The sequence below is a fragment of the Beta vulgaris genome, chromosome 7 (genome assembly GCF_026745355.1).
Source record: "Beta vulgaris subsp. vulgaris cultivar EL10 chromosome 7, EL10.2, whole genome shotgun sequence".
In the NCBI taxonomy this organism is placed as follows: domain Eukaryota; kingdom Viridiplantae; phylum Streptophyta; class Magnoliopsida; order Caryophyllales; family Amaranthaceae; genus Beta; species Beta vulgaris.
The window spans coordinates 9,639,144-9,693,935 of record NC_079208.1 but is presented as its reverse complement, the minus strand read 5'-3'; the positions used below and the strand labels follow the sequence as shown (position 1 = coordinate 9,693,935).

The window sequence follows — 54,792 nt, the reverse complement described above, 5'->3', positions numbered from 1 at the left end:
TACGAGACGGTGAAAACTATGGATACATCTATAAAGGGTTATGACCAGGTCAGGGTCATATGAGCAGTTTAGATAATTTCGCTTGGGAGAATGGACATTAGTCGAGTTTGAATATAAAATAATATAATACTTTGAAACATAGGTGAGCACATCTAAGATTGTTAATTTGTTACCATGGAATTGATGTTGGTGGAGTCATAAATCTTAGGTGTCTTGCAATGTAAGCTATGGATACAACTATATAAGGGTCATGATCAGGGATTCAGGGTCAGGGTTATATGAGTGTTGTACATCATTTCATTAGGGAGATTGGACGTTAGTCGAGTTTGAAGTTGGTTGGTGCTAGAGGTGACAGTTTGGGTCTGGTTTGGCCCGAGCCCATTTGAGACCCGTCACGTTGTCCGCGACGTGGATCGTGGGTTTGCCACAATCAAGAAATTTTATTTCAGGCCCGGGCCGAGCACCTCTTTTCTTAATTTTTACTCTAAAACTGCTAAGAACAAAAAATAATATAAAACATAGGCTAGGCCCGCATGCCCGTGCCCCAAAGCCGGGCCATGGAAAAAATATGGAAACTTTAGGCTCGACTCGACATGGCCCGCCACACGGACTCAGGCATGGCCCGACCCGTCAATGCCCCAAGCCCGTGAGCTGAACTTGTGAACATGCCCAACCCGACCTATGCCCTGGTCTAGTTAGTGCTTGGCCTGTTTTATTTGGACTTTGAGCATTCAAGTTTTCTTTGTTCACCAATTTTATCATTTTCTTGCTCGATGATGCTTCTTTAATTTGGTTGTCATGGTTTAGGGGTTTTTATTGTCTCATCTTCTATTTCCCATTTTTCTAGCTTGCTTCCAGTATCCAATGTTCTTATTTCAAAATATTATTCTGTCCTTTTTTTTATTGAGGATATGAACTAATCTATGCATGGTATTCAGAAGCATAATGAGAACTGCGCTCCCACATATAAAATTAAATATTTACAAAAATGAACATTTTAATGTTGAAATGGAACAATACAAGAATTCACTTACAAAAAGGAAAATTTTAATGTTGAAGTAGGACCTTACAAGAACTCACTTGCAAAAACGAACATTTTATTGTTGAAGTGGAACATTCCAAGAATTCACTTACAAAAATGACCATTTTATTGTTGAAGTTGAATATTTTTATAAGAGAATAAACTGAATTGTAAACACCTTCACTGCATGAGAACTGTATTCCTCTATTGAAGAACATTCATCTTAAGCATACCACAGTGTAGGTGAATCTCAGAAATTCTCATATTCTTCACATTTCTGTTAAGTATCAAAGTATTTCTCTCTTTTGAATTTTTTTTTTGTGCCATGATTGAGTTTACAACCATGTAGAATTTGCATGATCTCTATTATATAAGCCAAGGGGGGAGCTATGGTGTCCCCAACGAAATGTCTTTTTTATACTTAGCTAAATATATATAGTTAATGGGATATTCATATTTTGTATAATAATATCCTTTTTCAATTTAAAGATGGGTCAAAAATTACAATAATAAACTAAATAAGCATAACAAAGTAACTTGGCATAATAAGAAAAATGGTTACTCAATTAAAAAGATTACAAATTTAATTTGACTACAAAACTTTATATCTAAATGATTATCTCAATTTTTAAAAACTTTATAAATTACAGTAGTTTGTATAACAATAATTATAAATCACACTTCTATAATTATATTTTGATGAAATTTACTAAAAATAGACCCAAATAATCGACGCACGCATCACGTGGATAGAAAACTAGTTATTCTATAAGTTATAACAGATGATGATGGGCTGGTTGAATTTATTTTATTGATGTTCTTGATAATTACATATAGTCAATGCTAATGGATGATGAGTTTACTGTATGATATGTATATTTCTTATATGAGTTTGATATGTATGAGTTGGTGACTATATTAGATATGATGGCTCTTCAATTTGGAGGCTAGGTTCACTCCATAGTGAAAATCACCAAGTACTGATGTGTAGAATTTTGTATATATGGGTATAATATTCATGTATGTACAAGTGTGGAGAATAATTGTGTTAACTGATTAGGTTACTATGGCATTCAATATATATAGTGTTTATAATACAGACCTAAGACTAGTAAAGCTTCGTTATATCTTTTTAAATACAATATTACTCTAATACACCCCCTCAATCATTATGGGTGAAACAACGGATAAATTAGAACGATGTTTAGTAAACAAGTCAGTAGATAGGCCCTTAGTAAAAATATCAGCAAACTGAGACTGAGTAGGAACATGACGAACAATAAGACCTCCCGTAGCAACCATTTCACGAACAAAATGGTAATCAACATCAATATGTTTGCTACGATCATGATGAACTAGATTAACAGTGTAATAAGTAGCAGAGACGTTATCACAATACATGATCACAGGGCGGCGAAGGAAATGACCGACATCGGCAAGAAGTTACCGGAGCCAAATTGTTTCCATAGCTGTGTAGGCATCTGCCCTATATTCAGCTTCAGTAGAGGAATTAGACATAGTGTGTTGCTTTTTCGTGCGCCAGAAAATCAAGTTCTTCCCAAGAAAAATAGTATAGCCAGTAGTAGAACAACGAGTGTCGGGACATACCCGCCCAATCTGCATCAGAGTAGGCAATAAAAACAGTAGGAGAACTACTGCTATGTAAGACAAGATCGAAATCCAAAGTACCCTGCAGATACCTGAAAATTCTTTTCACAACATGAAGATGAGTAGTACGAGGAGCATGCATAAACTGATATCTGGATAAGTCATAGTTAAAAACTGCAATGCACCAACCATACTACGATAATCTGTGGGATCAGCAAGAAGGTCTTTATCAAGAAGAGGCAACGTAACTCGAGAGACAACATGTGTGCGAATTGGTTTAACAACATGAAGATGGAATTTACAAAGTAAATCAGAGATATACTTAATTTGAGATAAAAATCAACCAGATGGGGCACGCACAATCTGAACACCCAAGAAATAATGAAGATCCCCTAAATCTTTCATAGCAAATTGAGAAGAAAGAATAGAGAGGAATTTTGTAACTAGGGTAGGACTACTACCAGTGAGAACAATGTCATCAACATATAATAGAATAATAATGAGATGACCACGAAATTTGAGAGTGAACATGAAAGTGTCACAACTGCTGCACTTGAAACCAATAGATAAAAGAAAATTGCTAAACCGAGAAAACCAAGCTCGAGGAGCTTGTTTCAAACCATAAATGGACTTACGAAGACGACAAATATGAGTAGGTTTAGATGGATGAACAAAACCCGGACGTTGACGCATATAAACCTTTTCATGAAGAAAACCTTGAAAAAAAGCATTTTTGACGTCTAATTGACGAATAGACCATTTAAGAGAAACAACAATAGTAAAAACTTAACGAACAATGGTAGGCTCAACAACAGGACTAAAGGTTTCAAAGTAGTCAATACCTGCCTGCTGGTCATTTCCAAAAACGACAAGTCTAGCTTTGAACCGCTCCACAGAACCATCAGAATTGTATTTAATCCGATAAACTCACTTACAACCAAGTAAATTCTTGTCATAGTTGCGAGGTACCAACTCCCATGTATCATTATTAATTAAAGTCATATATTCGTCTAGCATAGCTTGACGCCAACGAGAGTCTTTAGAAGCTTGTTCAAAGTTAGTGGGTTCTCACTCAATAATTTCAGTTTTTAAGTTCATTAAGACTTTAGGCTTGGACACCCCGTCTTTTAAACGAGTGACCATGGGATGATGGTTCAAGACAACAGGCGGAGACTGTGAAACTTGGGAAGAGGGGGACTCAACAATGGGAGAAGGGGGAGCGACACTAGAATGCCGCGAAGAGGGGGCATCACCCTCAAAGGATGAGGAAGGCCTAATGGCACGCGGGTCAGGGGAACCAGCTGGGCTGGGCGTGGACACGACAAGCGAAGAGGAAGGAGAGGCTGGGCCAGCGGACGCTGGAAGCCCAGCGCACTAGGCAGTGCGCGTGTGTGAAGCTGGGTCAGCAGACGCCGGAAGCCTAGTGCGCAAGACAATGCGCTTGTGTGAAGTGGAGCTGGAGCCAGCGGGAAATGAATACCAGCGGGCCCGACAAAACTTTCAATGGGGGAGGGGGGAAGGCCCAGCGAGCGCTGGCTGGACATGATCCAAGGCAGCAGCAGCACTGCTTTGTGAGGGAGGATTAGGGGGACTCGGGGGAGGATATGCAAGACCACATGGCATAAAAGGTAATCTAGGGGCCGAGATGGGAGAGGGAGACACACAAGTGGGACTCCAATCAAAAGTCTGGGCCAGAGGCGACGTGTAAGGCACATTAGACATAGGACCAACCAGAGTACGATAAGGGAACTTGTGCTCGTGAAAAAGAACATGACGACTTATAAAGATTTTGTTGGGAACAAGATCAAGACAACAATAACCTTTATAATCCAAAGCATATCCAATAAAAACACATGTCTTAGGTTTAGGTTGAAGTTTATTGACTTTAGAATCCATGAGCAACGGGAAACACTCACAACCAAACGTTTTCAAAAAATGATAGGAAGGAGGACGATGAAATAATTTTTCAAAAGGTGAAACACCCCTTAAAACCGAGTTAGGTAACCTATTGATGGTGTAGGTGGCAGTATATGAGGCATCAACCCAAAATTCAGCAAGAAAATCAGAATGAATTATCGTAGTACGAGCCATTTCAATAATGTGATGATGTTTGCATTTTGCAACACCGTTTTGAGCTTGAGTATGTGGACAAGATTTTTGATAAATTATAACATGGTCACGAAAATGTTGAAGGAGAGGAGAATTATCAAATTCCCACCTCCATCACTTTGAAAAATTTTAATCTTGCAATTAAATAAAAACACATGAAATTGAGAATAAACTTCCGATTTTCGTCGTAAAGGATAACTCCATGAATATCTTGAGAAATCATCAACAAACACAACATAATATTGATATAATTGACTAGACAAAACAGGAGATTGCCAAAGATCACTATGGATTTTATATAAAGGATATGAAGAAACATGTTCAACTGGTTCAAAAGGCAAACGATGATTTTTTCCTAACTTACAACCAGCACAATCGTCATGAAACTTAGAAATACATGTGATAGACTTATTTGAACATAAAGAACCTAAAACTCTAGAGGAAGTGTGACCCAAACGAGCATGCCAAACAACACCCGACTCCTTAGTAACAAGGAAAAAAGGAACGGAAGACTCAGGAGGGACAATAGTAGGTTGAAGTGGATAGACCCGTTGCTTAATGGATCCCCTAAGCAGAACCACCCCTGTTGTCTTGTCCTTAACAAAAACAAAAATTTTATCAAAACTCACAACACAATCATTTTCTCAACACAACTTGTTAACTGACAATAAATTATGTTTCAAATTAGGAACATGACAGACAGATGACAAAGTAAGGGGAAGACTGGGAGTTTTTAAGGTTAAAGTGCCAACATTTTTCATTGGGAGTGAGGTACCATCACCAACAATAACAGAACATGACCCAGATAAGGAAGTATAGCAGAAAGTTTACCATCCTGAGGAGTTATGTGAGAAGCAGCTCCCAAATCCAGGTACCAAACTGAATCATTTGCTTCACCACCAACAGACAATGCAACTAAGGCTCGAGTGACATTCTCCTAGGAATAAGGAACAAAGCTAGAATTGAATTGTTGAGGATAATAAGCAGCTTGATGACCTGGAAACCAACAAAGACCACAAGTATCAGAGGTAGGGGTTGAGTTTAAATTGCCACTTCGCGAAGAATTCCCTGTTGAGGACAGACCATTAGTAATAGAATTAATATAAGGCATATTATAGGATGACAAGTTAGAATATTTACTCATACCATTGGGGCGTCCTCGATTTGCATTGTTGTTGTTCCCAGAACCACGAGAATTGTTATTACCACCATTCCGCGATTGTTATTATTTCGACCCCCGTTGTTACCACATCTGCTTTTATTGTTCTTCCCTTTATAACGTCCATTAGAATTATTCCTAGGAGAAGAATTACTAGAACCAGATGACTGGACAACAACTAAAGCATGATGAGAGGAAGAATTCAACCCTTTCTTAGAACCTTTGATATGCTGTTCATGAAGCAAAAGCTTGGAACAGAGATCATCAAAACTCAAAGGAAACGGATAATGAAGCAAAGTTGTAACAATATGATCATAGTCTGTATCACGATCCAAAACAAACAAAGTGTGCTGAACTAAATCTTGATTAAAGACAGGACACTGAATAACAGCTAAAGAATCTACAATAACCTTAATCTCACGCAAATAACCATCCATAGTATGAGAATCACTATTTTTAATGCGAGTAAGACGACCTTTCAATTCCATAGAGCGGGCCATACTAGCATGCATAAATCTAGTTTGCAAACGATTCCAAATTTCCACAGAGGTGGATAAATCATGCACATCAACAAAGACATCATGAGACAACGTGGCAAAAATACAGGATTTAATTTGTTAATCAACATGCAAATATTCATAGAATTGAGTCCTAGGACCGAACACCACGTTCATCAATAAAAGTAGCAGGAGGAATCAAAATAGTGCCTTCAACCATACCAAGCAGTTGATGGGAAAGAAGGAAACAAGTAATTTGGGTTTTCCACAACAAATAATCCTCAGGAGAAGAGAGAGTGATGGTGACCAAATTACTGAGATTAGGAGCAGAGATTTACGGAAGAGCAAATAACGTTGATGGAACCGTCGGTGGCTGCGTGAAGATGGACGAGGCCGGCGCAGCAATCACAGGTGGAAATCCCGACGGAAAACGTGTGGGAGTACGCGAGGAAGAAGAGGGCGAGGGAACTCCAACGAGAATCCCTTAGGAAGCGGCTGGGAACCACCGGCAGCAAGAAGAGGTTGCGTGAAAGAAGCATCAACGAAGGGTTGTGATGGTTCAGCGCCAAACGGCAGAGGGGTGCCTAGATCAGGCATGACCGTGGGCGGCGCGAGAGAAGTCGGAGTAGAGGAAGTTAGGGCGGCGGTGATCGAAGGCAACACAATGGAGGAAGATTCCATGGCGTTGAAAAAAATTGAATTTGGTTTTTTTTCTTCAGAAAACCCTATGCTGCGATACCATGTACAAGTGTGGAGAATAATTGTGTTAACCTAATTAGGTTAACCCTGGCATTCAATATATATAGTGTTTATAATACAGACCTAGGACTAGTAAAAATCCCTTCTATCCTTTTACATACAATATTACTCTAATAATGGCATATGGCACCATGGTAGGCACACCTCATGGCGCCTTTCTTTTTTTTTTTTTTTTTTTTAGCCAGAAAGAAAACTAGGGAGGAACCCAGGAGACGGGCCACCCTAAAGCATCCTTACGGATGATTGTGGAAAAAGAAGGATCCAAAGAAGTAAAATAATAAGTGAGAGAGGGGGTAGAATGCCCATGATGGGCCATCCAGTCAGCAGCACAATTTGCTTCTTTATACACATGTTGAATAGCGACAACCTCAAACCTATGCAGATCCAGCTCAGCATCATGAATTAGATTAAAAATGGACCAAGGAATCTTCACACCCTTTTAATCGCTTGAATAACCGAAAGATTATCCCCTTCAATATGAATATTTTTAATACCCAAAAATAAAGCCCCTCGAATACCTTCCCGCAAACCCCAAGCTTCAGCAACTAAAATAGATAAGTTATGCGGAATAGAACTGGCTCCACTAAGAAGCACCTTCCCTTCTTCATCTCTTAAAACAAAGCCATAAGCCACTGAAACACTCTCCAGAACTGAGCCATCAAAATTAAGCTTAGCATAAGTAGGTGGGGGACGAACCCAAGCAACTTCCTTCCTTCTAGCTAAACGGCCAATACTTGAGGAACCAGAGCTACACTCCCCCCACTCTTATCCATTCCCACCTTATCCCACTTACCAATAAAAGAAATAATCATTTCCCCTACTGAGCGAGGGGTAATAGATTCTTGGCGAAAAGTAAGATGATTCCTTGCGTACCAGATGAACCACCAGTAAATAGCTATATTCCGCATTTGCTGTTTACTACAAACTGAATTTAGAGAACTAACATAATCTATAAAAGAGTCTGACGAGGTGGGGTCGGGAAGAGAGATAGTAACACCCAAATGACTAAGAGACTCCTATACATCTTGAACAAAAGGGCAATCTAAGAACAAATGTTGGTCTGACTCAGCATGAAAATTACAAAAAACACACTCCAGCGGTAAATAAACATGGCTACACTCTAATCTTTTCTTTGTGGGTAATCCATTCTGGCAAATCTTCCATAAAAAAAACTTAATTTTAGGGGGGATATCCGATTGCCAAATCCACCTAAAAGGAACCTTAGGTGGAGGGTGAATACCATAACCTTGCAATAAAGCCACTCCAGACTTAACCGAATATTCATCATCTGCCGTTAGGGCCCAGAACACCTTATCAGGCACCTCATTAGCCGGGACAAACATCTTAGAAATGACTTCAACAACCGATCCTGGGACAACTTGGGCAAGCAAATTCCGATTCCACTGCCCATGCTCTAGAAGAAAATGACCGACCGCCAAACTCTCCGTGCCTTGAACAGGCGCATGAATGGAAGAGATAGGGAATTTAAAAGCCCAATTATCAAACCAAAAAGAGATATCTCTTCCGTTCCCTATGGTCCATCTAAGCCCTTGCTTGAAAGGAGATCTCAAGTGCATCAACTTACGCCATTGCCACGAGACATTAGCCTTAACTTTATAAGAAAATAAGCTCTCCAGTTTTAAATATTTATGTCGAACTAACTTAACCCATAAATTTTCAGGCATTCTTATAATCTTCCAGAGAAGTTTCATTTGAAGAGCTTGATTGTTAATACGCGCTTTACGAACACCCAACCCACCATAGATTTTAGGTTGACAAACTTTATCCCACCCAATTAAATTAGGAGATTTAGAATCAGCAGGCTTATTCCATAGAAAATTCCTATAAGATTTATCTAATGAAGAGAGAATAGCTGGGGGAAGAGAGAAACTTTGCATTTGAAAATTAGCCTTAGTAGCTAGATTATACTGAATTAAAACTGTCCTACCGGCTTGAGAAAGAGAATTGGCCCTCCATTTCGTTAGTTGATTAGTTACCTTCTCTTGAATCGAGCTTAACGTTGAATTTTTAACTCGTCCACAAATGACTGGACAACCTAAATAGCTTCCTAATGAGAGAGAATTATCCATTTGAAGAATAGATTGGAATTCAAGTAGAAGATCTGGGGGGGTATTATCAGTGCACTGAAAAGCCGATTTATGAAAGTTAACTAATTAACCTGACATCGAACAATATTTGTTTAGCATTTCTTTTATAGCCCGACAACTCTCAGTTCTAGCTTTCGCAAAGATCATAGTGTCATCAGCAAAAGTTAGGAAAGGAATAGTTACCCGAGAATGCCCCAACGCAACCCCTACTAATCTTTCTTCAGACGAGCTGGCTTGAAACAAGAGTCGGGCAAGGATTTCAGCACATAATATAAATATATAAGGAGACAGAGGGTCGCCTTGCCTTATTCCCCTAGTAGGGGAGAACATCTCCCCTGGAATACCATTAACAAGTACTGAAAAAGAAACAGTTGTTATGCATTGCTTCATCCAAGTAATCCATTGCTCACAAAATCCCAATTTTCGAAATGTTTCAAAAATGAAGTCCCATTCCAACCGATCATACGCTTTTTCCATATCCAACTTTATAGCTAGCTAACCCTCCCGACCCTTCTTATTTTTAAAAGAGTGAAAAACTTCATGAGCTAGAAGGATATTATCTTGAATTAATCTTTCAGGGACAAAAGCTCCCTGTAAAGGATGAATGATTTTACCCAATACAACTTTCAATCTATTAGCCAATATTTTTGAAATAATTTTATAGATAGTAGAGCAAAGACTAATTGGCCTAAAATGGTTTGGATTTGAAGGGTTGTCAATTTTAGGGATTAATGTTATAAACGTATGATTTATCTCTTTGAGAATCTTACCAGAGTGAAAAAAAGCCTTAATTGCCCTAACTATCGAATTACCAACCAAGGACCAGTATCTTTGGAAAAAATATGGGGTAAAGCCATCAGGACCAGGTGCTTTATCAGGTGCTAAATCAAATAGTGCTTCTTTAATCTCTTCCTTTGTTACTTCCTCACACAAAGAAATATTATCCTGATCCGAAATTATCCGATTAAGTAATGAAAAATCCGATTCTGGATTGAAAAAACAACTTGGATTCGCCTGAAATCTTTTTTTAAAAGCAGTAGTGAAGCATTCTTCTATCCTTTTTGGGTGCGTTATTGCATTGTTTGAAGGATCCATAATCGACGTAATAAGATTACGATTACGTCGAATAGAAGCACACGCATGGTAATATTTTGTATTCGCATCGCCAAGCTTTAAGTTGTTAGATTTGGCCCTCACCTTCCAATACTCACTTTGGAAATCCAGTAGTTTATTATGTTTACGTAATAGAAGCTCTTGTTGTTTACCAAGTAATGGTGATACACCCCTTTCCACAATTTGGATTTGAATTCGGTTTAATTTCTCTTCAACAACTTTAACTTGTCGAGCAATATTACCAAAGCGAGTGTTGACCCACTTCTTAGCATGAGCTTTAAGTAGCTTACATTTCTTAAGTAAACAAAACATATTAGAACCTACAAAATGCGAAGACCAAGATTTTTGAACTACAACTTCAAAGTCTTTACGAGAAGTCCACAACTTATCAAACTTAAAGGGGGGGGGGATTTAAGGGTATTAGGAATCTGTAATTGTATGGAAATGGGGAAATGATCTGAAGATGTAAAAGAATGGTGTTTTATTTTCGCACTAGGGAATAGATTTACCCAGGAAAGAGATGCAACTCCCTTGTCTAGCCTTTCAAATAAATTACTAGGACTATCCCGAGATCTACGCCAAGTATCGGATTACCTTGAATGGAAGTTCCAAACATTCTACTGCTGCAAATAAGTTAGTCATATACACAAGTCTAGAAAACGAAAATGGGGCTCCTCCTTTCTTATCTTGTTGGGAACTCAACTCATTAAAATCACCCAAAACTACAAACGGACCATTAATAGAATTGAGAAAGCTAATTAATTCATCCCAAGAAAGTTGTTTAAGATTATAATTCGGAGGTGCATAAATAAAAACAAGAGTGAAACTAATATCTAATGCCATAATCATAATATTACAGGCCCAAAAACGAGAAGATTTTATAATATCAGATACTTTATACAGATTACAAGGAACATCTTTCCACAAAATAACCATACCACCTGCTAGACCAATCGAAGGAATAAAATCATGATAGGTAAAACCACAATGGCGCACCCACCCTTCAGAAGGAGGGGTGGACACCTTCGTTTCACACAGCATCATAATGCTGACATTATTTAGAGTACAAAAAGATTTTACTTCTTCCAAAATAAGAGGCCTTCTCGAACCTCTAACATTCCAACAACTTAAATTCATAATTTAAAAGATGGTATGGAAAACAACATTTACTTACGGCCTGCTCCTCTTCAGCTCTGAACTGGCTGAATCAGCTTCAACCATCCCTTTCCTTCTTTTAGCAGAGCTAGAAGAAGAGAGATGCTCAGATAGACTAGCCCCTGCAACCCCCATACACTCAATGTGTTTCACAATTGAATGATCCGAATAAATAGAATGGAATGAGTTATCAGGTTGGGAGGAATATTCCTCACACATAGCATCATCAACTGGCTCATCCATTATATAAGTGTCATCATCAATATCAGAGGGTCCATGCACCTCAGCAAAGAGGTCTTTACCTTCATCTTCATCAAACGGATCAGCAGGCAGCAGAGTAGAGGCAAACAGGTCCTCAGGGTACACAACCCTGAGGGGAATGGGACTACACAGAGCAGCAGAGGGGAGGGGCTTAGACATATCCCCTAGGGGCACTAAAGAGCGCTCAACCAGAGGGGAGGGAGCACTCACCTTCACATCAGAAGGGAGGGGAGGGAGCACAACACAATTACTTGATTCATCATCAGAGGAGGATACATCAACAATCAAATCTTCATTCAATTTACCCTTACCTTTATCAGCAGCCAGAGGGAGAGATAGCATAGCTTTTTGAGATACAGTTTGCACTTTACATCCGAAATAACAACCTTTGGCTCCAGGAGCCTTAGCAACACCAGAGAAGACTTTTTCAGGAAATTTCTTAATACCAGAACCAAACACAGGACCAGGGTGACCTAGACGAGGTCTTGAGACATGCCTAGGCCTAGCCTCCACCACATTAGCTTGCTCAGCTGTGGTGGAAGGCATGGCTTGCCTATTAGCATCCAAAAACTCAGCAAGCCACTTTTTCTTAGGTTTTGCAAAAGTAACACCTTTCTATCAACTTTAGGAGGAGAGAGAACTGGACAAAACTCAATAGTGTGAGCTTCAAACCACAAAAAGAACATCCCACAGAAAATCCTCATACCAATTAGATAACCACAATCAACACCACCAGCACGTTTAATCTCAGCATACTCAACAAGGGGTACTATAATATCAACTCTATCACATGCACGAGCAAAACGTATTTTATGCCTTAACAATGATCTTGAATCAAGTTTAATCAAAGACCCAACATAATTAGCAGCTAACAGATTGGCTACAGATTCGAAATTAAGTAAGTTCAGTAGGGAAACGAGGAATTCTTACCCATAGGTCAACATATTTGATTTCTTCCACAAAGGGGTCAAAATGAGCCCTCCAAGGATAGATGACAAATAGCTCTCCCATAACATGCCATGGCCTCTCAGACCAAACAAGGATAAATACCAGGATTAGCAAATCTAATTAACACCCAGTGATTTCCCATATCAAGAAAATCTACATCACCTTTACAGAAATTCCAATCAGCTCTTGTGCGAGATATAATAGTTCTAAGATCAACAGGCTCACCAAGCATCTTACCCACAAGGCATGATTGAGATAAATCAACAATATCACGTTGAACTTGCGGAAGTCATCTAAAACAAGCACCTCAGGAAAAGAAGGGGGACCAGGAGGGTCAAGAGAAATAGCATTAAGTCATCAGTACCAGCATCACCCACGAAGTCATTAAAAGTAGGGTTGAGACCACTATCAGCAGTCTCCTTAGCAGCAGGAGAACTTTTTAAAACAGCATCTTTGAAAGAAAGAGGAGAAGCCATGCAAAGACTTAAAGAAATAATAAGGCAGAAAATTGAGATTTTCAGACAAAGAGCACAGTACTTAGCACAAAATGAAACTAAGAAGAAAGATGAAAGTGAATACCCAAATACCTAAGAGAAGCCAAATTTATAGCAAAATTGAAACCTTGCTATTTGCGGATAATCATCCATCTCTGAATTAACTCCACTGAAGCATCTCATCGCATTAAATGCGAATACTAACTTTATGAATAACCAGCCAAGCTCAGCATGCCAAACCACAGCACCAAGAGAGAGAAAATAACCCCAGAAGAGTGAAATGATGAAAGGAAAACAAAAAAATTTATGAACTCTCACACTCAATTGGGGAATTAAATGACCTTTCACATCCCCTAAAAAAAGATTAACCCTAACCCTAGCCCAAAATTTGTACTTGCAACCCAGAAACTGAGTCCACGTAACCACAAAGGAAACTCTGATCACCACTTCAATAATCTTTAGCAGAGAAATTAAGCAACAGCTACAGCCATAGCTTTGCCTAGGCTTAGGGTTATAATTACCCAAGTAATTAATATTTTCGTAGCGATTAATACATTGACAGAAGAGAGAAAGCAGGAAAACCAAAATTTCGGCTAATCGCAAAGCTATAATCACTCCTAATAGCAGAGCTTGAGTGAGAAAATTGCATTTAGATCTTTGATTTAAGGCCTGAAGCAAGCAAAATTGATTTGGAGATTTTTTTCTTGGGGGCTAGGGTTTTACGGGCAAAAGGGCTAGGGAGCAAAAGCTTGTGGACTCTCTCTCTAACTTTATCTCTCATCCTTTTTTTTTTTACTACGCTTATGTAAATTGATTTCCTCATGGCGCCTTTCTTCTTCTATGTATTCATGATTTATTAATACACATGGTGTAAAATGACTTATTCATGAATAATATGCATGGCATAAATGAGTTATTCAATAAATAAAAAAGTGTGACTATAGTTTGATTCCGCTGGGCAAAACAATACTGATTATTAGAGTTGTGTAGTTTTTGTGGTGAAGTTTATAGAATGGATTTATTAGAAGCATAATTGAAAGTGGAATAACCATGAAAAAGGTATAAGAGTATATTCCCGCTCTTTCCTAGTCAATATCCGCGCCCGTTCCACGAGAGGGAGGATTTAGGAGACCTGTTTTGAGAGTGCCTTTCAGACTCCGACTAAATAAGGAATCATTTATAAATAAACTTCATACATTCAAATAATATTGAATCAACAAACATTTAATTAAGGAGAATTTGTCAAAAAAACCTTATAATGGTTCAATTTTGCGAAAAAAGAACCTTATAACGCATTCTTTGCAAAAAGAAACCAGAAATTAAAATTTTCTTGCAAGAAGAAACCTATTCTCATTTTCCGGTGTGTTTTTACTCAATTTCGACGATGAGCCTTCCATCTTTCTTTAACCCCCTATTTCCTTTAACTGTTGCACCACCCCTATTCATCTCAAAAACCACACAGAAAAATATGAATAGGTTTCATCTTGCAAGAAAATTTAAGTTTGTGGCTTTTTTCCACAAAGAATGCTTTAAAAGGTTTTTTCTCGCAAAAATGAATATTAAAAAAGTTTTTCTTTTATAGAAATTTTCCTCTATTTAAGCATATTAGCGAAAAGAGATTAGTTTAATTGTCATGAAACATGACAATTTCAATATATCTTTTTCGATGCAAAGCTAACAAGTAAACTAAAGTTAGGTTACATCACTATGGGGAGAGGACCTGTCTTTATAAAGTAAATTCAAATTCTAAGTTTCATGCAAATCAGCGAAGTAAAAGATTCAAACGCATTGAATCTTATGAAATACTTCTTCGGTGCTTCCAACGAGAAATTGATGATATTGCTCCATCCTTGAGAAATTGCCAACCATAGATCACTTTTAATAACAAGGATCTCTTGTCAAATTTCATCATCATATCATTTATCGACAAACTTAAACAAGTTTTATCATAGTTAACATTATTTTTATATTTCAACATCAAGTTAATATTGTATTATAAGATACGTCACTCCCGTTGTCCGTTGTCCCTTGTTTGACATGCTTATGAGCTTAAACATGTACAATTTGTATGAATCATGATGACTCGAATTTGGCTTAGCGCTAGTGTTAATTATTTAAAATAAATTAATTAGCACTAGAGTTAATTAAATAAGATCAATAAGCCTCCAAGGCAAAACAAAAAAAAAAAGCCAAGATTCTTATACACCCTTGACTGGACTAATTTAAAGAAATCAATTACATTAATTTAAACGCAGGTCATAAGGAATTAGATAAAACCAAGGAGGAAAATTTTAATTTAGTAGAACTATATATAAATACAACATATACAAGTGTAGTTCGCATTATATCGTGCAAGAATATAAATAGATGACTTGGAATTTCATTTGTTTACAAGGGATTATTTGAAAATTGAAAGCTACTCCATAATTTATTGTTCGATGCAAGCATAAATAAGTACTTCCTAGATACCAGATTTTGGTCCCTATTTGGAATATGGCTTTTCAAAGGAGCTATGCGATGATCTAGGAATAACCATCATCAAAATTTGGATCTAAATTTTACTATATATACTACATACAAAGCAATCATATTTCAATCCGTCTTGCATGGATCCGGTTCACACTAAAAATAGTGTGGACCAGGCCCAGGCACGTGACCGGTTAAGAAGTACTCACTTTTAATTATCAAAAATAGATACACTATATCAAAAATAGATACAGTATATGATACATAGGTACACTATATCAAAAATAGATACACTATATCATAATTATGTACACTATATCATACAGAGGTACACTATATCATAACTAGGTATACTATATCATATAGGAACTCTATATCATAACTAGGTACACTATATCCTATAGGAAAATATTTACTTAAACGCATTACAGAAACATACACTATATCAAAAATAGATACACTATATCAAAAATAGATATACTATATTATACATAGGTACACTATATCATTTTAACATACACTATATCATTTTAACATATACTATATCATTTTAACATACACTATAGCATTTTAACGTACACTATATCATATCAATATACACTATCCTAAACTCACGTGATATGGATCGGGTGCACACTAATTAGTGTGCACCGGGTTCATATTAGTTTTTTTAATCATATTTATCACTTTTCTTTCCTTTTCTTTTCTTTTTTTTTTAAATTTTTTTTTTTATTATTGGTACTCAATAATCCGACACAAACCAATAAATACATATAAGACTAATATTGCTCAATTTATAATAATACTTCATTAATTGGAGATCTTCCTATTTTCATCTATCATGATCTCCAATGTGTAACATCTTTAACCATATTATTAATTTTATGAAAAGTCAATATTAGATATTGAACAATTGTATTACGATTTCAAATAATTATTCTTTTAAAAAATTAAAGTTATCATATATGTTTTTGAATTTTAACCTTTGACCTCATGAGTAATAAATGAAAAAAATCTTTGAGGAACAAAGAAACCCAAACATAATCGACTGGTAAACTACTAACTTTACCATATGTGTATAACTATAGTTAACAACAATGCATTCTCTTCACCTTCTTTCCATGAATTGAACGTATTTATACTTAGGGGTCGTTTAATTTGGTACGAAAGAGTAAATATAGGGAAAGGGCTTCTGCAACTAGAATTCTCTTACTAGGCGTTTAGTAGCAATATACTTCCCCTATCAAGAAATAGTATGAACACTTTTATTTTTTTGTTTGACCCAAATTAGTTTGAACACTTTCCTTTAATTTGAACCACAAATTACCTTTATGAGCAATAAAGATATACTCAATTTTCTCAGTCTTTTAACAAAGAATACTCAACTTTCTCTGTCTTTAACAAAGAATACTCAACTTTCTCTCTCTCTTTTAATAAAAAAGCTCCACCAGCTCCTATCACGTTTACTTTGTTAATAACATAACGTTTGTTGTTCTAGTATGAACACTTAACCAACTACAAGAGGAGGGGTGAATTGTAGTTGAGGGTTTATTTTCGAATTTAGAATGCGGAATAAATATAACTTTAAAACTTAAGAGAAAAGACACACGAGATTTTACAAAGAAAACTTCCTGGGTCCAATAGGAAGAAAAATCTTGACCCCAAGAGATTTTAACTAAACTTTCTTTACTGAAATAGGCCAAAAGAATCTCTCTTTACAATCTAACAAGGACCTTCTTTGTTCCTCTAGGAACTTGTTCCCAGGCACTTAGTTGCCCCTGAACTGATGACACTCGCTTTGACTTCACTAGAAGTCTTCTCTTTTCTCTCTTTCTTTTTCTCTTTATATCTCAATGATATTATCTTATTTCTCTCTCACCCAAACACTTCAAATATTACAAGGAAATATAGAAGAAGAAAAACTTTCTAAATAATGATTGACTTTTTGTGCTTGAAAGTTGTATATATTTCTTCAAATAATCTTCCTCTTATATAGCTGCTGTAATTAATCATCTTCTTATTCCAAAAATTTATTACTCCACGATTTCCTATTTACATGCTTGTAGTGTCGTGGAGATCATGACCTGATTTTGCGGCGCATCCTCCACAAACGATAACTAATAACCTGCACTTTTTGGTTACTGGGGAGAATTTCTAGCAGGTAGTTGCTCACATTTAGCAGGTGGTTAAGGGGTTAGAGAGCTTCAAGGAGGTAGCTCCTCTTTTTATGCGCCACTTGCTCCAACCAATTTCTCGAGCAACAATTTTATCTCACGCTTGCTTCAATAGTTAAGCAATAATACGAACAACAACATCTAATAACCCTAAGAATCTTTGATTACAAAGATTCTAAGTTAATAGATCATTAAACATACCTTATAATTCAAAGTGTATAAAAACCATATCTTGACTTAAATTATAAAATCTTTTTCTATAAGATATATAAAATAAACATGACAATATTTTTGGTGTTTTATAATTTTCTAAAATAAAATCATATTAATACCTAAGTACTTGGCATCATCAAAACATGGAATACAACAACATCTGATAACTACACTACAACTTTTTACCTAAAGTTAAGTGTTCATATCTTTCAGGGGCAGAGTGAGTATATGACTCATTTTCCCTCTTTTTCTTTTTTCAGTTTTCCGGAAAAATGTTAACAAATGCCCTACAATCGATAAAGGCACATGAACTGTAGTCATCAATTGTTATCAAGACACTTCTCGACGCCTAACAACAACCACGTAAAATAGGGGAAATATTTCCACCAGCGTCTATCACTAAGCGCGGAGATTCCAGTGCCAAGATTCTAAGCATTGTGTAGTAGTGATCCTTCTGGTTTTGTTGTTTCCCCTATATCCCTCTACACCATAACCATTGACCAATCTTGAATAGCACCACCACCATCACTAGGTTGACTCCACCCACCGTACCCTAGATCACCGCCAAGTAACCTAACCACCGACCCATTAAGAAAACGAAATATGAGAGTGAGAAACAAAACCAGCTCGTACTCTCTATGTTGATGAAAAAGAAGTGGAACAACGAGAGAGTCACTGGTGAGAGAAAGAGAAAGTCATCGGTAAGCTTTGATAGGTATGTTGTCGGTGGGAGAGAGAGAATATAGATGGAAGGGAGGCAGTAAGGTCTGTAAGGCTGTAATCCTTTCTCATCATAACCAAACAACTAGGGGAATTGGAGGGTTTAGGGGTTTCTTTTCTTACATAGCCCTTTCTTGTTTCCTTTCTCTTTCTTTTCTCCCAACTAGGGTTGGCAATGGATCATGGATACGGCTCGGATCCGTGAATCTGGATTCGTATTTTCATACCTGGATCGTAAAAATATGGTCATGTTGGATCCTGATCAGATCCGGGTCAACCGGTCAGATATCAGATCAAAGTCTGGATCTGACCCAAGACCCGGGATTGAATCCGCAGACTCGTTTTTTAAAGAACCAATTTGTGATGGGTTTCTTCACTTCTAAATTCTAAGCCTCTAACTCTCAATAATCGAAATCCCTTCTTTGTTTCATTCTCTTCTGACACGACATGCCTCCCGCAATCCCTAAAACCTAACTCCCATTCATTCCCTCTCTCCACAGACTACACAATCTTTTCGACCATCCAGATCCACCGAACCAGTTCCGGCCACCAGTTCCACCACACTAGTTCCGACCACCTACTGCACAATATTTTTGTCTTCTTTTCGCTGCATTTCTAGTGTGCACCTTCTCTTCGTTGCACATATTTTGCATCATATACGTAATTTTTCTTTTATTTTTCATTTCTTTGTTTGACGAATTACTTTGTTCTATAATAAAGCAATGTGATGTTTTTCCGGTTTTACAAACTCTACTATATAGATGTAATTTCTTGCTTAATATACAATGCTTAATTATTATCTGAACTTCTATTCGCCGCCTCAAAATTACTTAAAATCACCTAAGAAAAAGTTAAAATTACATTTCTAACATTTCCTTTCTTTTTCCCTAAACCACAAGCCCTATCACCAACCACCTCACTCCACCACCATCCACCTCCTGCACCACCACCTCACTCCACCACCATCCACCTCCTACACCACCGGCCACCTCATTGCCATAGCCACTCACCAGCCACCCCTCACCTCCTATTTCCCCTTGATCACTGCCCCTTGTGTACCTCGATCATTCTTTCTCTTTCATCCTCAATATCAAACCCCAACCCCCCATTTCTTCTTGTAGGCCTCGCTTCATAGACTAAATCTGGAAGATCAGCATCCCTTGACCGAGACAACTCCACAAGGATCTTTGTCCTCCCATGGGCGAACGTCTTCTTCCTCTTCTCTTCTTTGGTTGCGCAAAGCCAGCGAAATGTTTTTGGGACCATGGGCGGACGTCCGAGCTGGACGTTTCACCCATGGCTCGAACGTCTCCAACAATTGGGAGGTGGGAGCTCCAACCATTGGGCTCCTATGTGATTCTCTTCATTCTTCTATATTAGTGAAAAGCTTTCATTTATAGATGCTCAGTTATACTGATTAATATATATCAAAATTGAGCTTTACTAAAAATCTACTTTAAATTAATTAAATTATATATAATCATTGAAATTGATTGGTATTTAGCAAAATCGCGACTAAAGAAGACGATGATGATAGATTATACTAATCCAATCCCCACCCAAAAAAATATCTCCTGCAACCGTTGTAAATCCTACGTGGTACAATCAAACTCTTCCAAACCAATCAATTACAAACCGAGAAGGTAATTTTGTCATTATAATGATTAAATGTATGAGTAAATGAAATAAAATTCTTTTAACATCGAAAAATTTTCGTTTCCCATTTTCTTCCTTTGTCGAACTGTGTAGGTACAACACATTCTTACTAGATAATTTGTATTTAAAAAATGCCTTGCAATTATTGGATAATGGAGGCAGTAGTTACTAGCTAGAAATGTTAGGTGAACAACGCTATTAAGTCAACTTCGAGGGAGGAAGAAAAGAAATGGATTACGCTTCTCATATTAAGTAGATAACATATGAATCATTCGATCCTTAAATTATTTCGAAGAGAAATAAAATTGATATCCTAACTTTCTTTCCTTGGAAACTTTTAAAACATTATGTTGTACATAAACTAGCTTTTGTTGGAAAATTTTCCTTATTAGGGGCGAAAGATGCAATGAAAAATTTTAAACTAGCAATTTTGACTATCACACCCTAAATGGTTCTGAATAAAGATTTCCATACTCCTTTCATCCCTTACTTTACAACCTTATTTCGAATATTTTTTTAAAAAAATTGATAAGAAGAATTCTTCTGGGCTGTCTTAACACAGGTGACAGGACGTCAGGACCCCATTCAGAGGCTCATTACAAGCCAGACACCCCCAAACTCCCCTCCCCTCCTTAAATCCTAAACTTTATTAGGAAAAATGGAAAAACTCACCACTTGAACCAACCTAAGTCAATCTTACTTCGAATATGGTGAGACAAGGAAAACCTACTTTTCGAAACTTCTCTCTTTCTTTTGTTACTTCACTTGTATTTTTTTTATTTTTCAATAGGAAAAACTTTCTAAAACACATGAATTAGTAAACTAAAAATAATATAACCAAAAGGAGGTACGTAGTAATTAATTATTCAAGCTATATTACGACCTTAAAATCATCTAGCCTACAAACATACTGCTAGTAATTAAATTGTTAACCTGAATTAATTAATTCTCATCATGAAACATAAATATATATTTTTAATGGATGGCTTACATGTGGAGGGAAGAAGTGAAGTTTGAAGTCTTGATACTGTTGAATTCTAACATATTGTTGAAATCTAAGAAGATAATGATGGAAGGTTGTCTAGTTTTTTGCAGAGAAAAACAATAATAACCAACTGATCAAACTGAGACTTGCACAGAAAAAATTTCCTACATCATTTTCCCAAAATCAGAGATAGTGAAGTGAAGGTGATAGAAAATTAGAATCAGAAGCAATCCCACCTTTTTCTTTATTTTACCAGTATACCACGTACTGTCAAAATATATACTAGTATATTCCCATCAAATTCAGAGTTGTACTAACAAAACAAAAAATGATCTTTTCACTGATTTTTTACTCAATTTTCTTTTCTTCACTGAAATCTTCATAAAATGACAGTAAAAAATCAGAAAGTCAAAAACCATAGTTTGCAGGAGTGACCTTACCTTACCATAATGTAATATTTTTCATACTTCTGATATATAATTATCAATAATAGTAGTACATCACCTTGGTATCTTTCTCTTCAGCTTTGTTTTCACCAAAGTAATTGAAGTTGTTCTCAACATTAATGTTAGTGCTAATTAGTTGCTTAATCTCTTCTAAACCATAGTCTAACAACAATGAAGTGTTTTGACTATTTTGCCCCCATAATCCAGCAGTAGTAGTTGTAACACAGGAAGGCTTCTGATCCACCAACATCTGATCAGTATTATTATGATGATCTCCATCATGATTAACATCACTTAATCTCTTCCCTTGATGATAGTTTACACTAACTTGCCCACCATAATTATTTTGCTGATGCTGAATATTATTATCATGATGATGATCTTCTTGCTTGACTTGATTAGTAATCATTTGAGTGATACTGCAACTCCCATCAGAACTACAACTACTAGGTTGATTTTGATGATTTTGATGATGATCACCACCAAATACAAGAAGGGTACTATTGTCTTTTAACATCTGATGTGGGTAATCTTGCTTGAGAATTAGGGTATTATTATTGTTATTATTTGAGGTAGGAGAAATATTATTGTAGCAACCTTGAGTAAAAGACATAGTCATAGAATTTGAGGGGGAATCATTATAATATGTGCTAGTGCACTGGTAGGATGATGAAGATGAAGGTGAGATAGCATGTGATAACAAAGATGATGGTGATGAAAGAGATAAAGGGTAGTGATTTTGGAACATAGGATAATATTGATGATAAAGATGATGATTTTGATGTGGTTTTTTTGATGTGTTGTTGTTGTTGTTGTTCATGGTGCTAATAAGTTTCTTCTTAAGCTTAGTATTCCAGTAGTTTTTGATATCATTGTCTGTCCTTCCTGGTAATTGTGCTGCTATTATCGACCACCTAAAACATTAATAATAATTAAACCAAGAAATTAATAATAAGGGTAATTAAATTAAAGCATTTGATGCTCATTTAATTTTTTGACTTGCTTTTTAACTCCATTACTACATGATGGTAAGATTAATTGTAAACAAGAAAAAAAGGGGAAGAAATTAATGGAGGGTTATTTTTATTTTTTGATATTAATAAAAATTTGTTCCATTACTACATGTCATTAGGATTGTAAACAAGAAAAAGAAAAGGGAAAATGATGATTCAAATATTTTTTAAATTTTGTTTCTAGAAAAAAGAGTTACCTTGAAAGCTAACCCATAAAAAGATCTAGCTAGTCTTACTTAAATAATTATTTGACATGCATGAAATCCACTACATCAAGGTTGTATCTTTATGTTCCATAATCTGCTCTTTTTATCTCCTTTTTAGCTGATTTTTTTTATTAAATAATCTCTCATTGTGATATGGAATGAAAAGTCTTTACATTTTCTAGAGTTTTTTTTTAAAAAAACTGAAGCACGAGATTAAGTTAAAAATAAAGAAAGGAGGGTTCTTTGCACTTGATATTTCTCTAAAAATAACAACATTTTTAGACTTCAAACTATAAAAACTTTTATTAACAAGAAAAAATGTTTAGAAGAGGTCCTAATAAAGTAATTATATGCACAAAAGAATGAATATAAAGGTCATTTGATGAGTTAGATTTTGACCTGCTTCCAATACTAGCATACAAACTGCAAATAATTCTGTCTTCTTCATCAGAAAACTCCCCATGTTTAATATTGGGTCTTAAGTAATTAAGCCATCTTAATCTGCAACTTTTGCCACACCTCTTTAAACCTAAAAAAAAGAGATCAGACACCAATTAAATAAAATTCAATAATAACAACTTTTTCACTACAATTAACACTCTTATATACAAATATAGAGACAATAAAATAAAATTAAGATCATGAAATATTAGATAACAATATTTTTTTCAGTTTTTGGGGGAGTATAAATATAATTATAGATAGAAGAGAAAAAAAAACTAACCAGCTTTTTGAGGTAGAGAAATCCAATTACCACCAGTGCCAAATTTTTCTATGTATTGTTTGAGTTTTGCATCTTCTTCAGGAGACCATGGACCTTTCTTCACATTTGCTTTGTCACAACATGGTGCTCTTCCCATTTCTTCTCTTTCTCTCTCTTCTTATTCTTGTTGTTTGTTTGTGATAATGAGTGTGAGTTTTTAGAGAGAGAAATAATATTATGTGGAAAGTCCAGTGGCTTTGTATAGTTGTATTATAGAAGACTTTGGGGCCAGCAGGGTTGAAGACAAAGTGGATATATGTTTATATTAATATAAGAAGAAGAAAATATGGAGAGATACAAGTCAGAGAAAGGCACACAAGGTCTCCTAAAAACTTTTAGAGTGATTAGTTGCTAAATGACTAGTGTCACTGATTAACAAAGAGAAAGAGAACTTTCTATATGTACTGTAAACATATTTGTGTTAATTATTTTAGTGTCACTGATCCATGCTATCTAATACTGTACTAATTGTATAAACTAAATACACAACAGTGAACTTCTCTTAGATTTCAACTTTGGCCTATTTCTCTTATGCAAAGAATCCAAAGCTTTTCCAAAGGGGTTGACAATTTGTGATACGGATTAGTTCATATTTGTCATTTTTGTCCAATTATTTAGTTAAATAATTGGGGTATGTTTAAGTTGCGTAGAAATATATATTCATGTAGAATGTCACTTGTGACTAAGCGAGCAAACTAAAAAAGTCTCTCTCTAGCCGTCGCCTAGGGTTTAAGTGAAAAGTCTTGGGAAGCGAGGGTTTATGTCTCTTTCGGTAAGTCTTTGGTCCTTGTTAGGGGCTTTTCTGCCCTTCTTTTGTTTCGTAATAATCATGGATGATAAAATCATTACACGTTGCTCAACATTAAAAATTACAGAAGAGGAGATTGTGGACTTTGATATAATTGCCAGTAATAAAGCGAACCTTAACATTGATATGGCAATTGTGGGGAAGGTGATGACAATGGGGCCCTATAATTTGAAGCTTTTAAGCGGACTATGAATCAAATTTGGGCAATTTCAAAAAATGTGTTGTTCAAATTAATTGAAAATAGGCGCTTTGTGGTCAAATTTGCATCATTGCGGACAAGACGACGAAAGTCATGGAGGGTCGACCATGGACTTTTAATCAAAATCTAGTGATGATAAATGAGATTGATGGGGTCTTCAGCCCTCGGAGATAGCCCTTGGTTTGTGCCCTTTATGGGTAAGACTTTACAACTTACCTATGGACTCTAGAAGAACATATTCGAATGATCGGCAATAACATTGGAGATGTTTTGGAGGTGTAATTGGACGGATCTTGTGGGACAAGTCAGCGCGGCTGTAAGTTATTGTGAATATCACTCGACCCCTGCGTCATATTTCAAAAGTTAGGAATATTAGTAGGGGCAAGGTAGTGGTGGTGAAGGTTAAATACGAGCGGCTACCGACTTTCTGCTATGTTTGTGTAGTCTTGGTACATATCGAACGCGACAGCACGAAGGTGGTAGAGGATGTGGGGGGAAGAGAAGTAGTGGGGGACGTGGCTCAAGTGACCATTTTAAACCAAATTTCTAAACCAATCCAACCATTAAATCAATAAACCACTTTATCACATAAAACCACATTTCAATCTAGCTATATAACGTACCTTAATCTTGCACAAAGAGTATACTAATATCTTCACTTATTCTTATGCTGGAGATTTCTCATAACCAACCAATAAGTAACTTATCACATGAACTTAATCATGAATTTAAACATGAATGACCTATCATGAGCATAATATTTTCAAGTAAGAAATATGAAAATCTTTTACTTAAACCAAAGAAAATTGAAACTTGAATAAGAAATATAAAACTAGAATAGATGAAGAAGAGAAGGAAGAACCTTGAAGTAAGATAGTATGAATTCTTCAAAGTTTTTGTGTGGAAAAGATATAACTTAAGGTATAGGGTATTTATAGGAGTGGAATAGGTAGTTCTTAATTTCCAAAATTAAATAGTTTGTAACCTTCACCATAAATTAGAAGATTAAACCAGGATTTGTAACCTCCATCATAAATTTGGAAACTTTAGGAAAACAAAACTCACCCATTATCTATGAAATCCCGTCAAAAATGAAGGCCTAAATTTTTTTTTTTGGGGTTTTTTAAAAATCTTTTGACTAGGATTTAAAACCAAGAGCTTAACAAATCCAACTTTGGCTCCATCTTCCGCCAAAATAATTTACGAGTGAAATTGCTAAAATATCCTTTTGCTTAAAATATTTATTTTAGAAAATAAATATTTTAATTACCTAAATAAATAATACTCAATAATATGGGGTATTACAGATTCTTAATGAAATAAACTCTATGTGTGTTAGATTTTGGTGGGGAGCTCGGGTTACAGAACGTAAGATGCACTGGATAAGTTGGGAGATGATGTGCCTTCCAAAGTCTCACGGGGGATTGTGCTTTCGAGACCTTAGAGTGTTCAACCAAGCTTTGTTGTCTAAACAGGGATGAAGGCTCTTATGTGATATTAGCTCTCTTGTTCATAGAGTGATGAGTGCGAGATATTATCCACATGACACTTTTTTAGATGTAAGAACATGCTTTGATCCTAGTTATGTGTGGCGTAGTATATGGGGGGCAAAATTGTTTTTGTTGGAGGGGTTGAAATGAAGGGTGGGTAATGGAGAGAAGATAGGGGTTTGGGATAAAGGTTGGTTTCCTGGTGACTCTTCTTTCATTGTTCCTACCCTGAACATCGAGAGCCTCGTGGATCTCAAAGTTGCTGACTTGGTTAATGATAAAGGTGCTTGGGATGAGGAGGCTCTTGCACTATATTTTACAGAAGCGAATGCGGCGCTTGTGAGAGAAATGCCCCTTAGTGCTTGTTGGCCAAGTGATATGCAATATTGGTGGCCTGCATTTAATGGTGTCTATTCTACCAAATTCTGATATTGGCTAGGAAGATTGGGACACATCCACGGTTGGAATCAATGTTTTGGTGGTGACAACGGTGATTTATGGAGGAAGGTGTGGAATATAGGAGGATCCCCGAAACTTTGTCATTTCTTATGGAGTACGGGAGCCCTTGCAACTAATGGAAGGCTCATGGATCGGCACATCATTGAAGATGGATCGTGCAATAACTGTCAGGGAGGTAAGGATACTATCATCCATGATATTTTTCACTACTCGATTGTGCATCCTGTATGGGAAAAGTCCCCATTTACACAATATATATTGGATGGGCCGAATACTTCTTTTGTGAAGATGTTTGTGTGGCTGAAATCGCAACTCGACGCTTAGGGGTTGCTCACTGTTATGGCACTTACCTGGGGTGCGTAGTCATATCGATAATTCAATGATCCATGATGAACTGTGGCATAATTGTGAGGTGAGTGCTGCTGGGTTTCTGCAGCTCGTAACATACTATAAGGGTTATGCGAATGATATGCATAGAATACATATGACGCTTCCTATTTTGTCTCGGTCAAGCTAGGTTCCACCGAGGGAGGGGTGTGTAAAGATCAAAATAGATGCTACTATTCTATGTGATGAGGAAGTGGGAGTGGGCGTTGTTATTCGGGACAGCCATAGGAAGGTCATCATGATGGTTGTGCACCGCTTTCAAGCTCGTTGGAAGGCCTCTTTGTTTGAAGCAATGGATGCGAGGTTCGAGCTGCAGGTTGCGAGGAGGTTTGGGTATACTACTATTGTGGAGCCAGATAGGGATGCCTATAATCTATCCAAAGCCATAGCCTCGAAGAGTGTGGGGTGTTTTCTTCTTGACCTTCTTGTTGAAGATATTTGGTTGATTGGTGATAGTTTCTTGGATTTTTCTATTTCTCATGTTAAACGGGGAGGGATCACTGTTGCTCATTTAATTGCTAGCTTACGCCCTTCTAATGGGGTAGAACAATTTTTTGTAGACGACTTTCCGTAAGGTGCATTCGCCTTGGCGGATTTAGATGTTGGTTAATAATATTACTCTCCGTTTTTTCCCCTTAAAAAATATGTAGAATGTCACTTTTTCTTATCATGATAAGTAAACCAATTTTGGGATGGTGTTCTCTTTTACCATATTTTTCTTTGAACTTATGTTAAATGAACTTAAAGAAAGTTACTAAAACTTATTAGAAATTATGGAATTTATTGAATTTTATTTCATAAGGTGTTAAAATTTATGGAAACTGATCAAAAGTCATTGAAACTTATTAAAACTTATTAGTACAACTTATTGGATCTTATATGAAGTCATTAGTCATTACCCTCTTCTCTAGAAGTGAAGAGAACACATGCATCCTTCGTTACCATAATTAAATATGTATAAAGTAATATTTGTTATCAAAATATAAATTAACATGACGATGAATTTTCGCTTTAGGGATGGCCATTTTGTATGGTTAGGGTTTGCTATTATACTTTTCTTCTATAACACGAAAGAAGAACTCCCCTTTAATCCAGAACGTTAGTACTATGGATATAGCTTCATCGTCTCCTCGAGTATCAAATGACCTCCCCCAAATGATTATTTACGCTTATCCTACTATTGGGACAGTTTAACGTGAACTGTGTGTTGCCATTGATGCAATGCATCAAGTTCACTAGGGAATAAAAAGAAAGGGTTGCGCTGGAAGGGCTGCAGTTTTAAAGAAAACCGCAGTCCTTTTAGTGAAGGGTTGCGGTTAACAAGAAAATGCAGCCCTTCTTACTATAAGAAGGGTTGCGTTTTTGGGCTAAACGCAGTCCTTGGGCCTTTTAAATCTATTTCCCGCTGATAAGACTTGAGAGCCTTTTTCTCTCTCTCCTCCCATCCATCTCCTCTCTTTCTCCCCTAAACTTAGCCTTAATGGCCTAAGCTTCGAACTGACATCGATGTTCGAACTCTTTATCTCTACTCCTTCATCTTCGTCTTCTTCACTCATCATCATATCGCTCCAATTTATTGGGATTTCTGGTTGTTCGATATTCAAAAGAGGTCTTCAAATCTTCAATTTTTTGGTACTTACTTCCATGTTTCTTCTATTTAGTTCTTATTTTTTCTTTTCGTTCTTGTTTCTTCTATTTCGTTTTGAGATTTAAGTTTATTTTCTCTGTAAATCTGTCTGAAACTCACAAACTCATTACCCAAACTTAAGGTACTTTTCTCTCTCTTCTTCCCAATCATACTATTCGATTCCACTACTATTTTCTTCGTATATTTCGTCATCTTCATATATCGAAGCATTTTTTACGAACTGCTCGCGGACCGTATTTTTGAGTTTATTCTACATTTTATTTTGAAATATGAGGTTTATAACCTATCCAGATTCATTTAGATTTTCTTCGTTTTTGTTGTGTTTAAATGTTTGCTCATTGATTTATTGCTGTTTTTAGTGTATGATATCTAGGTTAGGGTTATTATTGTTTCAGTTTCAGGTTGCAGAAAGAAAAAGGTCTTAAACCCTAAGTTTTATGCCGTGCTTGAATTAAGAAATTGTTGATCTGAAGATTGTGAGCTGAAAGAAAGTTCTATTAGCTGGATGATTCCACTGTTATGTAATTAGATTTTGCTCTTATTTCCTTTTTTTGTTGAAATTGAAGATATGGAATCCGCCATTGTTGATGTGTGCTATAGCAAATAATGCTTGACCTTACACTCTATTACTTCACCAAAGATTGCACTTTTCTGGGCAAACTAACAAATACTTATTTTCCTTATTTCTATCTTGTTCTTCTTTGTAGGTCTTGTATTCTATTTAAGCATTATAGGCATAAATCTGGAGAATTAATGAATCAGAATCGGGTGTTGTAGGGCCAGTTGATGCTGTGAAAAGAGAAGAATTACTATCATGGTCCAATTGAGCATCAGATACTACTTGTGTCTTCTAAATATACTTTTTGTGGGTTTAGCATAGTGTGGATCTTTATCATATATTGGAACTTTTGAGAACTTTAGAAGTACTTTTTCCATTTCATTTTAAACGTAACAAAGGACTTTAAGTTAGGGTATTTTTGGGGAAATAGGATTCAAGTGTTTAGTTTAGTTGTTTTTGGTTTTGATTTGATTTTGGTTTTTTGTTGTTGTTTTTGGTTTTGGAATAGTTATTACATTTTCTCTACTGCTTTATGTAGTGCAGTGATCAGACATGTCACCTTATTTGGTTGTCACCATTACTAGAGTGATGTGGCATGTGTTATGATAAAAGATATAAAGGACAGGCCCCTCTAAACTGCCTGTAATTCATTTCTAAATAGAAGCATGTTCATTCTTTCCCATGGAGCAAGGCAATGCTTGCTCATCGCTTGAGCTGTATAAATCAATCATTTGCTAGAGTATGCTTCTGATGCTTTATACAGGTATTTTCTCCTCTTGAATTACTAAGCGTCCAGATTTAGTTAATGAGCAACACTTTACACTTCTAACCAGTAAAAGCTCACAAGCCCTGCTTTGTGCTTGAAGGAAGGGTGACTTTCCAATATGAAATCTATTATTTTTGCTCTCAAAGCAGTCAAAAGAAGGCTAGTTGGGTGTTGGATGGTAATTAGCTTTTTATGCTAGTTTAAGCTCTTGGAGTAATCTTTCCTAACTTGAATTTGATTTTCTGCAGTGATGATGATGAAGAGAGCTGGAAGTTAATGAGCTCCTGCTCGTCGTATTGTAGCATAGTTTCAAAAGCTGGCTTTTAGATCCTTGGCGTCATTCTTCTAGTCATTATGCTATATTTAATTTGGATTGTATTACATTTCCTCTATAACTAGTGAGGTTCGCTGTGATTTTGTTATAATTTTATCAATTTGGAATTGATTTTGTGTCAATTTGACATAAAAATGCAAAAACAAAAAATTATTTTTTTGGGTCCACAAGGGCTGCGGTTTAGGCCCAAAACCGCAGCCCTTCCATATTGGAGGGCTTCTGTTTTGAGCCTAAACTGCAACCCTTCTTTTCTATTAAAGGGCTGCTACTGAAAGGGCTGCTGGCAAAAAACGCAGCCCTTAGTGCTGTCTTGACCGCAACCCTTCCTTATTTTTCCAGTAGTGGTTGTTATTGCACCTCACCTGATCAACCTACACATGACCACTACCAGTCACTACGATTGAAAAGATGCAACATAAAACTCATGAACCGGTTAATCCCTAGAATAATAGATTGTTCAGTGAAAAAAACTTGCGTCCAAAGGTACATCTCTTTCCATTGTTGCGCCTGTGATATATAAGATGGTAAGCCTAGAGCTCAACTTTTCAATATGAGGTTGTTGAAATTTGAGTTCAATCTATTGTTATCTGTGTTGTTAGTAGAGGTGTTCACTGGTCCAGTACCAGACCAGACCAGAACTGGCTGGACTGGTAGAACGGAATCTGAATTTTTTTGGACTGGACCTGATCGAAACTTTTCTGGTCCGGTCCGGTCCGATTTTGGACCTGTTGAACCTGATATTATATTTTGTAAAACAATATTTTTTTTATTTGATTAAACATATTTATAAATTAGATATATTTATATTTAATAATTTTAATAACAATATTCGTAAAGGTAATAAATAGTAGGTTTTTAACTTTCTAACTTTCGACATTTTAATACATAAACCGTTTTTTTTTACTAAAAAATCAGAAATTCCGATCCACCTATCTTGACCAGAATTTTCAGGATTCGGATCGGACCAGACCGAATCGAAAATCCGGAATAAGGATTGTCTTTGGACCGAGGACCGGACCGGAGTTTTGTTCTGGTCCAGATTTCTTCCGACCCTGGTCTTTGCATAATCGTACTTGTTAGAGTTTCACCCATAATCGGAGCACTTACACGATACATAGCTCAAGATTGGAATTATGTCACTAAACCTCGCCTCAAATTTGTCTTCATGATGATGGGTTTTTCATTGTTAAATTTGCCTCCATGGAAGATAGAAATGAAGTGATTTATGCTAGTCCTCATAGTTTTAACAGTCGCCCAATGATTGTTAAACAATGGTCTCTTACCTTTGATTTCAATTAATAAGTCCTAAAAATGATTCCCATATGGTTTAGGCTGTCCAACCTCCCTTTGAATTGTCAAAGTCTAAATTCTCTAAGCAAAATGGCCAGCCTCTTTGGTGTACCTATGTTTGCTAATGAGTGCACAACACAACAACTTAGAGTTTCTTCTGCCAGAGTGTTGATTGAGATCAATGTAACTAAACACATGGTTGATATATACATTTTGAAGATCCAAATGGTCTTATAATCAATCAGAAAGTCTAGTATGATTGGCTTCCACGTTTTTGCAATACTTATGAGAAAGTGAGACATGATTGTAATGTTAAGAGAGGTCCACCCCCAGCTTTAAAACTTAGCTCCTAAATTATTAAAAACTAGGTGCCAATGTACCTATGAGTGATAATTTGTATGTTATCAGGGATGAGAAGATTAATGATGTTAGCACATATTATCCAGAGAAAATTGTTGATGCTACCATGTCTGATGTTAGTTTTGAGGCACAGGCTAATATATCCCCAATTATACCTAGTGTCTCTAATACACCAATGCAACCAATTTTACCTAAAACTTGTGAATGGAGGCTTGTAACAAGGAAAGCAGGGATAAAAGCTTGTATTACTTGTGGTGAGAGTAATACTAGCTTTGTTTTGTAACATCTAGACCAAAAAAATTCTATAATCATCTGGGCAATGTACTGATAACCCTTACCTATCATAATAGATGTTTACACATGGTAAGATTGATTGATGACCCTCTTAAAATAAAGGAGGCTGGCTAAGAAGTTGGTTAGCTCTGATAACGTGATTGTAGTTGCTTTATTGGAGACTAGAGTTAGCTTGCAAACAAAACTAAGTTATAGATGAAGTTTGGTAATATGTGGCTTTGGAATGATAATTGTGCTCATAGTCCAAAAGGGAGAATTTGGCTTGGATGGAAACCCGGCCTTTGATGTTCACTTGATTACTTGTTATATTGATACTCAGCTTATTCATTGTCTTCTCGCTAACAAAGCTACATCTAATCTTCATTAATTTTCAGCCACTTATGGCCTGCATATAGTGGAGGACAAAAAACTATTATGGAGAAAGCTTAGTCATATTATCAACTTCTATAAATGGTTTTAGAGTGAATGGTAATTTAATTACTCAGCATGAAACTCAGGATTTTATGCAGCTCCTCTCTTCTATTGATATGATGGAAATGAAAAGTACATGTTACTTTTTTTCTAGTCTAACAAAAGACGGGTGAGTGATAGGATTTTTAGCACGATTGACAAAGGTTTATTAAAAAAATTGGTTGCAGCAACATTCTAATGCAGTGATTAAATATCTCAATCATTCCATGTTTGATCATTCCCCATGAATTTTGAGTATTACTCAAACTAGAACATGTGGTGGTAAACCATTCAGATTTTTGAATTGTCTCAATAAGCATTCTGGCTTTGATAACTGTATTTTTAGTGCTTGGTCTTCTACAAGTACAACATCTTCTATGTTTGACATTTGGTAGAAACTGAAACAATTTAAAATTCAGCTGAAGAATCTGCATAATACTCATTATGCCAATATTAATGACAAAATTGATCAACCTAAAACTAATCTGGCTCATACTTAATCTTTTCTTTAAACTGATGACATTCACAATAGAAAACTTTGCATTAAAGAGCAACAAGCCACCCCATCTCTTAAGAAGTGGTTAGGAATTGAAAAGAGTATGCTAAAGCAAAGTCTATGATCCAATGGATGTCTACTGGAGATTCCAACTCTAAATTGTTTATTCTTCTATGAAGGAGATAAATGTGAAAAATGTTATTCATGTGCTATTTGCTCAGGATGGCAATATAATGAATTCTCATTATGAAATTAAAACTGAGTTCATGCAATTTTACAGGGGTCTTATGGGTAGTAGCTCTCCCTCTCTCCCTGGTATTGATCTGACAATCATCATGAGGGGACCTAGCTTAATTTCTGCTTCTAGATGCTACCTAATTAGCCTTGTTGTTTAAAGAAATTTGATGATGTTATGCTTACAATTAATGTCAATATGTGGATGATCAAGGTAGACCTTTAAAAGACCTATGCCTCAATTAAATGGCCTGTTTTACAGAGTGTCCATCATAAGCTTGGTATTCCTAAGATGTTTATGAATTAGATAATGGCATGCGTCTCTACAATGTCTTATTCCATTATGATTAATGGTTATGCTACTAAACCTATATGTCCAAACTAGGAAAGGATTAAGATATGGTGATCCTATTTCACTATCTTCGTTTGCCATAAGGATGCAATATCTCTCTAGATATTCGGCATCTCTTGAGTTAAATCCCAAATTCAACTACCATCCTCGATGTAAAAGATGATAAATCACACATATGGATGTTTGCTGATGACATACTCATGTTCTCAAGAGCTAATGCCTCTTCAATTCACCTTATGTTACAAGCCCTCTCTTTGCATTATTAAGCTTCTGGATTAGAAGCTAATTTGCAGAATAGTAATATTTATTTGGGGAGCCCCAATGAGTTTGTTGTTGAAATATTTGCTTTTAGTCATATTTCCTCATGGTGATTTACCTTACAAATTTTTGGGTGTTCCTATCTCTACTAAGAAGTTTTCCTATGATTCTTGTAAGCCTTTGGTTGACAAGAATTTGGCAAGAACTAGAACTAGGGCTGCCAAGACTCTTTCATATGTAGATAGAGCTCAATTGGTTAAGACTATTTTGTTGAGTGTGCAGATTTTTGGTGCTAAATATTTAGTCTTCCCAAGAATATTATGAAAGAAATACAAAGTCATTGTAGGTATTACCTCTGAATAGATAAGGATACCCCTTCTAGGAAGGCTTTGGTTTCTTGGGAGCAGTTGTGCCTTACTAGAGCTTCAGGTGGTCTGAATTTCATTAACCTTGTTACTTGAACAAGATAGCAATTGCAAAGAACTGTTGGTCGGGCTATAACTTCAAAAATAAGATAATTATGGGTGAAATCGATTAATTCCTTCTACATTAAGCGGAAGGATATTTGGACCATGCCTATTCCTATGTACATGTCTTGGGCTATGAAGAAAATTATGGAGTGTAGGATAATGTGTGAAGATGAATCTATTCTGCATAATATACTCACCTGAATTAGTTCTCTACAAGAAAGTCTTATTTAGCTAATAGAAAAAATGCTCCTAATGTTTGTTGGAAGAGAATTTTGTGTAATAATAGAGCCTCTCCTAAAAGTTTGTTTATTACTTAGCTTGTTTAGCTATGTAGACTAGCTATCGAGGAGAGATTGGTAAAATGGAGTATGAAAACTGATGAAATATGACCTTTTTGCTCTTCTAAAGTGGAATAAGATGTTCACTGATAGAAGTGGAAGGTGATCCATCATCAACACAGCTTGTTCCAAAGACATCTCTCTCCATTTCATTAGTGATTATGCCTCAGCGAGCTAGGAACTTGATTGGTCATATATGGAACTCGAATTCCTTCTCCAACCCCTTTCTCTCTCCCTACGTACTCTATGGTCTCAGGCTCTCCCTTAAGGTATGTTCCCAAGTAGGGGTTTAGTAAAATAAAATGGAATCATTCTTCGAGAAAGAACCAATCAAAGAATTTCTTTATATCCCTTTTCATATCGTTATAGAGTACAAAATCGATTTATTTCTTTTATCTTCAGCTGCACTTACTCTTGAGTAGTCTGAACTAATTGCATGGAGATTCTACATATCACCAGGCTAAGGATGTTAACATGACGAATTAAGACCGAACCTGCTTAGACTCGACTCGGCTCGACTAGGGGAAGGATCGAGCTCGGGTCGAGCTCAAAGATTGTTTAGCTCGAAAATCTAGGCTCGGCTGGAGCTCGAAATAAATTTTTTTGGCTCTGCTCGAGAAAGTATATATGAACTATTCGGCTCGAAAAAAGTGCGAGAAAATGTTCTATGTATTTCAACGAACCTACTTTGTGGAATACAACACTGCAACAAAAAAACAGAACACAGGACTATAGTAGATGAAATTAACCAAAAAAAGTTGGCCAACTCAAAGGCATTCACCTACAACACATATATATCAATAGAGGAAAAAAATAAAAGGAAAAAGAATGATTAATCTAAGAAACGGAGGAGAAAGCAGACATCGGGATAAAAAAACGAAAAACAAAAACAAAAAAGAAGTAAACCATGAGATGACATCAACGAAAACAAAGTTGCTTCTTCACCTGTTGCTGCGTGCAGCCAAGGACCACGCTTCTTACCGGCACTATGATGCACCGCAAGTCTCAGCCCCCAAGTGCGCAAACGGTACAATAGGGATTTAAGGTTGAAGCCAAACAAAAACCCTTGAAAGGCTAGTAAGCTGATATTAATTCCTTTTGTTACTTAAATTTTATTTGGTTTGTACTTTTTAGGTGGTCTGGAAAATTTATTTGATATGTATTTTTAAGGCGGGCTAGAAAATTAGGCCATATAATTTTTGAAGTGGAGTACACTTACTGTCTAAGTTGGAATAAAAATCAATAAATAAAATAATATTTTTAAAATTTATCGAACATGTTTGCGAGGCACCAAAACCACAAGTACTATACTAAAGTAAAATCCTATTCTCTCTCTATTCTTTGTAAGTTTCCCAAACCCTACAACACACATCCACCCCATTTACCTTTGCGCACACTTACTGGTAGCCGACTTGAGCGTCGCTTTGCTCACCGATTACCGGCGACCCTGCTCCATGTCCCTTAGGTTGCTTGTAGTGTGTCGTCTCCTCCCCATCCTCCTTGCGTCCTCCGTCATCTCCTCCCCTTTGCGTCCTCCATCGTTTTCCCCTCCTCCATCAGCCTCGCGTCCTCCGTCATCTTCTCCCGTCTCCCCCTCCCCCTCGCACCCTATGTCGTCTCTCACCCTCCCCCTCGCGCGTCCTCTGTCATCTCCTCCTTCTCCTCTTTGCGTCCTTCGTTGTGTTGTTCTTCCACCTTGCTCCTTTGTTTCCCCATCACTCCCCCTACCTGTCTCCCCATCGTTTCCCCTCCCGCCTCCTTTTCCCCGTGTAACGCCCCGACCTCTAATCATCGTTGTTAAGTTAATTAATCGATTATTAGCAGCGGAACCTAGATAGTCGGTGCGTTACCGCCGTACTTTCCATAAGGAAAATACAAGGCAACATAAAATCATAAACTTAAACACTTCATAACATGAAGCATAATATTGGTCCAACATTAGTCTTAATTAATAAAAACTTAGTTACTAATCAGAGTTTTGACATAAACTTAAATTAAAACCATGAGAGTCTAGATAATCTAGATATTAATTAAATCCTCACTGCTACGCCATCCCGTTATCACCATCGGTACCTAAAGCATAAAACAAAACGTCGTGAGCCGAGGCTCAGTAACATACTACTCTAACATCGTAAATTCATTTCACATCATTTTAGTTAAAAACAGGGAGAATAGAATAAGTAAAACATTTCACAAACATATCATCTCATGTTACATTATCTTCTTTATCATGTTCATCATCATGTATATTTACTTTGGTAACTTGGCTAGTACAACGGAAGGGACGTCTCCCCAAAATATCATAACATCATAAACGGAAGGCAGCCACCCGAGGACAAAAGCCCTCACTAAACGGAAGGTGGCGTTATTTGCCCAGATTGCACGGTGCCACCCGAGGACAATAGCCCTCACTAAACGGATGGTGGTTAACCGACCGGAAGGTACATGCACGACCCGGGATAACAGAATACTTGCCAAGAACCGTCTTTCACTTGAATTTATCATGTTTCATTGGTTTTAAGCATATCATCATCATCGTGAATAATTATATTCATTAATTTCATCATAACATCACATCATCATTTCATAGCATCATATCACATAACCATCATAAAACATTTCATTTCGATCCCGCAATCCATATATAAAACATAATATTAATCATGATCATAAAACATACTTTGAAGGGGAATGCGGGTGTTAGCAGTAGACGTTACCTCGAGTCGCGATTATTATACTTGACAGCCGGGGAGGCTTGTAATATCCCTTTTCCTTTCTAATCTATTCAAGGGTTAATAAAAGATGACTTATTAATATTTTATTCTAGATTTAATCTCTACGATCCATTTCCATCATGTGTCTATGAATTACTAGAGTGTGTATGAAATTAATAGTTATGAAACCTTATTATCACCATTTATTACTTAAACTATACTTCTTGAATTTAGTAACTTGATTACTAACTTATGTAAAACTATTTAATTAGTAATAACCATTACTTCTAAGATTAATGACTTGAAGGTATGGTTATAGAACTTTCATATTTTAATTAGACTTTTAATAATAAAGTGATATATATTTAACTCATTGTTAAACTCTAACTTATATTAGTGATATTTCCTACAAGTTAGTGTATGTCCTTGTATAAGTGACTTACTTAATTTACAAAGTAAAAAGTGATAGTCATTTAAACAAGCTACAGTGGGATTATAATTAATTAATTATAGATTAAGCATACTAACATTATACTTAAAGATCCAAGTGTACTTGATTAGTTTACTTTATAATACATAAACTTAAGTTATATCTATGTGAACATGAAACTATAACTTAATTAACCAAAGATACCCATTATATATATTAAAGGTGTAATATTAGTGATTATGTCATAATCTATATTATACTATAATTGGTTGTATAATTATTTCATAAAATGGAATTTATAATATTAAGTTAATTAACTAAGTCCAATCAACTTGATTATTAAACATACTAAGCTTCTATATTAGAATTTGAAAGATTAAAACTACACTTATACATAACTAAGTCTACTACATACAATGTAGATTTTAAAGTCACAAAAACAAGATTATGAATCTAATTAATTTAGTTAATTAGCCCAACACATTAATGGGTCAAGTTAATTATTTAACAAGCCTAAAGTAACAAGGACTAAGTAACTTAATTAGTTTAATACTTTTCAAACTAAAGAATAGGAGGGAAACTATGTCAAGTAACTTACTGTTACAGCACAAAAACGAAGGGGGAAAGGTGGTCGGAGCTCCGGCGAGCGGGTGACGGTGCAGCAGCGAGATGGACGGCGGCGCGGACGTGGCTGGCGGCAGGTGCGGCGCGGCAGCAGCCCAGGCGGGGCAGTGGGTGCAGCGAGATGGGGGAGGGGAAGAGAGCAGCGAGCAGGAGAGGTTGGGGGAGTGTCGCGGGCGCGGCGGCTGGACGGAGGTGCGGTTCTACCTGCGCAGGAGTGGCGGCAGACCGGTGGTGGTGGTCGGAAGGTGGCCGGAAAACAGAGAGTTTGGGTGGTGGTGTTGAAAGTTTTCTGTTTTTGGGTGGGATGAATAGTAAAACAGCTTACTATTTATAGTAATTTTAGAGCAAAACTCAATTAAAATAATGGTGGATTAATGGTGAAGTATACTTGGGGAGCAAGGAGTTCTAGAAGCCTTGGGGAGCAAGGTCATGGAGCTTGAGGAAGAAGATGGGTTGTGTGGATGGTGAATTTCTTTTTTTTGGAAATTTTCTAATTATTTTACTAATACTAAAATAGTGACTTTTCCTACTTTCTTTTAATGTGTTACCAATCTAACTTAGCTTATTTTATTAAATACTCGATTTTATTTTATTTTCAAATATATTAGAGAAGTGATTAATAAATAAATAAATTTTAAATAATTTATTTAAGCTAATTATTAATGTTAATCAAGTTTGAATTTTCGGGATATTACATCCTCACCCCTTAGAATAAGTTTCGTCCTCGAAACTTGCTCATATGATATGAAGATTCAAACATCAAACTTGCTCAATCACATATTTCAAAATCATGTATTTCATTCACATATCAAAACAAAAGTTTACATCAAATCATCTAAGCAAATAGATGGGGTATCTTGCTTTCATTTGGTCTTCTACTTCCCACGTGGCCTCAGACGATGAATGGTTAGCCCATAAAACTTTGACCATATGGATTGTCTTATTCCTGAGCTGCTTTTCTCTACGATCGAGAATTTCAATCGGTTTCTCTTCATAGGATAGATCGTTCCTCAATTGCAAGGGCTCGTGCCTAATTACGTGGCTTGGATCAGAAATATATCCTCAACATCGATATATGGAAGACGTTATGCACTCGATCCAAGTCTGTGGGTAAAGCTAATCGATACGCCACTTTATTGACTCGCTCCAGGATTTCGTACGGACCAATATACCTCGGGCTCAGCTTACCAGACTGTCCAAATCTCATGACACCTTTGCTAGGGGAAACTTTCAGAAAGACATGATCACCCACCATAAATTCTAGTGGCCTTCTTCGACGATCCGCATAGCTCTTTTGTCTACTTTGCGCGGTCTTGATCCTAGCTTGAATAAGTCGTACTTTTTCTGTCGTTTCTTGTATCAAGTCAGGCCCAATCATTCGTGCTTCGTCGATGTCACTCCAACAAAGAGGTGTTCTACACCTTCTCCATAAAGTGCTTCATATGGTGCCATCTTGATGCTAGCCTGATAGCTGTTGTTATAGGAAAACTCCACCAATGGCAAGTATTTCTCCCAACTTCCATGGAAATCCAACACACATGCTCTTAGCATATCTTCGAGGGTCTGAATTGTTCGCTCGGTTTGACCATCGGTTGCTGGGTGAAAGGCGGTGCTGAAATCGAGTTTAGTACCAAAAGCTTTCTGTAACTCCTTCCAAAATTTCGCTTGAAACCTCGAGTCTCGATCAGATACAATAGAACTTGGAACACCATGTAATCTGACTATCGTGCTCACATATAACTCTGCTAGCTTGTCTAGGCTCCAATTATTTCTGATCGCCAAGAAATGTGCCGATTTAGTCAACCTGTCCACGATCACCCAAATGCTATTCATACCTCGGGATGATGGTGGTAACCCAACAATAAAATCCATAGAAATCGAATCCCATTTCCATGTTGGAACATCCAAAGGCTGCAATAATCCTGCAGGTCTCTGGTGCTCTATCTTGATCCTCTGGCACGTCAGACACCTTGTCACATATTCAGCAACATCCTGCTTCATATTACTCCACCAAAAATTCTGTTTCAGATCTTTGTATAACTTGTTTCCTCCAGGGTGAATAGAAAAAGGACTGTTGTGAGCTTCTTCCAGAATTCTCTTTTTCAATGCCTCCTTATCTGGAACACATGTTCTACCCTGAAATCTCAACGTGCCATCATCTTGGATCACGAATCCCGGTGATTTTCCCTTCTTCACATCACTCTTTATCTTTTGCAACTCCAAGTCTCCATCTTGCGCCTCTTTTATTTCTTCCAACAAAGTCGGCCTCAACTCCAATGCATACAATTGTGCTTCTATTTTCGGTTGCATGATCTCCACTTTCATCTTCATCAAATCATCATTGATTTCTTTCGGCAAGGTTAAGGTTGTGTTTAGGTAGGATTTGCGGCTTAAGACATCAGCTACGACATTAGCTTTGCCTGGGTGATATAGGATCTCGACATCATAATCTTTAGGAGTTCAAGCCATCTACGCTGCCTCAAGTTCAATTCCTTTTGGGTAAAAATGTATTTAAGGCTTTTGTGGTCGGTGAAGATCTTACACGGAACACCATAGAGATAGTGTCTCCATATTTTGAGAGCAAACACAACTGCGGCTAGTTCAAGGTCATGGTTGGGTAGTTTTGTTCATGAGGCTTGAGTTGACGGGAAGCATATGCTATAACTTTATCGTTCTGCATCAAACACTCCCTAATCCATGCTTAGAGGCATCGCTGGTACACAACAAATCCATCAGTTCCCGAAGGGAGAGTAAGAACAGGAGCAGTGGTGAGACGCTTCTTCAACTCTTGAAAAGCTGCTTCACATTCATCACTCCACACAAACTTAACCGTCTTCTTTACCAATCGAGTTATAGGCATGGCTATCTTGGAGAAATCTTGGACAAATCTTCTATAATATCCAGCTAAACCCATGAAACTCCGAACTTCAGGAACATTAGTGGGTCTAGGCCATTCCATGATAGCTCTTATCTTTTGTGGATCAACCGAGACTCCAGTATCTGAAATGATGTGCCCTAGAAAGGCAACTTCTTTCAACCAGAACTCACATTTCTTCAACTTGCATACAACTTCCTTTCTCTCAACACTTCTAACACCTTCCTCAAATGTTCTTCATGCTCAATCAAGTTTCTTGAAAACACCAAGATATCATCGATGAATACAACCACAAACTTATCGAGGTATGATTTAAATACTCGGTTCATCAGATCCATGAAGACAGCAGGGGCATTGGTTAACCCAAATGGCATTACTGTAATTCATAATGACCATATCGGGTCCTGAAAGCAGTTTTTGAAATATCTTCTGGCTTTATGCGGAGTTGATGATATCCAGACTTAAATCAATCTTCGAGAAGATAGTTGCACCTCGAAGTTGGTCGAAAAGATCATCAATACGAGGCAATGGATATTTATTCTTGATGGTGATCTTGTTCAACTCTCGATAATCAATGCACAACCTCATGCTTCCATCTTTCTTCTTGACAAATAGAACTGGTGCACCCCATGGCGACACACTAGGTCGAATATACCCCTTCACGAGTAATTCATCTAGTTGCTTTTTCAGTTCTTGTAACTCAGCAGGTGCCATTCGATAAGGTGCCTTGGAGATAGGAGCAGATCCAGGAACGAGGTCAATGCTGAAATCTATTTCTCTTTCTGGTGGCATGCCAGGTATCTCTTCCGGAAATACATCAGGGTACTCACAAACTATCGGAATATCGGATAACGAGGGTTCAGGTTTGGTTAGGTCTACCACACTACATAGGTATCCATAATGACCCTTTGAAAGTAACTTGAAGGCTTTCAAGGATGAGATGATTTCAGGTTTGGGTTGGACTTTTCTTCTTCGATAAGAAACCTTACACCCATCTGGCTTCCTAAGGGTTATTTCATGGTTAAGGCAATTTACTCACTATACACCAATTCATTCCCAATATCACATCAAAGTCGGTTAATTCAAATTGAATGAGGTCTACTTGAAATTCACCTCCCCTATAGAATAGGACAATTTCTATACATGACATCACATAAGATGGATTCACCATTAGGGATGGTGACAGACATGGCAGAGAATTCAGAGCATGGTTTTGCATTCAAGCTTCTAGAAAATGCACTAGATATAAACATGGGAAGCTCCAGAATCGAAAAGGACATAAGCAGGTACAGAGTTGACAGGAAAGTACCAGTAATGACAGTATCATCTGCCTCTGCTTCATCACGCTGCATCATAAAGACTCTTCCAGCCTGCGGGGGTCCACGTGGAGGGTTCTTATTTGCGTTGCCTGCATTTCCACCAAGCCAGAGTTCTGGCCGTTTCTTTGACCATGATTCGCAACATTTCCACTTCGCCAATCTGGAACTGGACAATTTTTAATCATGACCTGGTTTACCACATCGATAACACTGATCACTTCCCCTACGACTTCATTCGTCATGTGGCCTTGTCTTCCGCATTTGTTGCATCGAGGAATTTGTTCTGATCTTTCCCGAATATCCCGTGTTTGGCTTTTTGTTGAATTGTTGAGTGGCTTTCAGAGATTTAGCTTTTCTTTTTCCACCCTCATACACTTCCTTCGCAGCTTCATTTTCCTTTCAACATTGATAGCCCGGTCATATAGCTCTTGATAAGACTTACTCATATTTGCAGCAAGCCTTTCTTGAAGATCCAGGTTCAAACCTCCTTCAAATCGATTCATCCTTTGACGATCCGTAGACACCAGATCAGGAGCAAATCGAGCTAACTCATTGAACTTCACAGCATATTCCAGAACTGACATACCCTTTGCCTCAGATGGATAAACTCAGATTCCATCTGGAGTTGCAGAGACTGAGGGAAAACTGGTTTCTCATAGCCTCCTTTAAACCTTCCCATCCAAATCCAGGTTGATTCTGCATCTCTCTAGCAGTCTTCCACCACAGATCAGCTTGCCCTTTTAAGTAGAAACAGCAAGTTAACTTTCCACTTGTCGGACACTGGGTGGCATCAAAGAGTTTCTCCATGCCATTAACCATTCCTCAAACTCGGTGGGGTCAGGTTTCCATCATAAGTAGGCGGCTTGTGAGCAGAAAACCTTTTGAACATATTGGAGCATTCTTCCTGCTCCGTCTTGGCCCTTGGTCGGTTTCCTTCAAGAATTCCATCATCAGCCCATTATATCCACCTGATTTCCGTTAGCATTTTCAGTCGTTTCTTCGAAAACAGGGTCACTTCGCAAGGTATCTAGCCTTTGCCTCATTTCTTCAAGTGTGACTTCAGGCCCATGGTTCCACTTCCTCCATTAGTAGGTCCACTTCCACTTGTTGCCATGTTCTAAAACATCACATATTCCATGTGCATAACATGTTAAGCGAGACATAGACGTCATCGTAAAGATTATATAAAAATATTCCCTTCCCCGATCCTAACACTCACACTCATTTTCATTTTAAACACTTATTAACTACACCATTTAGTATTCATTATTATTTATATGAACCCTATACTTATGGTGATGACTCTCGTTTTACTAGATTACTTTACCATTTATTTGCTAATTTAAGTAAAACCTTTGAGATTTTACTTGAGGCATCGAGAACCGTTGCTCTGATACCAACCTGTAACGCCCCGACCTCTAATCATCGTTGTTAAGTTAATTAATCGATTATTAGCAGCGGAACCTAGATAGTCGGTGCGTTACCGCCGTACTTTCCATAAGGAAAATACAAGGCAACATAAAATCAAACTTAAACATAACACTTCATAACATGAAGCATAATAATGGTCCAACATTAGTCTTAATTAATAAAAATTAGTTACTAATCAGAGTTTTGACATAAACTTAAATTAAAACCATGAGAGTCTAGATAATCTAGATATTAATTAAATCCTCACTGCTACGCCATCCCGTTATCACCATCGGTACCTAAAACATAAAACAAACGTCGTGAGCCGAGGCTCAGTAACATACTACTCTAACATCGTAAATTCATTTCACATCATTTTAGTTAAAAACAGGGAGAATGAATAAGTAAAACATTTCACAAACATATCATTCATGTTACATTATCTTCTTTATCATGTTCATCATCATGTATATTTTACTTTGGTAACTTGGCTAGTACAACGGAAGGGACGTCTCCCCAAAACATCATAACATCATAAACGGAAGGCAGCCACCCGAGGACAAAAGCCCTCACTAAACGGAAGGTGGCGTTATTTGCCCAGATTGCCGGTGCCACCCGAGGACAATAGCCCTCACTAAACGGAAGGTGGTTAACCGGCCGGAAGGTACGTGCAGACCCGGGATAACAGAATACTTGCCAAGAACCGTCTTTCACTTGAATTTATCATGTTTCATTGGTTTTAAGCATATCATCATCATCGTGAAAATTATATTCATTAATTCATCATACATCATCATTATTAGCATCATATCATCATAACCATCATAAAACATTTCATTTCGATCCCGCAATCCATATATAAAAATAATATTAATCATGATCATAAAACATACTTTGAAGGGGAATGCGGGTGTTAGCAGTAGACGTTACCTCGAGTCGCGATTATTATACTTGACAGCCGGGGGAGGCTTGTAATATCCCTTTTCCTTTCTAATCTATTCAAGGTAATAAAAGATGACTTATTAATATTTATTCTAGATTTAATCTATCGATCCATTTCCATCATGTGTCTATGAATTACTAGAGTGTGATGAAATTAATAGTTATGAAACCTTATTATACATTATTACTTAAACTATACTTCTTGAATTTAGTAACTTGATTACTAATTATGTAAAACTATTTAATTAGTAATAACCATTACTTCTAAGATTATGAATTCATGTTTAATGATTGAAGGTATGGTTATAGAACTTTCCATATTTTAATTAGACTTTAATAATAAAGTGATATATATTTCTCATTGTTAAACTCTAACTTACTATTAGTGATATTCCTACAAGTTAGTGTCCTTGTATAAGTGACTTACTTAATTTACAACGTTAAAAAGTGATAGTCATTTAATCAAGCTAAAAGTGGGATATATAATTAATTATAGATTAAGCTTACTAATTTATATTAAAGATCCAAGTGTACTTATTAGTATTTCTTTATAATACATAAACTTAAGTTATATCTATGTGAACATGAAACTATAACTTAATTAACCAAAGATACCCATTATATATATTAAAGGTGTAATATTAGTGATTATGTCATAATCTATATTATACTATAATTGGTTGTATAATTATTCATAAAATGGAATTTATAATATTAAGTTAATTAACTAAGTCCAATCAACTTGATTTATTAAATACTAAGCTTCTATATTAGAATTTGAAAGATTAAAACTACACTTATACATAACTAAGTCTACTACATACAATGTAGATTTTAAAGTCACAAAAACAAGATATGAATCTAATTAATTTAGTTAATTAGCCCAACACATTAATGGGTCAAGTTAATTATTTAACAAGCCTAAAGTAACAAGAAACTAAGTAACTTAATTAGTTCTAAATACTTTTCAAACTAAGAATAGGAGGGAAACTATGTCAAGTAACTTACTGTTACAGCACAAAGCAACGAAGGGGGAAAAGGTGGTCGGAGCTCCGGCGAGCGGGTGACGGTGCAGCAGCGAGATGGACGGCGGTGCGGACGTGGCTGGCGGCAGGTGGCGCGGCAGCAGCCCAGGCGGGGCAGAGGGTGCAGCGAGATGGGGGAGGGAGAGAGAGCAGCAGGAGAGGTTGGGGGAGTGTCGCGGCGCGGCGGCTGGACGAGAGGTGCGGTTCTACCTGCGCAGGAGTGGCGGCAGACCGGTGTGGTGGTCGGAAGGTGGCCGGAAAAAAGAGAGTTTGGGTGGTGGTGTTGAAAGTTTTCTGATTTTTGGGTGGAGATGAATAGTAAATCAGCTTACTATTTATAGTAATTTTAGGAAGCAAACTCAATTAAAATAAGGTGGATTAATGGTGAAGTATACTTGGGGAGCAAGGAGTTCTTAGAAGCTTGGGGAGCAAGGTCATGGAGCTTGAGGAAGAAGATGGGTTGTGTGGATGGTGAATTTCTTTTTTTGGAAATTTTCTAATTATTTTACTAATACTAAAATAATGACTTTTCCTACTTTCTTTTAATGTGTTACCAATCTAACTTAGCTTATTTTATTAAATACTCGATTTTATTTTATTTTCAAATATATTAGAGAAGTGATTAAGTAAATAAATAAATTTTAAATAATTTATTTAAGCTAATTATTAATGTTAATCAAGTTTGAATTTTCGGGATATTACATCCTCACCCCTTAGAATAAGTTTCGTCCTCGAAACTTGCTCATATGATATGAAGATTCAAACATCAAACTTGCTCAATCACATATTTCAAAATCATGTATTTCATTCACATATCAAAACAAAAGTTTACATCAAATCATCTAAGCAAATAGATGGGGGTATCTTGCTTTCATTTGGTCTTCTACTTCCCACGTGGCCTCAGACGATGAATGGTTAGCCCATAAAACTTTGACCATATGGATTGTCTTATTCCTGAGCTGCTTTTCTCTACGATCGAGAATTTCAATCGTTTCTCTTCATAGGATAGATCGTTCCTCAATTGCAAGGGCTCGTGCCTAATTACGTGCTTGGATCAGAAATATACTTCCTAACATCGATATATGGAAGACGTTATGCACTCGATCCAAGTCTGTGGGTAAAGCTAATCGATACGCCACTTCTATTGACTCGCTCCAGGATTTCGTACGGACCAATATACTCGGGTCAGCTTACCAGACTGTCCAAATCTCATGACACCTTTGCTAGGGAAACTTTCAGAAAGACATGATCACCCACCATAAATTCTAGTGGCCTTCTTCGACGATCCGCATAGCTCTTTTGTCTACTTTGCGCGGTCTTGATCCTAGCTTGAATAAGTCGTACTTTTTCTGTCGTTTCTTGTATCAAGTCAGGCCCAATCATTCGTGCTTCGTCGATGTCACTCCAACAAAGAGGTGTTCTACACCTTCTCCATAAAGTGCTTCATATGGTGCCATCTTGATGCTAGCCTGATAGCTGTTGTTATAGGAAAACTCCACCAATGGCAAGTATTTCTCCCAACTTCCATGGAAATCCAACACACATGCTCTTAGCATATCTTCGAGGGTCTGAATTGTTCGCTCGGTTTGACCATCGGTTGCTGGGTGAAAGGCGGTGCTGAAATCGAGTTTAGTACCAAAAGCTTTCTGTAACTCCTTCCAAAATTTCGCTTGAAACCTCGAGTCTCGATCAGATACAATAGAACTTGGAACACCATGTAATCTGACTATCGTGCTCACATATAACTCTGCTAGCTTGTCTAGGCTCCAATTATTTCTGATCGCCAAGAAATGTGCCGATTTAGTCAACCTGTCCACGATCACCCAAATGCTATTCATACCTCGGGATGATGGTGGTAACCCAACAATAAAATCCATAGAAATCGAATCCCATTTCCATGTTGGAACATCCAAAGGCTGCAATAATCCTGCAGGTCTCTGGTGCTCTATCTTGATCCTCTGGCACGTCAGACACCTTGTACATATTCAGCAACATCCTGCTTCATATTACTCCACCAAAAATTCTGTTTCAGATCTTTGTATAACTTGTTTCCTCCAGGGTGAATAGAAAAAGGACTGTTGTGAGCTTCTTCCAGAATTCTCTTTTAATGCCTCCTTATCTGGAACACATGTTCTACCCTGAAATCTCAACGTGCCATCATCTTGGATCACGAATCCCGGTGATTTTCCCTTCTTCACATCACTCTTTATCTTTTGCAACTCCAAGTCTCCATCTTGCGCCTCTTTTATTTCTTCCAACAAAGTCGGCCTCAACTCCAATGCATACAATTGTGCTTCTATTTTCGGTTGCATGATCTCCACTTTCATCTTCATCAAATCATCATTGATTTCTTTCGGCAAGGTTAAGGTTGTGTTTAGGTAGGATTTGCGGCTTAAAGCATCAGCTACGACATTAGCTTTGCCTGGGTGATATAGGATCTCGACATCATAATCTTTAGGAGTTCAAGCCATCTACGCTGCCTCAAGTTCAATTCCTTTTGGGTAAAAATGTATTTAAGGCTTTTGTGGTCGGTGAAGATCTTACACGGAACACCATAGAGATAGTGTCTCCATATTTTGAGAGCAAACACAACTGCGGCTAGTTCAAGGTCATGGGTTGGGTAGTTTTGTTCATGAGGCTTGAGTTGACGGGAAGCATATGCTATAACTTTATCGTTCTGCATCAACACACACCTAATCCATGCTTAGAGGCATCGCTGTACACAACAAATCCATCAGTTCCGAAGGGAGAGTAAGAACAGGAGCAGTGGTGAGACGCTTCTTCAACTCTTGAAAAGCTGCTTCACATTCATCACTCCAACAAACTTAACCGTCTTCTTTACCAATCGAGTTATAGGCATGGCTATCTTGGAGAAATCTTGGACAAATCTTCTATAATATCCAGCTAAACCCATAAACTCCGAACTTCAGGAACATTAGTGGGTCTAGGCCATTCCATGATAGCTCTTATCTTTTGTGGATCAACCGAGACTCCAGTATCTGAAATGATGTGCCCTAGAAAGGCAACTTCTTTCAACCAGAACTCACATTTCTTCAACTTCGCATACAACTTCCTTTCTCTCAACACTTCTAACACCTTCCTCAAATGTTCTTCATGCTCAATCAAGTTTCTTGAAAACACCAAGATATCATCGATGAATACAACCACAAACTTATCGAGGTATGATTTAAATACTCGGTTCATCAGATCCATGAAGACAGCAGGGGCATTGGTTAACCCAAATGGCATTACTGTAATTCATAATGACCATATCGGGTCCTGAAAGCAGTTTTTGAAATATCTTCTGGCTTTATGCGGAGTTGATGATATCCAGATCTTAAATCAATCTTGGAAGATAGTTGCACCTCGAAGTTGGTCGAAAAGATCATCAATACGAGGCAATGGATATTTATTCTTGATGGTGATCTTGTTCAACTCTCGATAATCAATGCACAACCTCATGCTTCCATCTTTCTTCTTGACAAATAGAACTGGTGCACCCCATGGCGACACACTAGGTCGAATATACCCCTTCACGAGTAATTCATCTAGTTGCTTTTTCAGTTCTTGTAACTCAGCAGGTGCCATTCGATAAGGTGCCTTGGAGATAGGAGCAGATCCAGGAACGAGGTCAATGCTGAAATCTATTTCTCTTTCTGGTGGCATGCCAGGTATCTCTTCCGGAAATACATCAGGGTACTCACAAACTATGGAATATCGGATAACGAGGGTTCAGGTTTGGTTAGGTCTACCACACTACATAGGTATCCGTAATGACCCTTTGAAAGTAACTTGAAGGCTTTCAAGGATGAGATGATTTCAGGTTTGGGTTGGACTTTTCTTCTTCGATAAGAAACCTTACACCCATCTGGCTTCCAGGGTTATTTCATGGTTAAGGCAATTTATGTCTGCTTTGTACTTCGACAACCAATTCATTCCCGATATCACATCAAAGTCGGTTAGTTCAAATTGAATGAGGTCTAACTTGAAATTCACATCCCCCTATAAGAATAGGACAATTTCTATACATGACATCACATAAGATGGATTCACCATTAGGGATGGTGACAGACATGGCAGAGAATTCAGAGCATGGTTTTGCATTCAAGCTTCTAGAAAATGCACTAGATATAAACGGATGGGAAGCTCCAGAATCGAAAAGGACATAAGCAGGTACAGAGTTGACAGGGAAAGTACCAGTAATGACAATATCATCTGCCTCTGCTTCATCACGCTGCATCATAAAGACTCTTCCAGCCTGCGGGGGTCCACGTGGAGGGTTGTTATTTGCGTTGCCTGCATTTCCACCATAGCCAGAGTTCTGGCCGTTTCTTTGACCATGATTCGCAACATTTCCACTTCGCCAATCTGGAACTGGACAATTTTTAATCATATGACCTGGTTTACCACATCGATAACACTGACCAGTTCCCCTACGACATTCATTCGTCATGTGGCCTTGTCTTCCGCAGTTGTTGCATCGAGGAATTTGCTTCTGATCGTTTCCCGAATATCCCGTGTTTGGCTTTTTGTTGAAGTTGTTGTTGGAGTGGCTTTCATGAGATTTAGCTTTTCTTTTTCCACCCTCATACACTTCCTTTCGCAGCTTCATTTTCCTTTCAACATTGATAGCCCGGTCATATAGCTCTTGCTAAGACTTACTCATATTTGCAGCAAGCCTTTCTTGAAGATCCAGGTTCAAACCTCCTTCAAATCGATTCATCCTTTGACGATCCGTAGACACCAGATCAGGAGCAAATCGAGCTAACTCATTGAACTTCACAGCATATTCCAGAACTGACATACCCCTTTGCCTCAGATGGATAAACTCAGATTCCATCTGGAGTTGCAGAGACTGAGGGTAAAACTGGTTTCTCATAGCCTCCTTTAAATCTTCCCATCCAAATCCAGGTTGATTCTGCATCTCTTTAGCAGTCTTCCACCACAGATCAGCTTGCCCTTTCAAGTAGAACACAGCGAAGTTAACTTTCCACTTGTCGGGACACTGGGTGGCATCAAAGAGTTTCTCCATGCCATTCAACCATTCCTCAAACTCGGTGGGGTCAGGCTTTCCATCATAAGTAGGCGGCTTGTGAGCAGAAAACCTTTTGAACATATTGGAGCATTCTTCCTGCTCCGTCTTGGCCCTTGGTCGGTTTCCTTGCAAGAATTCCATCATCAGCCTCATTATATCCACCTGATTTCCGTTCGCATTTTCAGTCGTTTCCTCGAAAACAAGGTCACTTCGCAAGGTATCTAGCCTTTGCCTCATTTCTTCAAGTGTGACTTCAGGCCCATGGGTTCCACTTCCTCCATTAGTAGGTCCACTTCCACTTGTTGCCATGTTCTAAAACATCACATATTCCATGTGCATAACATGTTAAGCGAGGCATAGACGTCATCTTAAAAATAATATAAAAATATTCCCTTCCCCGATCCTAACACTCACACTCATTTTCATTTTCAAAACACTTATTAACTACACCATTTAGTATTCATCTTATTATGTTATATGAACCCTATACTTATGGTGATGACTCTCATTTTACTAGATTACTTTACCATTTATTTGCTAATTTAAGTAAAACCTTTGAGATTTTACTTGAGGCATCGAGAACCGTTGCTCTTGATACCAACCTGTAACGCCCGACCTCTAATCATCGTTGTTAAGTTAATTAATCGATTATTAGCAGCGGAACCTAGATAGTCGGTGCGTTACCACCGTACTTTCCATAAGGAAAATACAAGGCAACATAAAATCAAAAACTTAAACCACTAGTATGGAATTGGCTTTCAGCAACGCATCAAAATAGCCTACTACAACGCTATAAAGCGTCGCAAGCACTTTTACAAACGCACTAAAAAGTGCTCCGCTTGCCTGTGTCGCTACACCCTGTAGCTACGCTTTATTTATGCGTCGGTATAGCTAGGATAAATGCGTCGCTAGTTCGGAACGCTTTCAAGCACGCTGCTAGGGACACTTTATTAGCGTTGTAATAGGTAGCTACGCTCCTAAAGCGTTGAACAAGATCTGATGCAATTTACTATTTTTCTTTAGCTATGGAGACCCACTAAAAGCGTCGTATAATCCTTTCCGCACTTTTAAAGTGCCGCTAGAGTTAATTTATGATCTCAATGCTAAAATTACAAATTAGTTTTACATTTGCAAGTGAACCAAAATATAATATATTGATTAATGAAAAAAATTTATAGTTTAATACTCTATATAAAATCTTCAAGCTAAAAATCACCAAAAAGTCTAACTCATTCAGACAAACTCAAGGTACAACCAATGTATGTAGAACAACAAACTTTAAAATTTATAATCCAACTAAATAATAACAAAATTTAATATATCTTCATTCTTGTGCCCAAACAGAAGTTCCAATGTCCTCAAATCTTCAACATTCACTTTTTCGTTTTGGTGCATCCAAAATTAATCTGAGGGGCAAAAAAAATGTCAACAGAAGTAATTAAAAAAAAGGCCACAAACATGCAACATACTAGTTTAACAAACAATAAATAAGATCTACTAGGAATGTTACCTTTCCACAAAAATCCAACTAGCTAATTAAATAATTAACGAGAGTTGTCATTTCCAGAAGATGAAGCTTTATTAGCAGCCTACATCCAACAAGCATAAAACTAACAATTAGCATAGAACATTTATGAATCATATGACAAATTTGTGTGAGAAGAATTAGACAAATGGTTCATGTGAAATGGATTATTGCACTAACTCTAGTGAGGTGTATCTTTCATGTGCAATATTCATGGATTAGTAGAATCAAACATCTGTATGAGGGAAAACAACTTCCAATCTAGATGTTTCTTTAGATGATTTGTTTCTTTCGTTTGCCATGTTCGAGGAAATAGGCATTTAGTGCAAAAGCTTGGTGAGTTGAGTGATAATAGAACTTGTTGGAGTTTAGGCTAAATTCTCAGTTAGAATAAGCTAGTTTTCAAGTCGATGTATGAGTGAGATGACTGATAAAAATGCTTAATTGGGCACCCACAAAGAATTTATCCTGGTTACTTTACTGCTATAGCTACTTAGCTAGTACCTTAACTCTCAGCTCCTCCTCAAACCCAACATCAAGAACTCTGTCTGCTTCGTCTAACACAAGAAACTGCAATCATAAATTTAAAAGAAGAAAACGATTCCATAAATTCGCAGATCTGGAGTCTATTTGTAAGTGATAAGAGAAACCATATCAATATCATATCACATATGACTAGTTTTTTTTTTTTACTTTACAGAACACTAATCAGTTCCACCAACTCCAACTCAAATATTATCTAACATACAAACAAATCAAAAAATTATGGGCAACCCTCAATCAGTAGAACCTTTGAGATTTTACTTGAGGCATCGAGAACCGTTGCTCTGATACCAACCTATAACGCCCCGAACTCTAATCATCGTTGTTAAGTTAATTAATCGATTATTAGCAGCGGAACCTAGATAGTCGGTGCGTTACCGCCGTACTTTCCATAAGGAAAATACAAGGCAACATAAAATCAAAAACTTAAACGTTAACACTTCATAACATGAAGCATAATATAGGTCCAACATTAGTCTTAATTAATAAAAACTTAGTTACTAATCAGAGTTTTGACATAAACTTAAATTAAAACCATGAGAGTCTAAATAATCTAGATATTAATTAAATCCTCACTGCTACGCCATCCCGTTATCACCATCGGTACCTAAAACATAAAACAAAACGTCGTGAGCCGAGGCTCAGTAACATACTACTCTAACATCGTAAATTCATTTCACATCATTTTAGTTAAAAACAGGGAGAATAGAATAAGTAAAACATTTCACAAACATATCATCTCATGTTACATTATCTTCTTTATCATGTTCATCATCATGTATATTTTACTTTGGTAACTTGGCTAGTACAACGGAAGGGACGTCTCCCCAAAACATCATAACATCATAAACGGAAGGCAGCCACCCGAGGACAAAAGCCCTCACTAAACGGAAGGTGGCGTTATTTGCCCAGATTGCACGGTGCCACCCGAGGACAATAGCCCTCACTAAACGGATGGCGGTTAACCGACCGGAAGGTACATGCACGACCCGGATAACAGAATACTTGCCAAGAACCGTCTTTCACTTGAATTTATCATGTTTCATTGGTTTTAAGCATATCATCATCATCGTGAATAATTATATTCATTAATTTCATCATAACATCATCATCATCATTTTATAGCATCATATCATCATAACCATCATAAAACATTTCATTTCGATCCCGCAATCCATATATAAAACATAATATTAATCATGATCATAAAACATACTTTGAAGGGGAATGCGGGTGTTAGCAGTAGACGTTACCTCGAGTCGCGATTATTATACTTGACAGCCG

At 37.1% G+C, this 54,792-nt stretch overlaps 2 protein-coding genes across 2 annotated transcripts; both read right to left on the bottom strand.

The window, feature by feature from the left end:
- Positions 1-21,887: 21,887 nt before the first annotated feature.
- LOC104898639 (transcription factor RAX2) lies at positions 21,888-24,112 on the bottom strand. The gene is made up of 3 exons (XM_010685733.4): positions 23,836-24,112; positions 23,511-23,640; positions 21,888-22,806 (listed from the first exon to the last, which is right to left on the bottom strand). The coding sequence occupies exons 1-3, from the start codon at positions 23,969-23,971 to the stop codon at positions 21,930-21,932; spliced, it is 1,143 nt and encodes a 380-aa protein (XP_010684035.1). The 5' UTR covers positions 23,972-24,112; the 3' UTR covers positions 21,888-21,929.
- Positions 24,113-51,056: 26,944 nt separating this feature from the next.
- On the bottom strand, positions 51,057-51,749 carry LOC125491707 (uncharacterized). Its single transcript, XM_048633799.1, has one exon. The coding sequence runs from the start codon at positions 51,747-51,749 to the stop codon at positions 51,057-51,059; it is 693 nt and encodes a 230-aa protein (XP_048489756.1).
- Between the last annotated feature and the right edge of the window lie 3,043 nt (positions 51,750-54,792).

Bases quoted from the DNA above. Each gene is read 5' to 3' on its own strand.
- LOC125491707 (XM_048633799.1), bottom strand. From the start codon at position 51,749: ATGGCAACAAGTGGAAGTGGACCTACTAATGGAGGAAGTGGAACCCAT.
- LOC104898639 (XM_010685733.4), bottom strand. From the start codon at position 23,971: ATGGGAAGAGCACCATGTTGTGACAAAGCAAATGTGAAGAAAGGTCCA. The intron at 23,641-23,835 runs GTTAGTTTTTTT...TCTTTTTTTTAG, and splicing joins TTCTCTACCTCAAAAAGCTG to GTTTAAAGAGGTGTGGCAAA. The intron at 22,807-23,510 runs GTCAAAATCTAA...TTAATGTTTTAG, and splicing joins TATGCTAGTATTGGAAGCAG to GTGGTCGATAATAGCAGCAC.